The sequence below is a fragment of the Jaculus jaculus genome, chromosome 13 (assembly GCF_020740685.1).
Source record: "Jaculus jaculus isolate mJacJac1 chromosome 13, mJacJac1.mat.Y.cur, whole genome shotgun sequence".
Lineage (NCBI taxonomy): Eukaryota > Metazoa > Chordata > Mammalia > Rodentia > Dipodidae > Jaculus > Jaculus jaculus.
The window spans coordinates 9,758,598-9,828,475 of NC_059114.1; the positions used below are offsets into that span (position 1 = coordinate 9,758,598).

The 69,878-nt window shown below is 50.5% G+C and overlaps 3 protein-coding genes across 4 annotated transcripts; 2 read left to right on the forward strand and 1 right to left on the reverse strand.

The window, feature by feature from the left end:
- Window positions 1-6,404: 6,404 nt before the first annotated feature.
- Window positions 6,405-17,721, forward strand: Cabp7 (calcium binding protein 7). The gene is made up of 5 exons (XM_004664051.2): window positions 6,405-6,531; window positions 13,419-13,562; window positions 14,799-14,911; window positions 15,179-15,332; window positions 15,552-17,721. Exons 1-5 carry the CDS (start codon window positions 6,423-6,425, stop codon window positions 15,677-15,679), a joined length of 648 nt encoding a protein of 215 aa, XP_004664108.1. The 5' UTR covers window positions 6,405-6,422; the 3' UTR covers window positions 15,680-17,721.
- Window positions 16,890-51,954, reverse strand: Zmat5 (zinc finger matrin-type 5). Its single transcript, XM_004664053.3, has 6 exons — window positions 51,850-51,954; window positions 30,761-30,913; window positions 26,001-26,063; window positions 24,138-24,218; window positions 21,979-22,090; window positions 16,890-17,257 (listed from the first exon to the last, which is right to left on the reverse strand). Exons 2-6 carry the CDS (start codon window positions 30,885-30,887, stop codon window positions 17,128-17,130), a joined length of 513 nt encoding a protein of 170 aa, XP_004664110.1. The 5' UTR covers window positions 30,888-30,913; window positions 51,850-51,954; the 3' UTR covers window positions 16,890-17,127.
- Window positions 51,955-52,233: 279 nt separating this feature from the next.
- LOC101616543 (cytochrome b-c1 complex subunit 9) lies at window positions 52,234-56,523 on the forward strand. Of its 2 annotated transcripts, none has more exons than XM_045132909.1 (2): window positions 52,234-52,460; window positions 56,259-56,523. In XM_045132909.1, coding segments are annotated over exons 1-2 (192 nt in total). In that variant the 5' UTR covers window positions 52,234-52,269; the 3' UTR covers window positions 56,260-56,523. The 2 variants fall into 2 exon arrangements, with proteins under 2 accessions (XP_044988844.1, XP_004664111.1); XM_004664054.2 differs by having other exon boundaries at window positions 52,234-52,419.
- Window positions 56,524-69,878: the final 13,355 nt, after the last annotated feature.

Consider the following 69,878-nt stretch of genomic DNA (forward strand, 5'->3'; position numbering starts at 1 on the left):
GCAGGGTCCCCGGCTAGGAGAGGTCACTTCCCCTGTCCACCGCCCCGGGATGTGATGCCTGACCTGACCGGCGATGGGGGTCTTCTGGAGAAGAGTGGCCACCTCAGGCAGTTGAACATTTTGTCAGAGGCAAGAGACTGAGGAGCTTCCTCGTGCCTCGCTTCCCGCCAGCTGCCACAGCTGTCACTCAGGATGTGGGCCTGGAGCAAGTGCCAGGCCAGCAACATCATGGCACCTCTCCCCACTGTGTGAGGTCCTGGGTACTCCCACCTCATAGAGGAAAAGACTGAGGCCTGGGGGTTGTGAGGTAGAGGCACCAGGGACAGGACAGGGGCCTCTGCTGCTGTTTTCTTTAAATACTTTATTTATTTGCAAGGAGAGAGGGGAGAGAAAGAGAATGGGCACACCAGAGCTTCTAGCCACTGAAACGAACGCCAAATACATGCGCCACTTTGCGCATCAGGCTTTAGGTAAGTACTGGGGAATTGAACCCAGGCCCTTAGGCGTTGAAGGCAAGCACATTAACCACTGAGCAGTCTACTCTTTGGGCTTTTTTCTTTTTGATTTTCAGCGTAGGGTATCACTCTAGCCCAGGCTGTCCTGGAATTCACTGTATAGTCTCAGAATGGCCTCGAACCCACCACGCCTGGCTCCCCTTTTTTTTTTTCAGGCAAGGACATTTCCAAACTCCCCTACCTCTGCCAAGCCTCAGTTTCCCCCACTGACCCCCTTTCTCTGGTGCATTTGTTCTAACCCTAGCTGCCTCCTGGAGGCTATCACAGAGATTTTAAAGTTGCCCTAATCCAGTCCGGTGCAGCTCAAGTAGAGTCTCTGGGGGAAAGAGGCTTCACGCCCAGATGTGTGTCTGGTAAGTGAGGTTTCTATGGTGAGGTTAAGAACTGTCCTCCCTCTGGTGACCACAGAGCAGCCAGGGGAGACCAGTCCTAGGCTCAAGGGATTCTGGGAGCCAGAGAGGAAGCAAAGGTTCAGAGTCAGGGACGGCGGCACTGGGTACCATTTTGCCTTTATCTCCTCAGTAGATCCTTGCAGAAGGCTGTGCGATGGCAGTGCCAGCCCATTTCACAAGACAGAAAACTGAGGCCAAGACAAGTGCCACTATCAAGGCACGGAGCTGGTGACAGCCTATGGTGACATTTTTTCACAATAACCCTGGACTCTCCCTCCAGGGCTCTTTTTCCATCACCAATTTGCTCCCCAAGAAGCAATAAACTTAAGGGTCTGTCTCCTTCACCCAAGTTTGCTCAGGTGAACTATTCCTGACCCTCTTGTCTGCACCCATCACCTTCAGAAGCTGGACCTCAGGGCTCAGAGGGGGTGGCCAGCTTAGGGCAGTGATCAGAGCAGGCGGGGCCCCTAGGTTCCGGACTGCACCCTCTCCTGGCCCAGCCTGCATCTGCAAGTCTATAAATTCCATTATTCATCAAGTGACTGTGTGAGTTTGCCCGGACAATGAATATTTTATTCACCTCCAGACACTGTCCCCAGCGAGTTCTTGGAACAATATTGTTCTCTAGCCAAGGAGCAGAGGCCAGTGCCTGTGCTGTCCCTAGACACCCCATTCCCACCACCTGTACATGCCCATCAACCTGCACCTTCTCTCCTGGCAGGCTCCTTGGCTCGAGCAGGTATGTGGTCAATGGTTCAGGCATGACCTTGAACTTGGTACTTACTCTCCCTCCACACTGAACTTCTCCGTCTAGTCAAAATGTTCGCCGCATTGTCTGGGTAGCCGCGCATTGTCTGGGTAGACTCCTACCTGCTGGGCCTGGGCTCCGCCAGGAGCTCTCCCTGGTGCTGAATATGGGTGGCAAGAGGCGCCGTCTAGGCAGGGGTGCTGGGAAGAGAGGAGTGGTGTCTAGAGGGAGGAACCTGAGAACTATTCTGCCCTTCAGAGGAAGGGCTCTGCGCTCGGCAATCCTCTGTTTCTCTCCTTTTGTCTCCCTGCCACTTGGGGAAACTCTAACTTGCAGGTTTTAGCAGATCATCTTCTCCCCACTCTCCAGCCCCCTTCAAGGACCATGGACCCCTCTCAGGAAGGTCTGAGGCCCACACATCTCCCCGTGGGAACCCAGGGAGCACAGTGGAATGGCAGTACCACCTTCCCCAGATGGGGGAGCGACAGACATAATTCACACTGTGCAATCACACCATCTGCTCCCGCGATGTGCAGAGGAGGGAACGGGGCTGTCACGCCGGAGGGCGGGTGGGTGAGCGACCTTCGTTCATTCACTCTCCCATCCATTCATTGGATAGTTCAACCTTCTGAGCGCAGCCCAGCTCTGAGCCACGTATGAGTGACCCGGGGGACACATTCAGACTCTGCCCTCTAGAGCTAAGAGAGAACCTTGTATTTGCGAACTCCACCCCGGACTACCCAGGACTTGTCACAAGAGCCCCCACATTCCCTGTTCTAGACACTTGACATGCAAATCTTACTGTTCACTCTGCAGCTAGATGTGTTCCCATTTAACAGACAAGTAGGCTGAGACTCAGACAAGTCACCAGTGATCTCTGCCTTCTCCTTGCAGAGAGCTATGATTGCTCATTGTACCAGTCTCCTATCCCATGTGCCCCATGAGCGAGAGACTTTTCAAGTCCTGCCTCCATGTCCCTCTGAAAGAGCTGTGCGGGCTGGAGAGATGGCTTAGCGGTTAAGCGCTTGCCTTAGGCTTGTGAAGCCTAAGGACCCCGGTTCGAGGCTCCGTTCCCCAGGTCCCACGTTAGCCAGATGCACAAGGGGGCGCACGCGTCTGGAGTTCGTTTGCAGAGGCTGGAAGCCCTGGCGCGCCCATTCTCTCTCTCTCCCTCTATCTGTCCTTCTCTCTGTGTCTGTCGCTCTCAAATAAATAAATAAATAAATAAAAAGAAAGAGCTGTGCCCCCTGGCTCCTTGGCAGACAGCAGAGCTGCGCCTCTGCTACTCTTTCAGCCCTGCGACTCTCCCTCTGGGAATAGCTAGCTCCTCACATCCCGTTTCCCCCCCTCCCCCGCCAAGGTAGTGTCTCCCTTTAGCCCAGGCTGACCTGGAATTCACTATGTGGCTTCAGGCTGGCCTCAAACTCTCAGCAATCCTCCTACCTGTGCCTCCCCAGGGTATGGGCCGCCATGCCCAACCTAACTCTTCACATTCTCAGTGCTGGCTCAGCACACAGGGTCTGGCACCCGGGTGTGTGGGGGGGGGGCTGCCCAGTGAACATCACATACATCAGAGCAGCCTGGAGCCCAACTGAGGTTCCCGGAGGCAGCCAGGTTCCCACAGAGCCTGGATGAGCAGAGAGAGGTCAGCAAATCCCAGAGCCTGACCCGGGGGGAGCCTCCGCCTTGCCCTCCAGCCCCAGCTCTGCATCACACAGCTTGATAGCGCAACTTGGTCCCCTGAGCTCCATCAGCAGGCACGTCCTGGCCTGCGAACACTGGAGGGGCAGAGAGGGGAGGGACACAGCAGGTCACACGCACAGCCCAGGTGTGTCCTACGTCCCTAGCTAACAGAAGGGAGAGTGGATTTAGCTCATGGCATGAGGGAACATGGTGTTGACAGCAGTCGGCTGGGTAGACAGCCAGCGTCATGGGCTGTGGCTTTTCAGTAGAGGAGTAAACAGGGAACAGCCTGAGTCACTAGGAGATGGGGGCTAGACAAGACCCCAACAGTGGCGGGGTGTGGGGAGGGCAACATGATGCTGAAAGTGCCACCAGCGAGTCCTGCCATTTTGGCCTGGTGGGAGCCTGCCCCACGGAGTATTCTGGGGTCACAAAACCAGAAACACTTTCCCCTTGGGTACAAAACAAGGCCAAGGTCAAGGCCCCTGTCACCACGGACGCCTGCACCTTCCTTCAGCACAAATTCACAAGGCCTGGTGATGCTGGCGGCACCCATTCGACCTGTGCTAGGTAGATTCCTTCAGAGACTACGTCAGCCCGTTCTTTCGAAAGTGCTCCGCATGGGTAGCAAAGCCAGGGGCTTGAAGGAATGAAATAGGAGCTGCCCCCTTCACCAGGCAAGCACCAACGCACCCTAGCACCCTACAACAGCCTCGTAGGAAAGCTCTGGGTGGTGTGTTTCCAGCTCTCAGCAGGATCCAGCCCTCTCTCCCTCGGCCCAATTGCAGCCGAGCAAGCCGCTCACCCTCTCAATCAATCAATACTCGACACTCTAATGGTTATTAATTCATATTCCCATGGGCAGATTTTCTTGCTAATGGGAAACTCCCAAGAGACAAGAGACGCTGTCAGGCACCTTTCATGTTAAATCAGCTCATTTTCACCTCTGCCTGATAGGTGGCATTGCACTTTCACCTCATACATGGGGAAAGTGAAGCGCTGGGAGGTTATGAGACACCGCTGAAGTCCCATGGTTAAAGGGGTGATAGATACAAGCCCCAGAGTCTGCCTGGGTCAAAGGCGGGTTCCTCCTCCTTCATGCCTCTGCTCCATGAGAAACCCCAAATGAGCGCCAGACATCCAGCAGGTGGACAAGAGCTGCGGATCCCGAGGAGACAGGCAGTGGTAGAGTGGGGACAGATATCCAGGTGACAGCTGGGGTCTTTGCTGCCTTCTCTACAGGTTTCAGCTGCTGCTAGGTGCTCTCTGCAGAGCAGTGTCCAAGTGCTCCGGCTCTGCCCAGGGTGTCTGCGGTCGGTGTTTCCCACCGAGCCCCCTTCTCTCCAGGCCCCAAGACAAGGCTATGATTAATCAGCGACGAAAGCAGAAACAAGCAGGAAAAAAAAAAATGTAATCAGCTTGAGAAGGGCAGGGCTGGGCAGGGCCGTGGCAATCAGCCTTCCTGCTGGGGCCTTTGGCTGATTGGACCCAAGGGGACAGGGGGTGGTTTAGGAATAGGACCGAGGCCAGCTGAGACCAGCCCAGACGGGAAGGTCACTATCGCCCCCCACCCCCAACGTAACTGTAAGTGCTCATCTGGGACCATACGCCCACGCCACTCCTCGCCCGAGGGCCCGCACACCTGTCTCCAGGCTTCAGCGTGGTTCCCCTGCCAGCTCACCAACCTTGGCACACACTTCAGACATTCAGCCATCTGCATGTGAACTTGAAAACGCACGTACACAGTCAGCCTCGTGGATGAGAGAAAAATGCACGCAGATGCGACTCCCTCCCAAACACTTGCCCCCCGCCCCCACCGCGCGCTTGCTGGGAAGCCGAGGAAGTCCTCCACGGCCAGCAGAGCTAACCTGTAGCCCTGAGTGACACTCACAGGCCCTCACACCAGACTCCTCGGCGGCCCCCCTCCCCAGGCTCTGGGCCACGCATCTCTGTCCCTCCTGCTCCTGGGGCCATGAGACAGGTCGGGCCCGGCCTGGGGAAGGGTCCTCCCCCAGATCCTGCTGTGGGAGGCCAAGGCAGTCTGTCTATGCCACAGGCCAGCGCAGCCTCCTCCAGACCTGCCCTTAGCTCCTGCCTGCTGCTCCTGTCCCATGACCTTGGCTAACGTCCTTTTCTTAGCCTCAGTTTCCCCACCTTCGAGCTTCCTTTGGCATCAGCATGGCGATTTTTTGGTTTTAAGGAACCTCCCCCCTCCTTAGCCTAGGGTAGCCTCACCTTTTTTTATTGGGGGGGGGTCTCTGGTGCTCAGTGATCCACTCCTGCTGTGTGTGCGTGCGTGCGTGCGTGCGTGCGTGTGTGTGTGTGTGTGTGTGTGTGTAAGGGGGAGGGAAGAAGGGAGAGGTGGGTCAAGGGGTACAAAGAAGTTCCCCACCCCCACCCCACCCTGGGTCCCGTGGGCTGCAAACGCAGGGACAGACAGGGATGTGAGCCAGAAGCGAAGGGACAGAGGAGTCTGGAAGGAAGGGAAGGAAAAGGAGCCCCGGAGGGCGGGCTGGCGGCGACGACGACCGGGAAGGGGCGCAGTGGTGGTGGTGTTGGGGGTGGGGGTGGGGGGAGCCCGGAGGGGGCGGGCGGCGGGGCGGGGGAGGCGGGAGCGCCGCGAGCGCGGCACAGAGCGAGCGAGCAGCGCGCGGGCGGCGGCGGCGCCGGCGAGCGAGCGGGGCAAGGCGGGCAGCGCGGAGCGCGCGGGGCGGCGAGGAGCGGGCGCAGCGGCCGGAGCGGAGCGGAGCCGAGGCCCGAGCGGGCGCTTCCCCCTGCGGGGGGCGGGAGGTGGGCCTTCCCTCCCTCCCGCCCTCCCCCCCGGGGCCGGCGAGCCGAAGCCCGACGAGGGAGGGAGCGGACAGCATGGCCCGGCGACCCGGGGCGCGGGGGCGCTAGGACTGCCCGGGACCCACACCACCTCCTCCTCCTCCTCTTCCTCCTGCCGCCCACGGAGGGGCATCCCCCTGCCTCGCCGCCGCCGCCCTCCGCAGCCGCGCGCTCCAGCCGCCCCCGGGGCCGCCGGCGGTCCATGAGCCCCGGCCTCAAAGTTTGCGGCGGGCGGCCGGGCGCGGAGCCTCCAAGATGCCGTTCCACCCGGTGACGGCGGCGTTGATGTACCGGGGCATCTACACCGTACCCAACCTGCTGTCGGAGCAGCGCCCCGTGGACATCCCTGAGGACGAGCTGGAGGGTGAGTGTGTGTTCCCCCCCACCCCACGGTCGCCGGCCCCTCTCCACCTCTTCCTACCTGTGCGCCCAGGTGAAGCGCGGGGCTGGCGAGGGGCGCGCGGCGGGCATGGGGTGCTGGGGGGCGGCCGGCCGCAGGGGGTGCGCGGCGGCTCCGAGCCCGCAAGTGCGCGGGGACGCTGGACCGCTCGGGCACCCCGGGTCGCCCAGACGCAGGGACAAAAGCGCAGACCACCCCCCACCCACCCACACATACTCCAGTGCCCGCGTGACCCTCGGCGCTGCGGAAACTTGCGGGGGACCCCCTGCAGCGGGGTCACCCGGGCTGCGCAGCCCGCGGTGACGGTGCGGCAACGCGACCGGCTGGGGTTTGGGGTGGGGTGGTGGTCCGAGCTGGTGTCCGTGCCCCCATCGCCCCCATCCTCGAACCCACTCGGCCCCCCGGGAGCGCTCGCATCCTTGATCCCCTCCGCGGCGCCCGCCCCGTGGCTCTGCACTCGCATTGACATTCCGCTCGTGTCGCTTTCAAAATCCAGTCTCCTCGGGCGGCCAGGAGAAGGGGAGAGGGCCACTGTCCTGTCCTCCTTGTCCGGTTGCCGAGGGTGGGGGTGGAGGGCTGCCCCTATCCCTCCCTGTGGTCCATAGTTCCTTCCCTGCAGGATTGCTGGGGGGACCCCCAGCCCCGCGCGCCCGCCGCCGCCAGGGCGGCCGGGAGATGGTGGCGACAACAAGTGGCCGGATTGGGTGGCTCAGATAGCCAAGCCTGGAAGGGAAAAACAGGAACCCAAACGTAGCCCCGACCCTGGTCTGTGTGTGTCTCAGTAATAGAGACCTCAAGCAGCTGGCTAGGCGATATCAGAGCAGGGTGGCAGGGCCGGGGTCCTCGGGCTGAGTGTCCTGGGAAGCAGTGAGACCACCTACCCCCACCCCCTGGGTTCTCTCCAGCTTTCTCTGATGCGCCGTGGAGAGGGCCTCAAGATCCCCCTCCCCTAGGTCTCCTTAGCCACCCCCCCCCACCCCGCAGGAGTGGAGTTGGGGGCCTTTGGTTGATGGAAGTCTTGGGTTCTTAGGATCTGCTTGTCTGGTGTTGGGGGAGGGGCTGCGGTCACCCAGAGAATGAGCCTGTCTCTAAGTCCCTGGAGGAGAGAGGTCTCAGCCCTGGGGGGTCCTGGGGGACCATAGTGCAATGGAGGGACCACGGCAGGCAGAGGTGATGGTGAAAGTCCACAGTAAGCCACACGGAAGCCCTTTCTCGTTCCAGACCTGGGCTGGGACAGATCTTGGGGGAGTTCGGCTGTGGAATGGGAAGGCCACCATGGTCGCTGCGCCAAAGGCCACCAGCCATCTGCTTCTTAACCACCTCCCACCCACAAACCCTCAGGTGCAGGGGTGAGCCGCAGACAGGGCCCCAAAGCAAGCAGGACAGAGGGAGGAATGTATGACTTGACCTTAGCGTTCACCCCCAAAGCTCAGGTCCGGCCCTGTCTGGAGCCAAGCTGGGGGTTCAGAGTCAAAAGAAAAGGGACCATGATGCAACATGAGAGGGCCGGGAAGAGGTAGAGTTCTTCTCGCGGCATCTCCTCTTGCCCCGGGCCACTACAGACCTCCAGCCAGGCTCCCTTTCAACAGCTCCTTAACATCCTTTTCGTCTTATCTTAGAGATGGGGCAACCCCAGGCTTCCTCCTTGCTCCCAGTAACCCCATCCTGACCCTGGCGTCCCAGCTGCAGGTCTCCTCTCCTGGCTTTCCCTGGTCCTCTAGTGCACACTCTGGAGAGGGAGAAGCTGAGATAGACTGGCATGGGTGGGCAGTGTAGGGGCAAAGAGGCCTCAGGCTCCCCCTTGGGCTGCTCAGCAGACGTGCTGGCAGGAGCCCAGGGCCCTTAGTCACCATCGTACCAAACACACTTCCTGCTTCTCTCTCATCCTCTTCTCCTGGGCCAGGGGAGAGGCCTAGGTACAAGGACCAGGCTGGCTTTGGGATGGCAAGTGGAGCCCAGGGAGCCAGGAGATGCCTGTGGACATTACAGGCAAGAACAGGAAGTCCTCCAGGACTAACCTCCCTACTTGGCTGCTGATTTCTTTTTTTTTTTTTTTTTGATGTAGGGTCTCGCTCTATCCCAGGCTGACTTGGAATTCACCATATAGTCTCAGGCTGGCCTCGAACTCTCGGTGATCCTCCTACCTCTGCCTCCCAAGTGCTGGGATTAAAGTCGTGTGCCACCATTGCCCGGCAGAAATCTTAAAGGTCTTCCACAGGCTCCAGGCTCTTGCAGTGGTTTTTTTGAATGCCAGGGTTGGGTACAAAGAGTGGCTGTCCTTGGCACAGATATCTCCTCTGTCCCCTTGGCCTTTCCAGTATCCATTAATGTTCCTGCCCCAGGCCTTTTGCTGGGAAGATCAGCGAGGGAGCCACATATGCAGGGTAGGGGAGCCAGGCGGCTTGGGATGAAATGATGCAGATAGTAGTTGTCTGTGTGCCGCAGAATGCGGGGGGCTGTCAGTCTGTGTGGAGAGGAGAACCAGGTAGGGAGATGGGGAGCACAAGGTTGAGATGAGGAGAGCCACTTGGTACTGGGTTCAAGTCTCTGCAGCTTTGGCTCATGAAGTGATCTTTAGTAATCATTTGCCTCTCTGAACTTTGGTATCCCCCATCAGTAAAAAAAAAAAAAAAATGGAGAGGTGGCATTGCCAGGCAGTGGGGCCCAAGCCTGGAGTGTGTAGGGTCTATGTATGAGGCAGGACTGCAGGGGATTTGGGGTGCTGGGTCAGGAGGGCAAGCTGGAGGCCAGGTCTGGGTTTGGGAGAGAAACCTGGGGACTCGTAGATGGATGTTGGCAAGGTGGGAGAGTGTATGGATAGAGCCCACCCAGCCCCTACGAGAGACAAGGGTGCTTCCACATTCCTTTGAACACCTCACCATGGCTGGGATGCACCCTCCCTCTAACACATCTAGGCAGTGCCTCGTGGGGACTAAAGCTGGTCTGGAGATGGTGGTGGGTCCTAACATGTGAGGACAGGAACAAGGGTGTCTGGCCAGAGAGGGGAAAGGCAGGTAGCCACCAGGATGGGGCTCTGGTGCAGACACGTGGCCTGCCCGGACAAACAGTGGAGCTGTCAGAGTGGCCTAATCAGGGGTGTTTTGGAGTTGGAGATGGCCGGGGAGTCTCCTTCCTAAACCCAGCAGCCATCTCTGTGCAGGCCAAAATTTCAGGGAGACTGGAGAGTTGGGGCGCAGGGCCAATGCCGCGGAGAGTGACAGCCACTGCAGAGGATGGCCACAGCCCCTTGCACTGACCTCCATCCCATGTCCTGTCCCCACTTCCCCCTCCCGCCTTGGACTCAGCTCTCTGACAATGCTGGCGTCCTTTGAGGCCTGCTGGAGACTTGGGCCCTGACGAAGCTCCGCAAGCTGGGGAGGGGACTGGGGATGTTAGGCTACAATGTCAGCCTGGAAACCTGGAGGCCCTGCCAGGTCATTCCCTGGCCAGACATCCTCATGCCAAGATGAGCACAGCAGGCTTCCCCTGACCTTACAGGGCAGGAAAGGAGCTAGGCTTTCGGGGAACGCACCCAGCTGTAGTTGATGATGGCACACAGCGACAGAGGCCTTACAGCCTCTCCACTCACGAAGCCCCCAGCAGAGGCCCTGGCCATGGACCAGGAGTCTCATCCTATGTCACAGCCAAGGCTCCCAAGGCTGTGCCTTGCTCAGGTCACTTGGCCACTGAGCAGCAGAGCCAGAATCCAAGTCCAGACCTTGGGTCCTGACCCCAGCCAGCAGATACGCCAGCCTGGCATCCGTCTCTTTTGGATTCTGCCAAATAGTTGGCACCTTTGGATGTTCTTGCTTAACCATTGCAGCAAATCCCGTTGTACAGGTAAGCAAAGTCCTGCCCAAGGCCACCAGAGGCAGGATTGACCGGGCTGGGACCTCAGTCTCTGTGATGTCAGGGCGCCTCTCTGTCCAAGAGAGTGGTGTCTGAACTGGGTCTCTGTTGGCAGGTAGGCTGGGGCAGGGCTTCTAGACCCTGGTGTGAGCTGGGTATGCTGGGAGGGGTGAGTTCAGGAATGCATGGATCTGGAGGTGGGAAGCTATAGGTTCACCTAGTGGCCCTGGGAGGTTAGCTCTGCCTGAGAAATGACTGGGAGGCCCACATGAATTCCTTGGAATCCACATACCCCAAGATTCACCTGCCCACAGCTGTCTCTCCCCTTTCTTGGCATGTTTCCTCGGGGAAGGGAATTGAGGCAGCCCTGGAACTGGGGAGCCACCCTGAACCCCACCAAGGTGTAAATTATAGCTTGGACATCAGGCAATGACCTGGAGGGAGCAGCTGTCACTGTAACCCCTGCTGTGTGTCCAGGACTTAGCCACCTCACCTTCAGCACTTCCAGATGAGCCTAGGATTTATTTATTTTTTTAAATGATTTTTTTTGTTTATTTTTATTATTTGAGAGTGACAGAGAGAGAGAAAGAGGCAGATGTATAGAGAGAATGGGCACGCCAGGGCCTCCAGCCACTGTAAATGAACTCCAGACGCGTGCGCCCCCTTGTGCATCTGGCTAACGTGGGTCCTGGGGAGTCGAGCCTAGAGCCGGGGTCCTTAGGCTTCACAGGCAAGTGCTTAACTGCTAAACCATCTCTCCAGCCTAAGCCTAGGATTTAGAGGGACATAATTTCTGACCTCAGGTGCCCCTCAAACAAGCCCTTGGGCCAGAGACCCAAGATGGCCCACCTACCTTCACCTCCATCTCTGTCTTCTGTGGGTAGACATTGGACATTGGCAAGGCAAGGGAGTATCTGGACAGAGCCCACTCACACCCTATGAGAGGTGAGGATGCTTCCACATTTGAACATCCCACCATGGCTGGGATGCCCTTGGGGAGAAGCAGTCTTCCTGGGTGCTGAGCAAAAGGAAGCACTTGGGCTCAGCGTATAGCCACACATGTGGGGTGGGATACGAACCTCTGCTCCCACCTTTGCCTGGCATTCCACTGGGTGGGCTCCCACACCAGTCATTCAGCCCTTTCGCCATTCATTCAGCAAATGTTTATGCTTCAGACGATGAGACCAGCCGTGAATAAGGCACACCCAACACTCCTGGCCCCTTGTAGTTCACAATCCAGAGCATGTCTGGGGGGAGACCAGAGGAAAGCCAAGGTCAGACATGGGCAGGGAGGACACGAGAGAGGTGGAGCCAACCGAGCTGGGAAGCTGGACTACGGCCAGCTTTGCTGTGGGGACACAAAGAGCCTTGCAGGCAAAAGAAGCCACGTGTGCAAAGCAGTCTTTGTGCCCCTGAAGTTTGAGAGGGTCCCAAACATCTAGAGTGGCCAGAACCCATGGCGGGGCTGGAAAGGAACAGCACTGGTGAGAAAGCTGTGTGTGTGTGTGTGTGTGTGTGTGTGTGTGTGTGTGTGTGTATACACCCTTGCATTTCTGTCGAGACACTCCCAGGCAACCAGAATCCCCAAAGTAGCACCTACAGCTGCCAGGGCCCCCCCAGTTACACTCTTCCAGGCAGAGGGAACACATGGCCGTCTGGAAGGCCCAGGAAAATGCTACATGAAGACTTGGCCTGGACTTCCCTGAGTCCAGGGCTCGCACAGTGCTCTATGTCCAGCCCAGACCTTGAAGTCCAGTGCTTCTCCTGGCCCTGGAGCCCCTGATGAGAACAGACCCTAGGCTTTGTCTGCCAACTCTGGGGCAGAAAGATCTTTGTCTTGGCCTGTAGCACTGCTGTGACATCCAAGCCTCCCGTGAACACACCACGAGGATAGAGCCAACAGGCTGGCTTGAACTCCCCAAGACCCCCAAGGCCAGGGAGTAACCTCAAAGTGTAGGGTCTCATTGGCAGCCTCAGGAGTCACAGACCCCCTTAAAGGCAAGGCCTGTAATAGTGTAATCTAAAGCAGTACCTGAAGCCCCACTGAGTCAGGCTTGTCGCTTGACCTCTGTGTACCTGTACTAACACGGGACATCTCGTGTGTCTCACACACACACACTCACACACACGGCTTGGCTCGGCCCTGCCTATTCTTAGTGAAATTCCTCAAGGGAACAATTTAGGTAAAGGCCAGAGGATGTCAAGTGACTAAGGAGCTCCCAAGGACTTGGCTGTAATGGGCTGAAGTCTGTCCCCCCCCCAAGGCTCTTTAGGGCCTTGGTGGGGCTGTGATAATGAAGGGACAGTAGCAGAGAAAAGGTGGGGCAGAGGTGAGATGCTAGGAGCCCCCTCAACACTTCCCAGCAGCCTTCGTTGTCCTCACACATTCCTCCCATTTTGCGGTAGATAAGACTGTGGCTTGGTCCCAGCTGAGCGCTTCCTGTTCCCCCACCAGTCTCTCCCAGGTCCTCAGTCTTCCTCTCTGTAGTATAAGGAAGGTGACTATCCCGCCCCTGCCCAGCACACACGCCCATGCGACACAAGGGGCCTGGGCTTTGCGGACCTATTCACCTGTCTTCCCCCGAATTAGCAGGCCTGCTGAATTCAGCTGTCGGTCCATTCGCTGAGTCACATGGCTGCCACAAGCAAGCACTTCTTGATGTTAACAGGCCTGAGCCGAGAGGCAGCACAGTTGGAAAGGGCCGGGGGCCGGGATGATGGGCCAGGAGCCAACCGTTCAGCAGCCAGCTACCCCTGGCCAGTAAGCTCAGCATCCTGCTCGCTCTCACCACACGGGGTCGTCATGAGCACACCAGCAGAGGCTCTCAACTTCGTGGAGCCTGTCCTGCCTTCTCTGAGAATGAATATCCTGCGGCCGGCCACCCTTTGGCTGGCTCTCGCTGGCTCTATAGGCTCTGGGTGGGCCTCTCAGATCCCAGGGCTCCCAACAAGGGGTTGTTGGGGACAGGGATGCGTTCTCAGTCTGCTGTGCTCCCCCACAGAGATCCGTGAGGCCTTCAAGGTATTCGACCGTGATGGCAACGGCTTCATCTCAAAGCAGGAGCTGGGCACGGCCATGCGCTCCCTGGGCTACATGCCCAACGAGGTGGAGTTGGAGGTGATCATCCAGCGACTGGACATGGATGGTGAGCACCACCTGGCTTCAGCATGTCATCTCCCGTCTGTCATCTGAGCCCCGGACCCCAAACTGCAGAGACGGAGCCCATGCCAGGTCTCTAGCTCCCCATCTTGGAACCTTCTAGGTCTACTGTTTCTTGACCTAGAGAATTGTGGCCAGAGAAGGTGTGGTAACCCTAGTCACATGTGGGGGGGGGGTTCAAAAACTGCTCTTCCTACTTTGTGATCTGAGAATTTAAAAAATACATATATTTGAGAGAAAGAGGCAGATAGAGAATAGGTGCACCAGGGCCTCTAGACACTGCAAACAAACTCCAGATGCATGTGCCACCTAGTGCATCTGGCTTACGTGGGTCCTGGGGAATTGAACCTGGGTGTTTAGGCTTCGCAGGCAAGTGCCTTAATTGTAAAGCCATCTATCTCTCCAGCCCCAGAAGTCTGGAAACTTTGAAGTTTGGAAAAGTAGAGAGGATATAATTAGATATCCCAGTTCCCATCACCCAGAGTCATTACAGTGGCTGTACTTGCCACCTGATATTTTGTTAAGGAAAATTTTTATTTTTTCAAGGTAGAGTCTCACTGTAGCTCAAGCTGACCTGGAATTCACTCTATATTCTCAGAGTGGCCTTGAACTCACAGCGCTTCTCCTACCTCTGCCTCCCAAGCGCTGGAGTTAAAGGCATGCACCCCCATGCCTGGCTGCAAATAGTATCTACTTTTGTGTGTGTGCGTTTTGTTTTTTGAGGTAGGCTCTTGTTCTAGCCCAGGCTGACCTGGAACTCATTATGTAGTCACAAGGTGTCCTTGAACTCATGGCAATCCTTCTACCTCTGCCTCCCAAGTGCAGGGATTAAGGTGTACACCACCATGCCTGGCTGAAAACTTCTTAATATGAAGTCTCTTTTGCTTCATCTCACATGTGGCCTTTTCTCCTCCCCTTCTGGAGAGCACACAGGGCAGTTTGCCCCTTTGGACCCTCTGTTCTTATCTGTATGGTAGATCAGTAGCAGGGTGCTGGGGAGCCGTGGAGGGTTCTGAGAGAACTGGGTTTTCCATAGCCAAGAGACCATTTGCTCCTCTTTACCTCCACTGTCCCCAGAGAGAACCATTACATCACACAACACCGATCTGGCATGTTAGGTGCCCTTGAAATCGCACAGGTCTCATGGTAAGCCTTTGGGCCCTGGGCTGCAGAGTCAGTCTATTTCAGCCTGATCCACTCATTGGTCCAATGTCCACTCTAGGTGATGGGCAGGTGGACTTTGAGGAATTTGTGACCCTCTTGGGACCCAAGCTTTCCACGTCAGGGATCCCAGAGAAGTTCCATGGCACGGACTTTGACACGGTTTTCTGGAAGGTATGCCCTGGCTAGTTGGTTGGGACTCTGGGCTTTGCACAATGTGGAGGTGCCATGGGGACAAGTGGCTGGGTCCACACTGCAAAGTGACGACGGGTGCCCACTGGATGTCTTGCCTCCTGGAGCTCTGGGCTCCCTGGGAGAGACTAAGTGGTTCCAGTCCTTCAGAATCTGGAGGCCTGTCCCTGGGCTTGTGTGACTATACAGGGTGCTGGGGACTGTGGTGGGGAGATGGCCAGGAACACTGTCCCCCTTGCCACTCCCAAGTGTGACATGCAGAAGCTGACAGTGGACGAGCTGAAGCGTCTGCTCTATGACACCTTCTGCGAGCATCTGTCCATGAAGGACATTGAGAACATCATCATGACAGAAGAAGAGAGCCACCTGGGCACGGCCGAGGAGTGTCCCGTGGATGTGGAGAGTGAGTGGCTGGCCTCGCGATTCTGTGGGGTGGCCCCCGCCGCTCAGTAGGGGGACGTAGCAGGGGTTTGCGTGGGTGGTGGTGGTGTGTGGCACCTCGCTTGTCCCCAGCCTCGTGTCAGGGCCTTCCAAGCCGAGCGCATGTGCAGATGTCTGACTCCGTCTCTCTGCTATCTTGTCCCCCTGTGTTTTCTCGGTGCTCCCGGCGGGCCGGCCACAGCCTGCTCCAACCAGCAGATCCGCCAGACGTGCGTGCGCAAGAGCCTCATCTGCGCCTTCGCAATCGCCTTCATCATCAGCGTCATGCTCATTGCAGCCAACCAGGTGCTGCGCAGCGGCATGAAGTAGGCACCACCTGGGTGCCCACCTGGAGCACGTGGTGCCCAGGCCCACTGGACGCCTACCACCACCTGTAGCCCTCTCCTCACCACCCAGCTGGCTCCCTGGGCTGACACCAGTGGGCACCTCAGGGCCTGGACATCTGACCACGCCACGCCTCGCCCCACACAGGCCTCGCATGGAGCTGTGATGCGGCTGTGGAGGAGCTGGTGGTGGCGCTGAGGACAGTCCCTAGTCGCCATACCCCCCTGCCTGTGTTCCCAACTGGCCTTGTACTTAGCGCTAACTTCCCACTGCCCAGGGGCTCCTGGGGAAGGAGGAATTTGTACAGGAGCCCTTGGGGTCCAGTTGCTACTACGGCCCCTTAGGCAGGAGAGGCAGTCTATGTCCAGAGAGGGCAATAGCCCGGTGCACACAGCCTAGAGCTCTCGGCAAGGGCAGAAGGGCCAGAGGTTCCATGTCCCCTTCCTCTGACCTTCCTCAGATCCAAACCCAGCTTTCCTCCAAGCACTTGTTGGGGCCCATCCTTGTGCCCACTTCACAGGTGGCCTGCAGTCTGGCCTCAGATTCTCCTCCTACAGGGGTTTTTAGTAAGGGCAGGAGCTTATGGAGGACCTGGCCCTGGAGGTGACTCTGAGGCCCCACCTTTAGATCCAGCAACCAAGGGCTGTGTCACCCCTCCAGCACAGAGCCTAGAAATGCAGCTCATTTAAGGTCAGAAGAGAAGCCCCTGTGGCCTGTGATCTGCCAGCCAGGGTGCTTCCTTAGGGGGGAATGTTGAGAGGTCCTGGACTGAGGAGTTGACACAACCCCACACTGCTAAGAGATATGTAGGCCACTCTGCCCACCCCAAAGACGGCACTCCTGGGCCCCCACTGCTCTGCACCCTCAAGGCTAGGGATCTGTTTCCTTTCCTGGCTTCGTGTATGTTGCCCCCACACTTGGCACCGGCTTAGCATGGGCACATGTGGGGCTGCAGCTCTGCAGGGACTGGGACAGCCAATGGAATCCTTGGGCACCTCTCCCCAGCCCACGGACACTTACTTCCTGGGCCACAGTCACATGGATGCACCTCATGCCAGCCAGGCTGAGCCTCCACTGATTCCCAGGGAAGAGCTGTAGGCACAGATCACCCTGGAGGGGATCTTGTCTCATCCTAGCCCACCTGACCCCTGACCATAACCAGAGGACAGAAAGAACAAGAGCGTGCCAGCAAGAGTGTGGCCAAACCACCATGAGGACAGTTTCTTTATAAACATCTGGACGTTGTCTCATCCGTCTTCTAAAGACATGCCGTGAGGTGGTGGGTGGGTGGATCAGGAGGGGAGGCTGGGTCCACAGTCTTGAGGGCTCCAGGGGACAGCAGGAGGGGGCTGGCCATCTGTAAGCTGAGCAGCTGTCTCTACTGTGACTGGTGGGATAGCTGACTGGCCGGGAGTCCGGTGGGAGAGAGGGGCTCAGCCCCACTGGACTCTGGGCTGCAGGGGCCACCCTCCAGGTGGGGGTGCCCGCAGAGAGGGGGGCAGCTCCTGTGCTGGTGGCCAGCCCACAGGGTACTGGAAGACAGTGGCTCTGATGGGTTCGGTCCTAGAGAAAAGGAGAAAGAGCATTAGAGTAAGCCACCATCCGGACCCAGCTTACCCTCCCATCGCTCTGGTGGTGGGGAGTGTTGGCCACCTGCACGATCCTTCTGGAAGCAGAGCCTTGAAAATATGCAGATCCTTAGAGCCAGTAACCTCCCCTCTAGGAACTCAGCCCAAGGAAAAGGTGGGTTGTAGGCAGGGACTGAGCTACAAGAATGGCCTTGGGCAAAACGGAAATCATCTTAGTGTCCACCTGTGGGGGACTGATTAAACACACATGCACGTCCGCAGCAGAGAATGCTATGCAGCCTGTGTAAAAATGAAGGCAAACCTGTATGCACTGATGAGGAAAGACATATTATGTGAGTAAGGAGAAAAAGCAGCTTATAAAATAATGTATATAGCATGATACTATTTTTGTTTAAAGATATATAACATATATAAATGCATAAAAACCCTGGAAGTCATAGCAAAATGTTAACAGTGGTTCTATCTGAGTGGTGGGGTTATGGGTGGTTTTGTTTTTTTTTTAACTTTATACTTTTCAGAAGTTTTACAAGCATGCAAGCCTTTGAAATTGGAAAAAAAAAATCTAATTTTTTTAAAAGCCTCATTTCTCATGCTACTCACTCTCCTTACAACTTACCTCCCCTCCAGCCAACCCCCCCCACAAAGAACTCAGGGCTTATTTGAAGTGCCATCCTCAAAAAGGCATCTGCAGTGCCCACCCTGGGGCACCCTTTCCTAAGGAAGGTGCCGGAGGCCCAGAATAGCCCAGAGGCCATTTCCCCTACCCTCCCACCCGTCCATCCAGACCCCACAGACGTGGGCTCCACCTGCCTGTTGTCCCAGGACAGCAGTGCCATCCCAGGTTGCAAAGCACTTAGAGGCAACCTGGGGAGGTGGAGGCCATGGGTAGGACTACGCACGTACCCCAGGCCTGGCACCGGGTGGCCCCCCGTGACTGCTGAGTTCTCATCGGGCACTGTTCTAGAGCATACACAATGGCCTGCAGGATCCTCACGCTGACCCCATTTTGCAGATAAGGTGACTGATATGCAAAGGGTTGGTCATTATGTCCTTGTGACCGTCAGTGCACTCTACACATTTCAGTACCCCTGTCTCCCAGCCTCCGGGAAAAGGAGAGCAACAGTCCCTGATCCCTTTTTTTAAAAAAAAATTATTTATTTTTGGTTCATTTTTATTTATTTATTTGAGAGCAACAGAGAGAGAAAGAGGCAGAGAGAGAGAATGGGCAACAGCCATCCAGCCTGCTACTCAGAACGCTGCACAGAGTTGCACCGAGCACAGGACTTGGCACAGCCTCCAGGGCGCCGCTGGGAGAAGACGGGGTGCCCCTGCACAGTGGCGTGCTGCCTACTGGAAGGTGCTGACATGATTTATGGTGCTGGGGAGACTTCATAAACTCCACCAGCCACAGAGAAGGCCGAGTGTGGGGGAGGCTCCACAGTTACTGGAAAGGAGTGCCCCAGCTGCCTGGCAAGCTGGGGCTCCCAATGGGGCCACAGTAATGGTGGGTCTCCCCAGACAGCAGCGATCCTGGGGATTCCCTGCTCCTGAGCCTCAGGCCCTTCCTCTAACAACCAGCTCAGCCTGTGTCCCTGCCTGCCCTGAGACCCCCGATAGGGTGTGTTCCTCACCGACAGAGGTACCCGGCCAGGGCTCCAGACACATCAGCCCTGGAACTCGCTCCTGCAGCCCCGCACAGAGCAGGCCGGGCGCAGGAGCACGAGGATTCCCGTGGCCTGCTTGCCCTGTGCACAAGGGCAGCGGCGGTGCCCTGGCACCTCCCCAGCCCTGGTCCTAGCAAAAGGAAATCGTCTTGCGGAAACGGATGGGCACAACAGAGCGCTGTGCCCAGAGAGGGGTACTTGGGAGATTAAGGGGGATAAACAGCACAATCAGAAGAGCCAACAAGGGGAGGCGGGGACAGCTCGGCCGGGCAGCCAGGGATTAGTCTGGGCGTCCGTCCGAGGAGGTCTCGGGCTGCCCGCTCTCTCCTGAGGCGGCTGCTGTCCGTTCTTGACCTGTCCCTTGGAGTCAGGGCTGAGGGGTGAGCAAGTGCCAACAGGCTATGCCTCCATCCATGCCCTCACTCTTACAAGGAAGGTTGGCTTGCTCACGGGGGGCGGGGGGGGTCACTGCTCACTTACAGGTCTGGGTGACCTTGGGTGGGCCAAGAGGCCATCTGTGACCCCCAAGAGAGACAAAGAGCACACATGCTGAGAGAAGAGAACCTATGTGAGGTCCCCAGTCCAGTCCCCACCAAGTGCTAACATCCAGAGAATGGTCATCGGAGCCTGGCTCCCTGCCCTCCCGAGTGCATCCTCATACAACCGCCATCTTCGGGACCAACGTCTCAGGCTTGTGGGAGGAACGGGGCTTTGCCGTGTGAAGCAATGAGAAGGTGGCGTCTGCTGGGACTAACCCTGGTCAGTGGGAGAGGCAGGAAGCTTTGGCATCCTCAGACCTGTGGGTTTGGAGAATGGGCCCTCCCAAGGGGAGGGCACCTAGGGGGGTTTCCACAGGGCAGAGCTGAGGCCAGGGTGGGTTTCAGAAACTGGTTGGGGCTGTTGTATCAAGTAGGAGCCGAGGGGACACAAAGGGAAGTGAGAGGTGCTCTTAGGGGCATGGAGGAGAGCCAGGATGAATGAAGGGTGCATGGGTGATTACTGCTCCTCCATAACTCCTCTAGCCTGGGTATGGAACAGCCCAGCCCTGAGCTTAACTCCCCCCTCCCCCCTCCAGTGCAAATCCAGGAATGCAGACACAGAGGATCAAGCTGGCTAGGAGTGGAACAGAATCAGGGCCAAGTCTTAAAGAGACACCCCCCCCCTTCCCCTCCTACCCCGCAGGGGAGCACGGAGGAAGTCTGAGGCAAGAGTGGCAATGGGTTCAATCCCCCAGCCGCACACAGCGGGCAGGATATGTACTCGTTTTCGGTGGTAAGAGACTCCGGCACACCCCCGCCACATGCAAACAGGTAAGCAAAAATTTAATCTGGCTGTGCTGATGCACCCCTTTAACCCCAGCACTCCGGAGGCAGAGGTAGGAGGACTGCTGTGAGTTTGAGGCCACCCTGAAAATACTGAGTGAAATCCAGGACAGCTTGAGCTAGAGGGAGACCCTACCTTGAAAATAAAAAATAAAATAAAGGCCTGGAGAGATGGCTTAGTGGTTAAGCGCTTGCCTGTGAAGCCTAAGGACCCCGGTTCGAGGCCTGGTTCCCCAGGTCCCACGTTAGCCAGATGCACAAGGGGGCGCACGTGTCTGGAGTTCGTTTGTAGAGGCTGGAAGCCCTGGCGCGCCCATTCTCTCTCTCTCTCCCTCTATCTGTCTTTCTCTCTGTGTCTGTCGCTCTCAAATAAATAAAAATTAAAAAAAAAATAATAAAATAAATAAATAAAGAGGGATGAGTAGAGGAAAATGAGCTATCTAGTGATCTAGTGGGCCCTACCCAGCCTTAACCCTCTAACAGCTGAAAGAGCCCGGGGTGTAGGGCCTGGATACCTGGTTGATGATTAGCTCCAAAGAGGGGTACCCACATAGCTACAGTTACATCCTTCCAAATGGATCTAGGAGGCAGGGATGCCACACTGCTTGATCCATACCTGTTTATATGTTTTTAAGATAGGATACAGACACAGCACAGGTTTAAAATAAAGAAAAAAACACAAAGATAGTATAAAAAATACTTAAATCTCTTTTTCCTGGGGCAAGAGGTTCAATTGTCACCCTCTAAAAGAACCCCCAAAGGAGTGCTCACACTATAGACTCGCTCAGCACAGCCAGGCCACTGTCCCCTGCGACCACAGCACGGGCACCAGGGGTCTGAGAACCCACTGCAAGACAGAGGAGTGAGCAGGCCCAGGATGGGGCAGCCCGAACAGTCACACATGGCCATCACCCCTGAGCCTCTCTTTCTTCTCTGCTCTAATGTGCTGGGAGAACCAGGGAGCCTGGCCTTCGTTTTGGTTGTGATGTCGCTGGACTGCAGCATCTGTCTGTCTCTGTGTCTCTACCTGATGATGTCAAGTGGGGGCTGCAACATGCCCCTGCAAAGGGAGGTCCTGGGACAGCACACTGTACCTCAAGATCCCCTGGCCCGGAATGTTCCCTGTGTAAGAGCTGTCAGGCTCCTGTCCATTTCAGAGCACCCCGAGTCCTTATGGACACAGTGGCCCCCCTTCCCGTGCACAATTCGTTCTATTTCTTCCTCCTGTGTCCCCAAAGGCACTTCCTCTTGTGTCCCCAAGGGCAACTCACATCTCTGAGTATCTATTTCCCCTTCTTCAGGGCCCCAGAGGGGACAGTGGGTAGCAGGTCCGGGGCTGGGAGAGGACTTGGCTTGGCTGCCACAGCTCAGGCCCCACCCTCTAGCCACAGACTCAGTGGTAACGAATCAAACCTGTGTCCACCAGCTTCCCCTTCAACCACAACAGTCTAACAAGGGGGTGAAAAAAAATACAAGGGGTGAGCCGCTAAAGGAAGGGACCAGGGACCTTCCCAAGCACAAGATCCTCTGGCTGGGGGGGGGCCTAGACTCAAGGTCTTCCAGTGGGGCTCCGCCCCTAGGGGAGCACTGTCATGGGCCCATGACTGGCCCCTGGGCGTGGGCAGTTCATGGGGATGGCTCAGCTTCCTCAAAGGACAGGCTGGTGGGACACTGTACCTAGAGACAGGGAGGGGCCCAGCGACTGGTACCTGCTGCTTGGGGCTGAGCTCAGCCGCTTGGCTCTCTTCTCCAGCCAGTCCTCCAGGTGGCCCTCGGGAAGCTCGGCTGGCTCGAGTGGCCACTCTCTGGCCCGCCTCTCCTCTGTGGGGGCAAGGAGACAAGGGAGGGTTAGAGGCACAACCCTGGCAGTCTGAATCCCCCTCCCACAAAGCAGCAGAGAGCGGTGGGGTCTGGAGAAGTCCCAGGATGCTACAGCAGTCTTCTAAGGGGTTGCAGGCCAGCAGGCCGGGAGCAGAGCCACCAGCTTTGTTCCACTACCTCTTAAGTCCCTCGATGCTCCATGAGCCAGCACTCAACACCTTACTCTGTTTTCTGCCAATGCACATCACTGATTTGGGGAGCTGGGGCTGGAGAGAAGCTTAGTGGTTAAGGCGCTTGCCTGCAAAGCTAAAGGACCCAGGCTTGATTCCCCAGGACCCATGCAAGCCACATGCATAAAGTGGCACATGCGTCTGGGGTTCATTTGCAGCAGCTGGAGGCCCTGGTGTTGCTTGAACCTCGGCTCTGGCACCTGCCAGGGCTCTGACCCCAAGCAAGGTAATGAGCCTTAGTTCCCTGGTTTTTCTTCTTATATAATATCTCATAAAGCCGGGCGTGGTGGCGCACGCCTTTAATCCCAGCACTCGGGAGGCAGAGGTAGGAGGATCGCCGAGAGTTTGAGGCCACCCTGAGACTACATAGTGAATTCCAGGTCAGCCTGAGCCAGAGTGAGACCCTAACTTGAAAAACCAAAAAAAAAAAAAAAAAAAAAATCTCATAAAACTGTTGCTCATGCCGGGCGAGGTGGTGCATACCTTTAACCCCAACATTCAGGAGGCAGAGGTAGGAGGATCGCTGTGAGTTCGAGGCCACCCTGAGACTACATAGCAAATTCCAGGTTGGCCTGGGCTAGAGCGAGACCCAACCAGTGGCCCACACTCCCTCAAGGCCAGGCCAGGTGCCATCTCACTCATCTTTACAACAGTCATGTGTGAGAGGTCAGGATACCACCTCCAAGGTCCAGACACATTCCAAGGTTCCAGGAAAGGTGGCAGAGCCAGAACTGTTCAAACTGCCTCGCCCACTGAGCCATACCCCACCTCCGGCTCCGGAGCCTAGACATCGTCTCCAGCTCCAGCCCCAAAGCCTGTGTTCTCCCCACTGTGAGCCAACCATTCCCTGAGAGCCCATGGCTGGTGTTGACCCAGTGGCCTCGCTTCCACCCTTGGACAGCTCTTGGGAAGCCCACGTAAGTGCCAGGCCTGCTGCCACAGTACAGGGCATGGAGCCTGCAGGGGCTGACTGGGCAGAGGGGGTAGGCTCGCTGGGGGCTGAGGAGAGAGGCCCAGCTGCCCGGACAGTTGCTGGCCTCCTGGAGACCACTGAACAGAGAAGAGTGAGTGGTGGTCCCAGGAGACTCAGTCTCTGCCTCTGACTTGCTCTGCGGCTCCCACAAGGTCCTTCTGCCTAAGCCCTGGCTCGTTTTCTCCATCTGTTCAACGAGAGGCTGCAGAGGCTCAGGGAAGGCCATCCGAGTGGGAACTTCCTTGAACTGAGATTGGGTGAGTGGTGAATTCTGAAAGTAGACAGGCCAGGTTCTGTGGAAGCTGAGCTCACCAGGCTTCCAGGATCCTGAGGACCGGGAAAGTGCTTTTGTTCATTTGATTGACTGGTCGGTTTTATGACAGGTCTCATGTAGCCCGGGCTGGCTTTGAATTGGCTGTGTGGTTGAGAATGACCTTGAGCTTCCTGACTCTCCTCCTCTATCTCCCAAGTGCTGGGGTTACAGGTCTATACCACCATGCCCAATACAACACTTTCTTCATTCCCTTGTCCTCAGAGGTTTGTAAAGCATCCACGTGGTGCTGAGTGGGACTCTTAAGTGCACTTTAAGGGTTCCTGGGAGCATGTCACATACTTCACTTTCAGGAGACACGCTCTGCTCCTGACACCCCCTCCCCCCAACTGGAGGTTCAGGGAGTCCTCCACCACCCTGGGCAGCCCTTGGCTTACTCATGGAATGTACAGCAATGAGGGAGAGGTGGTGCGGTACACAACAGCTTCTTAGCCTCAGGCACTGCAACCCCCCCCTCCCGCCCCCTCCTACTGCCCATTCTTGTTTTGCTCTGGGTCCTGGGCCTGGACGCACCCTCCACCTGGATGCTCAGCTCCTGCAGGTCTCGCTCGGACATGTGGGAAAATCTGCAGTTGGAGCCAAAGTCACACTGGCCTGCAAAGAGAAGACAGAAGTTACTCTCTGTTCAGGAAGGGCTTTGTGGTGGGTTGAAGGCACCCTGACAACAGACAGGTCCCCGAGTTTAGAAGCAAGACTTTGGATTTAGAGCAGTGACTCTAGTCTGGAATGAAAGATGACTCCTTCTGGCCCTGCTCATACTGAGCCACGTGATTCTAACCCTTTGCAGGCAGTTCCCATGAGGATCTGACTGAAGCATGTCCGAACTGGGCCACACGGGCCTTGTCACTGTTCTTGTTACCTGCCCAGGCCTCCCCTCCACAGTGAGCTACACGTAGGTTCCTGAGAGGCTCTTTTTTATTTTGTTTGTAAGGAGAGAGAGAATATGAATGGGAGGGCTAGAGAGATGGCTTAGCAGTTAAGGTGCTTGCCTGCGAAGCCTAAGGACCCAGGTTTGATTCCCCAGTACCCATGTAAGCCAGATGCACAGGTGGTGCATGCATCTCAGTTTGTTTGCAGTGGCTGGAGGCCCTGGTGCCCATTCTCTCCCTCTATCTTTCTCAATAAATAAATTAATTAAATTAAGTAATGAAAGAAATTCACATCTAGGAGCCATCTTAGGTATAATCAAACTTGAATTTTTTTGTTTTTGTTTTTCAAGGTAGGGTCTCACTCTAGCTCAGGCTGACCTGGAATTCACTATGTAGTCTCAGGCTGGCCCCGAACTCACGGTGATCCTCCTACTCCTGCTTCCCAAGTGCTGGGATTAAAGGCGTGTGCCACCATGCCCAGCTGGACTTGAACTCTTGATTCTCTTGTCTCACCACTTTGCAGTTGCTGGGATTACAGGCAAATACAAAACACACTCAACTCTATAGTCATATTTATTTATTTGAGACAGAGACAGAGAAAGAGACAGTAGAAAGAGATAATGTGTGTGCCAGAGCCTCTAGCCACTGCAAATGAACTCCTGATGCATGTGTTACTTTGTACATCTGGCATTATGTGGGTACTGGGGAACTGAACTCGGGTCCTGAGGCTCTGTAGGCAAGTGCCTTAACTGCTAACCCATCTCTCCAGGCCTATAGTCATCTTCATGAGCTGAGTATTACGCAGCCAAGTGAGTACCTAACATGCTTGGTTCTGAATTTGTTGATCAGATCTGTTCCTGTCTCTGTCTCTGCCTACTGGGAAGGAGGAGGTTCCGAGTGCTGGGATTAAAGATGTGCACCACCAAGCCCAGCTAAAGATTTATTTTTATATACAGGGGGGCGGGGGAATGGGCATGCCAGGGCCTCTAGCCACTGCTAGAGGCATATGCTACCTTGAGCATCTGGCTTACATGAGACCTAGAGAACTGAACCTGGGTCCTTAGGCTTTGCAGGCAAGCACCTCAACCGCTAAGTCATCTCTCCAGCACATCAAAGAGCTTTTAATGATTCTGCTCCTCTGCAGAGTTAGAGCAGAACCTGAGAGGACCCAGGCTTGATGGTGCACACCTGTAGTCCCAGGACTCGGGAGGCTGAGACGCTCAATCAGCTAGTCTATTACCCCAGCAAGGTTCCCGGGCTTTTCTGACTCCCCAGTGCTGGCTTGTTCTGCTTGAGCCAGCACCCTCACATTCTAGGTCTGACACCCTTCCAGGACGGGGCCCGGTAGGGCTTAGGTACAATTGCTGGGGAGGTGCTGACTGACCAGTCAGCTGGGAGGTGGCTCAGGATGGTGGCCAGGGTCACAGGGAGATACGGCAAGGTGCCCTGCAGGCCAGATGAGGCATTTGTGGTGCCTGAGCTGAGCTGAGCTGAGCTGAGCACTTACCTGTCAGCAGGAACTTCCTGCAAGGCCGTTTGTTCTGCTCGTCCAGCAAGATAGCGGCCGCATCTGGAAGAGAAGATGGTCTGGGTTCAGATGGCTCCAGCAAGGGAGGTGGGGCCACAGGGACCTGGACTTCAGCTAGACACGTCATGAGGAATGAAGAGCTTTCTCCATCCATGGGACCAGGTAAGGCAAGAACCTGGTTTGAGATCAGACAGTCTCCAAGTTGACTAACAATGAGTCTGCCTGGAGAGCTGGTTTATTTTTTTAAATCTGGCACCAGGAGACATCTCTGCATTGGCTTCCTAACTTCCTGTGAGTCTATAAGTACAGTCAAGTCACAAGCCATGTTAAGACACGTACATCTCACCAGGCTGGTGAGATGGCTCAGTGGTTAAAGGCACTTGCTTGCAAAGCCTGGTGGCCTGGGTTTAATTCTCCAGTACCCACGTAAAGCCAGATGCACAAAGTGGCACATGCATCTGGAGTTTGTCTGCAGTGCCAAGAGGCCTGGGTGAGCCCATACTCACCCTCTCTTTCTCAACTTAATTAATTAACTAAATATATTAAAAATATGGACCATACATGTTGTTCAGGATCCTCTCAAGCCTAGTACCACTAACACTAGTGGGGAGCTGATCCTGGGTCCCAGACAAGGGCTCCTGGGTAAACAGTGCCGTGCGGACAGAGTCCTTACACTACACAGCCTCTGGCAGGTGCTCTTAGCTCCACCCACCCTTCATCCGTGGACATACATGGGCCATTAGAACCCTCTCCTCTCAGGTTGTCTGTAGCCCAGAAAGGCATTTAACTTGTGATCCCCCTGCCTTGGCCTTCTGAGTGACTGGGACTATAAGTCTGTGTCACCAGGCCTGACTCCTCTTAGGTTGTCCTAAAATTATTATTCTTTTCCCCCTTGAAACAAGGTCTTACTGTATAGCTCCGACTGACCTCAAACTTACTATGTTGCCCAGGCTGTCTCAAACTCTCGACCCTCCTGCCTGCCTCTCAGCCTCCCGAGTCCTGGGACTATGGGTGTGCACCATCAAGCCTGGGTCCTCCCAGGTTCTGCTCTAACTCTGCAGAGGAGCAGAATCATTAAAAGCTCTTTGGTGTGCTGGAGAGATGGCTGCGCAGTTAAGGTGCTTGCCTGCAAAGCCTAAGGACCCAGGTTCGATTCACTAGGTCTCATGTAAGCCAGATGCTCAAGGTGGCACATGCTTCTAGCAGTGGCTAGAGGCCCTGGCATGCCATTCTTCCTCTCTCTGTATATAGAAATAAATCTTTAGGGGATGGAGGGATGGCTTAGCAGTTAAGGCATTTGCCTGCAAAGCCAAAGGACCCAGGTTCGATTCCCCAGGACCCATGTTAGCCAGATGCACAAGGGGCCACACGCATCTGGAGTTCGTTTGCATTGGCTGGAGGCCTCTCTGTGTGTCAAATAAATAAATAAAGTATAAAAAAAGTTTAAAAAAAATAAATCTTTAGCTGGGCGTGTGGTACACGCCTTTAATCCCAGCACTGGGGAGGCAGAGGTAGGAGGATCGCCATGAGTTCAAGGCCACCCTGAGACTACATAGTGAATTCCAGGTCAGCCTGAGCTAGAGTGAGACCCTACCTCAAAAAACTTGAAAATCCAAAATAAATAAATAAATCTTAAAAAAAAAAAAAAAAAAAAAGCTCCTTGATGCCGCTCAAGGGCACCCAGATGGAGACCTCACATTCCACATCCTCCTTACTAAGAGGCCCCATTCCTCTACAAGACTCCTGGTGGACCTGAGACATCAGTCCTTCAAGCTCCATCTCCCCAAATGACAGCTGCCCCTGGTGCCCCATGTGTTCTCTCGTTTACTCATTCATCTCCCCAGACATCCACCGAGCACGTCCTGTGTGCCAGGCATGGCGCCAGGGTGAGGCCTGAAGTGGAAGCAAGTGAGAGCTGGTCTTTCCTTCCAGCTCATCAGCTGCACTAATCCACACGGACAGCAAAGCGGTAAGCAAGCACTGAACACGCAGCAAAAGGAACTGATTTGGCCCTGACAGGGGGGCACCTTGAGGATCTGCTGCCTCAGTTGAGCTCTGAAATGGGGGCTCTGCCCTGGGACGAGAAGGACAAGTAAGAAGTACATACCCGGGCTGGAGAGATGGCTTAGCGGTTAAGCGCTTGCCTGTGAAGCCTAAGGACCCCGGTTCGAGGCTCGGTTCCCCAGGTCCCACGTTAGCCAGATGCACAAGGGGGCGCACGCGTCTGGAGTTCGTTTGCAGAGGCTGGAAGCCCTGGCACGCCCATTCTCTCTCTCTCCCTCTACCTGTCTTTCTCTTTGTGTCTGTCACTCTCAGATAAATAAATTAAAAAAAAAATGAACAAAAAAAGAAGTACATACCCACAAGAGGGGCCATGCAGGGAGAGCGTGGAGGGGGTCAGCAGGGAGAGGGCAATGGAACATGGAAGCTAGGGCAGGCCAGGGGCTCTGCCCAGAATGTACTGTCATACGGGAGTGAAAAATCCATTTAAAAGAAGACCCATGGGCTGGAGAGATGGCTTAGTGGTTAAGGTGAATGTTAAGGAATTCACTATGTAGTCTCAGGCTGTCCTCAAACTCACAGTGATCCTACTACCTCTGCCTCCCAAGTCCTGGGATCAAAGGCGTGTGCTACCACACCTGGCAAGAATCTTTTTAAAAACAAGGGTTGGACACTCAAGAGATACAGGTAGGATTGCCATGAGTTTGAGGCTAGCCTGAGACTACATAGCAAATTCTAGGTCAGGAAGGGCTAGAACAAGACCCTGTCTCAAAAGGGTGGAGGGGCAACAGGGCGTGGTGGTACATGCTTTTAATCCCAGCACTCAAGAAGCAGAGGTAGAAGGATTGCGGTGAGTTTGAGGCCAGCCTGAGACTACATAGTAAATTCCAGGTCACTCTGAGCTAAAGTGAGACCTCAAAAAAAAAAAAAAAGAGAGAGAGAGAGAGAGAGAGAAAACAAAAAGAGCTGGAGCAATAGTTAAGGTACTTGCCCGCAAAGCCAAAGGGACCCAGGTTCAATTCCCCAGAACCCACCTAAGCCAGATGCACAAGGTGGGACATATGTCAGGAGTTCATTTGCAGTGGCTGGAGGTACTGGTGCACCCATTCTCTTTTTCTCTCTCTGTATCTCTTTCAAAAATAAAAAATTTATCATAGTGCTGGAAAGAAGTGACTGGAGTACTGAGTAACATCTCGATCACATCTTCCAAGGCTCAGGGTCTAATGCGGAAGAGGTGGCAGAAAGAACGTAAGAGCCAAAGGAAGGGGAGGACTCCTTACAACGTGCTCCCTCCAGACATAAAATGGCCTGGATATCCATGACCTCATAGTGCCTGACATACCTACACAAGACCATCATAAGAGGAGGAAAAGATCATGACATCAAAATAAAAGAGAGACTGATTGAGATGGGGAGGGGATATGATGGAGAACAGAATTTCAAAGGGGAAGGTGGGGGGAGGGAGGGTATTACCATGGGATATTTTTTATAATCATGGAAAATGTTAATAAAAATTGAGAAAAAAAATAGGCCTGAAAAAAAAAAAAGAAAAATACAAGGGCTGGAGAGATGGCTTAGCAATTAAAGCACTTGCCTACAAAGCCGAAGGACTCAGGTTCAATTCCCCAGGACTCATGTAAGCCAGATGCACAAGGAGGCATGTGCATCTAGAGTTCAGCTGCTAGAGGCCCTGGCATACTCATCTTTCTCTCTCTCATAAATAAAAATACATATTAAAAAAAAAAAAGCCTGGCATGGTGGCCCATGTCTTTAATCCCAGCACTCAGGAGGCAGAGATAGGAGGATTGCCATGAGTTTGAGGCCACCCTGAGACTACATAGTGAATTCCAGGTCAGCCTGGGCTACAGTGAGACTCTACCTAAAAAAAAAAAAAAAAAATAGGAGAGAGAGAGAATGGGCACTGGGCACATGAGAGCCTCTAGCCACTGTAAACGAACTCCAGATGCATGTACCACATAGCATACTTGGTTTATGTGGGTACTGGGGATTTGAACACTGATCCTTAGGCTTTGCAGGCAAATGCCTTAACTGCTGAGCCATTTCTCCAGCCTTCGGCTACTATTTTTTATTTAGAGGCCCTTAGGTGATCTTTATGCCCAGCCAGAGTTAAGTGCTGCGAGCTTATCAGTCACTCAAGAGAAGCAAATGACAATCGGTGGTGGCGGGTGGCATTCTGCAAGCACTCAATAAAAACTCACTCACTTTGAATTCTGAGTTTCAGACCAGTGAACTCTCCCTCTCTGCCTCCCTTCTCTTTTTGGCTGCTGAGACGCAATTCTTTCCTTTCCAGCTCTGGGTCCTGTAGTGGATACCTGCTCCCAACCTGTGGCACACTGGTCCCATCTCAGCTCACCTGAGGAGCACCTGATCCAGCCTGGACACAATGCCAAGCTCCTACGACTTTCAGCTGGCTCAGCATAGATCCTGTGACAAGATGGTTCCCAGTGGGAGCACAGAGCCCTCAGTCGAGGTGGCTGGGAGAAGTTCCTATTCTAAGCCACCCCTCTTGGTACTTTCCCTGAGCCACACTGGCCTGGAACTCATTACGAAGTCTAGACTGGCCTTGAGCTCCAGTCAACCTTCCTCCCTTCTCAACATTACGTCCTCTCTTTTGATCATCAAAAAGCCCTGTCCCCAAACTGTCACTGATATACAGCAGTCCTTGTGTGAGGATGAGGAAGACCGGGGCACCGGTCACGAGGCCTGCAGGCACCCACCTCGGAACATGTCGTACCACATCTTCTTGGCCTTGAGGTGCTGGAGCCCGTTTAGGTGCTTCTTCCGGTTGTGGAGGTTGTCCTGGAAGGAGCGGTCACAGTAGTCACAGAAGTATCTCTTCCCCATGGCCACCCAAACCGGGCGAGGGCTGCCTAGGAAACCACAAAACACATGCTCAGACCATCGAAAAGAAGACTGTGGACGCAGGGCCCCCAACTGAGCACTCTCGAGGATTTCCTAAAGAACTTCCAGAGCTGGTGATCAAGGCATGACTAGCCTCGTTCCAGAGGGAACTTTTCATACTTTCAATACTCAGCCTCCAATCCTGACCAGTTACACCTGAGCCTCAGGGTGTAGCGCCCAGGTTTGGGGATTTTGTGAGAAGTATTTTCTTTCTTTCTTTCTTTCTTTCTTTTTTTTTTTTTTGCACATAGAGAGACAGAAGGAATGGGCACACCAGGGCCTCTTGGCACTGTAATCAAACTCCAGGTGCATGCACTACTTTGTGAATCTGGATTTATGTGGATACTGGGGAGTTGAACTCAGGCTTTGCATGACACTAAGCTTTGCAAGCAACTGATTTTGATTGCTGAGCCATTTCTCCAGCCCCAATCTTGTTTTTAAAAAATTATTTTTATTTACTTATTTATTTGACAGAGAAAGAGGGAGGAGAGACAAAAAATGAACGGGAGTGCCAGGGCCTCCAGCCACTGCAAATGAACTCCAGACACGTGTGCCCCCTTGTGCATCTGGCTAATGTGGGTCCTGGGGAACCGAACCTGGGTCCTTTGGCTTTACAGGCAAACGCCTTAACCCCTAAGCCATCCCTCCAGCCCCAATCTTTTCATACTTTTGTTGATTTTTTGTTAAATGTTTTATTTATTTACTTATTTGAGAGAAAGAGGCAGATAGAGAGGAAAAACGAGTGCACCAGGACTTCTAGCCATTGCAAACTCCAGACGCATGCACCACCTTGTGTATCTGGTTTTATGTGGGTAACTGGGAAATAGAATCTGGGTCTTTAGGCTTTACAGACAAGTGCCTCAACCACTAAGCCATCTCTCCAGCCCTTTTTAAATTTTTTTTTTTTATTTTTTGAGGTAGGGTTTCACTCTAGCCCATGCTGACCTGGAATCTATATGGAGTCTCAGGGTGGCCTCGAACTTGCGGCAATCCTCCTACCTCTGCCTCCCAAGCGCTGGGATTAAAGGCGTGTGCCACTACACCCGGCTTGTTATTATTTGTGAGGCAGTCTCACTCCAGTCCAGGCTTACCTGGAACTCTCACTACATAGCTCCAGGCTGGCACCACTATGCCCAGCTTCTTTTCATACTTTTGATGGCCAGCCTCCAACCCTGATCAATTAAATGAGAACTTCAGTGTGTCGGGTCCAGGTTTGCAATCTTTTAAAAAATATCTTAATTTATCTGAGAGAGAAAGGGGGAGAGAAGGAAGGGGTATGCCAGGGCCTCAAGCCACGAACTCCACATGCCTGCTTCACCTTGTGCTCTGGCTTACGTGGGTCCTTGGGCTTTGTAGGCAAGTGCCTTAATCGCTAAGCTGTTTCTCCAGCACCCCCCTTTTTTTTTTGAAAGCTTTCAGGTAATTCATGTAGCCAGGCTGGGATAGCACCATTTTAAATCCTCTGGCTAACCTCCCCCGTCCCATGTCACAATTCTGTCCTAGTTCTGGATTTTCCCCACCATGTCCTCCTCTCTGTTTCACACATGTGTCAGACACAAAGCCGCCTCCTTAAGTTTGTACCTGCTGTCCCCTGTGCCTAGATGCCGGCCACACGGGCTCGCTCAGTTCTGCCATCTTTGCTCTAATGCAACCTTCTCAGTAATCTACTGTGACCACTCCATTTCAAACTGCACAGCCCTCCCTTTTGCTTTCACCAGTCTCTGCTTCATTTTTTCCTCCTGGTACTTATCTGCTTTGAAGTAACAAATTCGTTGTTATGTTTATTGTTTTCTCCCCCAACAAGAATAGAAATCCATGAAGGCAGGTATATTTATGCTCAGTTTATTGCTAGAGCCCTGGCTCCTAAAAGGGACTTTGCACAGAGCAGGCGATCAAGCAATGCGCGCAGTGAATGGATGGATTCCCATGTTCCCTTGGGGACAGCTGGGGTTCGCAGGATGATGCGATTTGCCTCAGGTCACACAGCTGGCAAGCAGCATGCGTGAGCAGCCCCCCTAAAGGTCTTGCTGCCGGGAGTCATTTCTCCCACAGGCATAATGCTCAGCAGCAAGGAGGAGGGGTCCTGGCTGGTGTCAGTCAGAGGGAAATGAGAACAGTGCAAGATTTTTTTTTTCAAGGTAGGGTCTTACTATAACTCAGGCTGACCTGGAATTCATTATGTAGTCTCGGCGTGGCCTAGAACTCACAGCAGTCCTCCTACCTCTGCCTCCTGAATGCTGGGATTAAAAGCACCCATGCCTGGCACCTGCAGGATCTTAAGACCCACCAGTTAGCACAGCCACCATTGCTGTGCCAGGAGATGGGTAGCCGGAAGTAAGCAATGACTGTAGGACTGTCATGTCCAGCCCTTGGATCCTCCAGCTCAGTGCTTCCAGACCAGAGGAACAAGTCCATCAGGCGGGGGCCATCCAGAGAGACCTTCAAAGACTAAGCCCAGACCAGTCCCTCACATCACAGAGCAGGCTTCTGAGGCCCAGGGATAGAAATGACTTCCCTGAGGTCACAAGATAGTGACTCAGGCTAGCAGCCAAAGCCCCAGACCGTCAGCACCTGACAAATAAGGCTGAAGCTAGGACCCAATTCACAGAGCAAACAGACGGGGCACACACCAGGGGAGGAAGGGACCAGTGAGAGGTGCAGAGACAAGCAGTCCGGGCAGCCAAGCGCGCTGAGAGAGAGAGAGCTGCTCCTGCGGCAGACAGGGACGGTAGCCATTAAGTCAGGGGCTGTAATGGGATCAGGAACAGCCAGTCATTCCAAATGAAAACGTATAAAACCTCTCTTCTCCCATTACTGCTGAGCAACCGCATCCCAGACACGCGAACTTGATATATTAAATTTGGCAGCTCTAATGCACCCCGTCTTGCCAATAAACTTATAGGAATTGGATTGAAATTGTAAGAGATGAACGTTTAACGGCCGAGTGCTTAACCAAGCCATTCACGAAGCTTGAAGCTCCAAGGAGCTGCTGGCTCTGGAGAGTAATGGGAAAAGGAGGGGTGGAGGAGGATGTCCCTTTGGGACACTGACACGGAACAGCAGCTCTGCAGCAGACCAGGCTGGGCCGCACCACACAGGGGACTAAGAAGCTGGCTGTGTGACCTTGCACAAGTCATTGTCCCCCCTCGATAGCTCTACTTCACTGTGGGGATATGAAGCAATAGTTCTGAGTGACAGTTACTATCTCAAGAGGAGTTCAGGGAAGGGTGCTAATGAAAATTGATTATTGGGCTAGAGAGGTGGCTTAGTGGTTAAATCACTTGCCTGCAGAGTCTGCGTAACCAGGTCCGGTTTCCTGGTACTCTCATAAACCAGATGCACATGGTAGTGCATACATCTGAAGTTTGTTGGCAGTGGCTAAGGCCCTGGTGTGCCCATCATCTCTCTTCTCATATAAGTAAATAAGTAAAAGAAAATAGATTATTAAGACTGGGCTATAGCTCAGTGGCAGAGCCCTTGCCTAGCATGTATAAGGGCCTGGGTCTGATTCCCAACACCACAAAGAAAAAGGATCACAAACAAGTACTTAATAAATGTCATTACAGGGCTGGAGGGATGGCTTAGCAGTTAAGGCGTTTGTCTGCAAAGCCAAAGGACCCAGGTTTGATTCCCCAGGACCCACTTTAGCCAGATGCATAAGCGGGGGCATGCATCTGGAGTTCGTTTGCAGTAGCTGGTGGCCCTGGTACACCCATTCTCTCTCTCTCCCCTTCTTTCTCTGTCAAATCAATCAATAAATAAAAATAAAATATTTCAAAAAGAAATAAATGTCATTACAGAGATAATGGTTTATGGAGTATCTACTGTGCATTGGCACTATGCAAAAAGCTTTACATGCGATATCCATGTAACTCTCTAGACAAGGGGAGAACTTTCCAGATAATAAAACCGAGGCACCACGAAGTGGAATGACTCAGTCAAAGTCATGCCACTAGAAGGCAATTGAACTGGGCTTAGAATCCAAGCAGAAGGCCCACACTCCTAACCAGTTAAGTCTCCTCCAACAAATTATGCCAGAAGCACTTATATTAATGCCATGGGTCCATGCTAGCCCCTTTGAATGCTGAAGGTATATAGTATAAACTCACTTATGAAAGAGGAAACCAGGCTCAGAGAAGAACGGTGAGGTATCCCAAGTGATAGCAGAACAGTTCTCAGGGTAGGAAAGCCTATGTTCATATTGCCACAAAAACTGTCTCAGGGGCTAGGAGATTGCTCAGTGGTTAAAGGCACTTGCTTGCCCACCCAGGTTCAATTCCCCAGCACCCACATAAAGTCAGACACAGAAAGTGGTGCAAGCATCTGGCACGCACTTACAGCTGTAAAAGAATCTAGTACATGCACACACAACACACATGCAAATTAGTAAATTTTTTTTGTTGTTGTTTTTTCCAGGTAGGGTCTCACTCCAGTCCAGGCTGGCCTGGAATTTACTATGTAGTCTCAGGGTGGCCTCGAACTAATGGCACCGCAATGCCTGGCGACAGTTTTTTTTTTTTAAATATTGGTGGTGTACCTCTTTAATCCCAGTACTTGGGAGGCAGAGGTCGGAGGATTGCTATGAGTTTGAGGCCATCCTGAGACTACATAGTGAATTCCAGGTCAGCCTGGGCTACAGTGAGACCCTACCATGAAAACCTAACCAAACCAAAAAAAACAAAAACAAAAACAAAACAAACAAAAAAACCCCACAACTGTCTCACTAGGATTTCCACTAGAAAATCAAGATCACATGCTTTTTGCCTGCTTGCTCAGCCATACTAATACCAAATATTGAGCCCCAGTGCTTATGTTTTCTCTCTATCCACCCCCCCGCCCCCCGGTCTCTTTCCACACACACAAGTTAACCTCCCTTGTCAATTTCAGCTAAGAGTCCCAGCTGCCTGCCATGCTCCTCTGGCACAAAGGAAATGTTTGGTCATGTCAGACAGGTCTATAGGACCCCACTTCAGTTTCAGCTCTGTCAGGTGAAGATGTGGCCGTCCCTTGGCCTCTCAGGGTCTCTGCTTTCCTATGTGAAATGGCAGGAAGGTGGCTGGAACAGGTAATCTGTAAGAACCTTCACAGGGCTAATACCCATTGGTCTGATGAGAAGACACCCAACAATGCACCTTCTTCCTAAGTGGTACTTCTGGAATGGCACTCTCTCTTTCGCTCCCTGCCTCCTCTCTGTCGCTCTCAAATAAATAAATAAAAATAAAAACAAGCAAAAAAATTAAAACCAATGCTAGAGTTTCAATGCAGATACCACTATGATCTTGGCAGTCATTTAGCTTCTGGACTCAGTTTCCTGCTATAAAGACAGAATATTAGCAGTGGGCCTCTCAGGTGGTGGTTGTATCAGATCATCCATGTGCACACTTAGCACAGTCCCTAGAGGCCCTCAAGAAACCTTGGCTGGTGGCACCATCATTTTGCAGGCCTAGAAAGCACAGGCTTAGGCAGCTGGTCCACATTCCAGATGAGGAAAGTTAAGACCAGAAGAAGGCCAGGGAGTTGACCAAAGTCCATAATACAAGAGACGGAGGTGACACCCGACACTCAGCCCCACGGTGGGCCAGACTCACACCCTGTGGGACATGTGGAGCATGACAGCCCCACAACCCACACTGGCCGGGATTGGCACTGCGGACACTTCTCAGGCCTGGCCTGACCACCAGCTGCCTAAAGCCATTCCGGGGCAGGAGCTGGCCTTTGTCAAGGTGACCTCCCCCAGGCATGAAGTTCTAGGCTCCTGACCCAACTGCCTCCCACTCTGGGCCTGGGAGAAGGGACAGCCCGCAGAAGCTTCCGGTCAGGTGCTGCATCGCGCCAGACACACACTTGGCAGGCAGAACGCTGGCTGGGGTCCAGCTCCACTCACGTCACAGCCAAGCGTCCTTGCACGAGGCACACCCTGCATCACTACGCTCACTGTCCCTGAGATGGGGAACGGAAGGACGGCTGGAGCGTCTGCAAAAGGGTCTCAACAGCAGCACGAGGTGCTGACTCAGCTGGCCTTCTCTGCCATGACTCATCCCCGTTCTGTGAAAGGGGCACGCTCAGCAGTGGGTGAGCGCCGGGCCCTGTCTTGAACGCAGAATCATCTGGCCACACTCCCCTGCTGGGGACAATGGGGACAAAGGTGGTGCCACCAAACAACTCACACAGACCAGGTGTGCGGCTGCAGCAGTGATGGCTTCCTGAGATCTGCAAGAACTAGGGGCTGCCTCCTCATGGCCAGGGGGCCATCCGACAAAAATAGAGGGACATCCTCCGGGATCACACGGGTATGGATTCTAATTCTCGTGACCTCTGGAAAGGTAGTTCATGTTCCTGAGTCTGTCCTTAGCTATAAAACCAATATCCCAGCCCTTCCTCGGTGCCCGTGGGGGATGGGTTCTAGGACCTGTGTGGATACCCAAAACCTCCCAATGCCTGTCCTCTATATAAAATGTCATAACAGGGCTGGAGAGGTGGCTTAGTGGTTAAGGTGCTTGCCTGAAAGGCAAAGGACCCAGATTCGATTCCCCAGTACCCACATAAGCCATATGTACAAGGTGGCACATGCATCTGGAGTTCATTTGCAGTGGCTGAAGCCCCTGGCATACCCATTCTCTCTTTTTCAAATAAATAAAATATATAAAAAAGTTATATCACTTGCGCATAGTATACATACATCCTCCCATACACTTTAAACTACCTCTACAGTATTTAAAATACCCAGTCAGTATAAATATTATGGAAATAGTTGCTATGTTGTTTAAGGGATAATGGCAAGAAAAAGTCAATACATATTCAGCCCGTCTTTTTCCCCTTGTGCATTGCTATCAGCATTTGGTTGAATCTATAAATACAGAACTCAAAGGAATATAGGGCCAATTCTAGCACATTATGGCTCCTGGCATATAGTTACCACTCAAGAATGGCAGTGTTGGGCTGGAGAGATCACTTAGCGGTTGAGGAGCTTGTCTGCAAAACTTAGGACCCAAGTTCAATTCCCCAGTACCCATGTAAGCCAGATACACAAAGTGGCACATGCATCTAGAGTCATTTGCAGTGGCTAGAGGTCTTGGTACACCCATCATCTATCATCTATCTATCTATCTATCTATCTATCTATCTATCTATCTATCTATCTATCTATCTGTCTGTCTGTCTATCTACATATCCATCCATCCATCCATCATCTACCACTTTCTCAAATACATAAATAAAATATAAAATACTTTTTTGTTGTTGTTTTTTGAAGTAAGGTCCCACTTTAGCCCAGGCTGACCTGGAATTCACTATGTAGTCTTAGGGTGGCCTTGAACTCACAGCGATCTTCCTACCTCTGCACCTGAGTGTGGGATTAAAGATGTGTGCCACCACACCCTGCTATAAAAAACTTTTAAAAAATAATGGCAGTGGGGCTGGAGAGATGGCTTAGTGGTTAAGCACTTGCCCGTGAAGCCTAAGGACCCCAGTTCGAGGCCCGATTCCCCAGGACCCACGTAAGCCAGATGCACAAGGTGGCACATGCATCTAGAGTTCATTTGCAGAGGCTGGAGGCTCTGGTGCGCCCATTTTTTTTTTCTCTCTCTCTCTGCCTTTCTCTGTCTGCAGCTCTCAAATAAATAAACAAAAACAAACAAACAAACAAAACTAATGGCAGTGAGCTGGGTATGGTGGTGCATGCCTTTAATCCCCGCACTCAGGAAGCAGAGGTAGGAGGACTGCTGTGAGTTCAAGGCCATCCTGAGACTACATAGTGAATTCCAGGTCAGCCTGGGCTAGAGTAAGACCTTGCAAAAAAAAAAAAAAAGTTACTGTTATTGTTATCACCCAACACTCACCCCTCTTCCACTTGGAACACATATCCCAATCAACTGATTGAAAATCACAAAGTCAATGTCACAGGCTCCTTGGACCCTCTTCTTCCCACTGTTCCTGACAGACTGTCTCACTTCATATGCTGGCCTACTCTCATGGACCTGCCTTCCCCACCCGCCCAGAACACAGGCACAAGAGAGAGTTCTATCTTTCCCACCACGGCTCCCGAGCACCAGGAGCAGAGCTGGTCTATTACTGCTTGCAGAACGAACACTAGAGTAAATGACCGCCCACCCTCTGCTTGACGCCAATGCTGCCCAGGCCTCCTTCACAGCAATCTGGGTACAGAGACTAGGGGCACACATGAAAGATGCAAAGCTCTACAGGCGGGTGTCTCACTGCACCCTGCACCTCCCCATAGGAATCATTCCTGACTTCAGGCCCTCAGGCTCAAAGAAATGACCAACCAGTCCAGACAGGCGCAGAAGAGGGAAGAAAAGAGACAGGATAGGGTAAAGGGAAAAAGCTTCAGATTTGATTCATGCATGCTGAGCACCTCACTTTCATCTTCTTTATTTTATTCCTTTTCTATATTTTTTTTTTTCCCAAGGTAGGATCTCACTCTAGCCCAGGCTGACCTGGAAATTACTCTGTAGTCCCAGGCTGGCCTTGAACTCACAGTGATCCTCCAACCTCTGCTCCCGAGGGCTAGGATTAAAGGTGCACCACCATGCCTGGCTTCTCTTTCATCCTCTTATTGCACCCTCACAGAGGTCCTCCGAGTGGATAAGTGGGGGTCTGTTTTGCAGATGAGAAACAGCCTCCCTGGTACTCCCAATTTGCTCACAGTTAGCAGAGCCACTAACTATAACAGCAATAATGATAGTGTCGATAACAATGCCACTTATCACAGGAACAATGTCTCATCCTGAGTGCTGCTGGGCCAGCAATGCTGAGCACCCCACACATCGTCTGTGGAGTTTCCACTGCCATGCTGGGAAGCCTGGTGCTCCTCACCCCATAGCCAAGGCCCCCGAGCCCACGCTCACTCCTCAGAGCCAATTCTATACCTACCCCTTTGCCTCACTGGGAGGCTGTGGCCGGAGCAGACGTCCACACCTCATCACTGCAGTTCCTATCACTGTGTGAGGCTTGGGGATGGAGGGGATTTTGGAACAGGGCTAAAATAAGCCAACAGCTTCGCCTTGACCAGGGGCTGGGATGAGCACTGTAATTACCCCGGGCTTGTGCTCACCACATGCTGCCCTCAAACTCACCTGTCATTCCTTCTAATTATGGCACCATCACAGTCCAGGTAAACAGTAAACGCAGCCAGAGGACGGCTTTATTGCACACCCACGAGCAGTGTCCCGGCGCCCTGTCTGCTGTCTGGAGCTGAGGGCATCAGCAGCAGCCCGTGGTGGTGGCCCAGGACTGCCTGCTCAGAACTGTGCTCCAACAGAAGGGCCAAGGAGATCAGATATCTTCCCTGGCAGGGGGTCCTGAGTGTTAGGGCCCTCTTTAAATGCCCTAGTGCTTGGCTATAACCACACAGCATTCTTTTTTAAAGTTTTTTTTTTGTTTGTTTATTGTTATTTATTTATTTGAGAGTGACAGAGAGAGAAAGAGGCACAGAGAGGACAGATTGGGCGCACCAGGGCCTCCAGCCACTGCAAACAAACTTCAGATGCATGCGTTACCTTGTGCATCTAGTTTACGGGCATACTAGGGAATCGAGCCTCGAACCAGGGTCCTTACGCTTCACAGGCAAGCACTTAACCACTAGGCCATCTCTCCAGCCCTATACAGCCTTCTTAATCTGACCTCATTCCAGGTTTGCCTCCTGCCTGCCCTTGGATGAGGTGTATCATCTAACTCCCAGCAGTCTAAGGCGGTGGAGGCCCCAACCACAGCAATTTCTAACTCAGCAGGTCTCAAGATCAAAGCAGGCCCACCTTCCAAATCCTCAAAGCAATGCTAGTTTAGAATGGCAGATGATGAACTGAACAACGCAGAGGGAAAGAGCTTGCCCAAAGTCATACAGATGACCTCCACTAACAGTAACAAGTCATTTTTTCCTAAACACAATCTGTGACTTGGGATGGTTCAAGTTAGGATTCTTAAATTTTCCAGTAAATAACACACTTTCAGTAGAAACTGCAATTAGATTATTGAACGTGGGGACCTGGGGTGATTGATTCCTCAGCAGTTAAAGGTGCTTGCTTTCAAGCCAGTCGATCTGAGTTCGATTCTCGCCAGTACCCACGTAAAAAGCCAGAGTGGTGACATGTCAATAATCCCAATGTGCCTACAGCAGTGGGAGGCACAGGTAAGAGAATCTGGAAGCCTGCTGGTTCACCAGTTAGTCTGGTGCGTGCAGTAGCAAGACAGTAAGACAAGAGACACTGTCTCAAAAGAATGTGGCAGAAAAGGACAGACATCTTGAGGTTGTCTTCAGATCTCCACCCATTTACTATGGTACGTACACACCCATAAACACAATTAAAAAAAATTGCTAAAGAATACTGAGGGCTGGGTGTGGTGGAGCATGTCTTTAATCCCAGCACTCGGGAGGTAGAGGTAGGAGGATTGCCATGAGTTCGAGGCCACCCTGAGACTCCATAGTGAATTCCAGGTCAGCCTGGGCTAGGATGAGACCCTACCTTGAAACCCCCCCACCCCGCAAAAAAAAACTGAGGGCTGGAGAGACAGCTTAGTGGTTAAGGCACTTGTCTGCGAAGTCTAAAGATCCAGGTTCGATTCCAGTTCCCACATAAACCAAATGCAAAAAGTGATGCATACGTCTGGAGTTCATTTGCAGTGGCAAGAGGCCCTAGCATGCCCATTCTCTCTCTTTTCCTCTCTCTTAAATAAATAAATAAATAAAATATATTTTAAAAGAATATTGAGCCAGGCATGGTGGAGCACACCTTTAATCCCAGCACTTGGGAGACAGAGGTAGGAGGATTTTACTATGAGTTCAAGGACAGCCTGAGTATACATAGTGAATTTGCAGTTAGCCTGGACTATAGTGAGACCCTACCTTGAAAAAAAAAAAAAAAGAATATTGCGGGGGGGGGGGGACGGGGACTGGAGAGATGACTCAGCAGTTTAAGGCATTTGTCTGAAAAGCTTAAAGACCTGGGTTCTATTCTCCAGCACCATGTAAAGCTGGATGCACAAAGTGGTACACGCACTTGAGGCCCTGGCATGCCCTCCCCCTGCTTACAAATCATAAATGAAAATATTACGAAAAGAGTATTAGCCAGGTGTGGTGGTGCACACCTTTAACCCCAGCACTTGGGAGGCAGAGGTAGGAGGACTTCTGTGAGTTTGAGGCCACCCTGAGACTACATAGTGAATTCCAGGTCAGCCTGGGCTAGAGCAAGATCCTACCTTAAAAAACTAAAAAAGAAAAAAAGAAAAGAAGCAAAAAACTACTTTGTGATTCCATCTCACTCCTGTCAGAATGGCTATTACCAAGAAATCAGATGACAATAAATGCTGGCGAGGATGCAGAAGAGGAACCCTCCTACACTGTTGGTGGGAATGTAATCTGGTACAGACATTGTGAAAAGCAGTGTGGAGGTTCCTGAGAGAACTAAAAATAGATCTACCATATGACCCGGCTATACCATTCCTAGGCACATATCCCTAGGACTCATCACACTACCATAGAGATACTTGCACATCCATGTTTATTACTGCTCTGTTCACAACAGCTAGGAAATGGAACCAGCCTAGATGTCCCTCAACTGATGAGTGGATATTGAAGATGTGGTACATTTATACAATGGAGTTCTATTCAGTGGTAAAGAAAAATAAAATTATGAAATCTGCAGGAAAATGGATGACCTGGAAAGGATTATATTTAGTGAGGTAACCCAGGCCCAGAAAGCCAAGTGCCACATGTTCTCTCTCATATGTGGATCCTAGCTCAAATGTTTGGACTTATATGTGAGTTGGAATAAAACTCTGTAGCAAGTAGAATGATTGAGATGGGGAGGAGATATGATGGAGAATGGAATTTCAAAGGGGGATGTGGGGGTGGGGAAAGGAGGGTATTACCATGGGATACTTTTTATAATCATGGAAAATGTTAATAAAAATTGAGAAAAAAAAAGAGGAGGAAAAGATGATGACATCAAAATAAAAGAGAGAATGATTGAGAGGGGAAGGGGATATGATGGAGAGTGGAGTTTCAAAGGGGTAAGTGGGGGGAGGGAGGAAATTACCATGGGTTATTGTCTACAATTATTGAAATTGTTAATTTTTAAAAAATTGAAAAATAAAAAAAAATTAAAAAAGAAACTCAGTAGCAGAGGCCAGTAACCTAGAAAAGGGCTATAAGGGAGGGAGGAGGGGGGAGGACTGAAGGGGATGGTATTGTAGATATGTAAGTAGATGAACAGAGTACTTGGGGTGGAAAGTCCTAAGTGAGATCAGGGAAGAGATTGAGTAATGGAAGGGTGGGGAGAGCGTTAATCAGAATCTAAGAGGGTATGGATAAGTCATATGGAAACCTACTTTCTTGGACAATGGTGTACTCAGAAGCCAGAGATTCTTACTATAAAATTTTCAGTGCCAGGGATGGGATACCTTCCAGTAAGTTGTTGGCCAGGGAGGTCCCTGATGCCTCCAAAACATTACAGGTCATTGCCAAGGCTCTTGGTTTCCCACCAGGAATAGTTGGTAAGATTCTATTGCTGAAGACTCCACATGCTTGGGCTGCAAGGTCACTGAAAAATCAACTTGGAGCTGAGCTGAAAACCTCCTCCATGTAGACCAGCTGACAGAAAGCTGGAAAAAGCTATGGTGCAAGCAGCTCTATGGGAGAGAGAGAAGTCAGTGGAGATAAACAACAGTGGACACTGCAAGTGTTAAGTTGGGCCAGCCAGGCCAAATGAGCCAATGGGTACAATAGTGGCATGTGTGTTATGGGGGAAACCAACCACTCTCTAATCGGACTGGAGGCTGCTCCACAGGAGGGACTACATCCCTGATACTGAAAACCTATGATGGGGGAAGTCATGAACCCTAGAGGTGAAACGTCTGCTGGTGTCTGGCTAACTGTATATACTATGCTCACCAAACTGTCCAGTAAGCACTTCTCTTAATGTTCTTACCCATATGTTAACATATGTTAATGCTACTCTCACTTTTGATTAGAGAAGCTTCTCTTTTCAGATGGTGGTGAGCTCTGGGATGACTCAAAAGACACCACAGTGCTGACAAGAAGTGACAGAAGTGAGCCAGGTGTGGTAGCACATGCCTTTTATCCCAACACATGGGAGGCTGAGGCTCAGTGGTAGCTATGTCTAGGTACTTAGCATGTAGGATGCCCTGGGTTGAATCCCCAACACTATAAAAAAAGAAAAAAAAGTCGGGTGTGATGGAGCACACCTTTAATCCCAGCACTCGGGAGGCAGAGGTAGGAGGATCACCGTGAGTTGGAGGCCACCCTGAGTCTCCATAGTGAATTCCAGGTCAGCCTGGGCTAGAGTGAGACCCTACCTCAAAAAAAAAAAAAAAAAGGTGGGAGATATCTCAGGCAGGGCCACCTCTAATTCCACCTCAGGATGTTCTAGAGATGGCTGCGAGGATTTGGCTGGCCCGGATGCATAAGTTCAGAGTGCAAGTTGAAAGGGACAAAGTAGGGATTTCTCTCAGCTCCTGACTGATGAGTGACAGGGCAGACCTGGCCTAGCAAGCCCCCGGGCTCAGCGAGGCAGGCTCAGTCTGATTCTGGGCTCCAGGGACCAGCAAGCGGGAGGCGGTTTCTCCTCAGAAGCCTAGAATTTCCAAATGGGAAAGACAAAAATAGTCAAAAGATGGCTGGAGAGATAGCACAGCAATTAAGATGCTTGCCCGCAAAGCCTAACGACTAAAGTTCAAGTCCCCAGAACCCATATAAAGCCAGATACACAAAGTGACACGTGAAGTTCGTTTGTATCAGTTGGGGACCCTGGCATGCCTATTCTCTCCCTGTCTCTCTCTACTTCTCTGTTTGCAAATAAATAATTTTTTTTTTTTTAAAAGAGCTTGGTGTGGTGGCACATGCCTTTAATCCCAGCACTTGGGAGGCAGAGGTAGGAGGATCACTGAGATTTTGAGGCACTCAGAGACTACATAGTGAATTCCTGATCAGCCTGAGCTAGAGTAAGATCCTGCCAAAAAAATTACATATGTGTGTGTGTGTGTGTGTGTGTGTCAGGAGGCTCCTGAACTGAATACTGGAATCCGAACAGTGTGTCTGCCTCTTTCTTCTGACCCTCTGTCACCAGTATCCCTGCTACCCAAGTCACATCTCACTCCCACACATTTGAACATAGCCCTCTCAGCTCATGCCATCCTGGGCTGTGTCACATCAACCCTCCGAAAATAAATGCTGTGCAAAATTTTCCATGGTTCCCATGCAGGGTGTGATAGTGTTGCGGTCAGGTTCGCATTGCTGGTAGAAACCACCCAACCAAGAGCAGCTTGTGGGGAAAAATAGGTTTATTTTGGCTTACACACTCAAGGGGAAGCTCCATGATGGCAGGGAAAATGATGGCATGAGCAGAGGGTGGACATCACCCCCTTGCCAACATCAGGTGGACAGTAGCAACAGGAGAGTGTGCTAAACACTGGCATGGGGAAACTGGCTATAATAGCCATAAGCCCGCCCCCAACAATACACTCCCTCCAGAGGTGTTAATTTCCAAATCTCCATCAGCTGGGAACCTAGCATTCAGAACATCTAAGTTTATGGGGACACCTGAATCAAACCACCACATTCTGCCCCTGGCCCCCATAAACTGATTACCATACATGATGTAAAATGCAATGCATTCATCTGACCTTAAAAGTCCCCATAGTTTTTACCAATTCCAATGATGTCCATACATCCCCATAGCCCAAGATCTTTTAACTGAGCCATAATACCAAAAAATAACCTCAAAAAACCCATAATGGCACAGAATAAACATTCACACTGCAGAAGATGGCATTGGGCATAACAAAGAAATATTCAGCCAATACAAGATTTAAAACAACCGGGGCAAACATCAAATTGTAACTCCAAGTCCAACAACTCTAGCCAGTGACAAATCTCCAAGTCCAATAAGTTCTAACCAGCAACAAGTCTCTGGAGTTCCAATTCCACCCCATCAGCTAGTCTACTCGCAGTCCTGGCAAACTTCATCAGGGCAGGCAGCTTTCCTTAGCTGCCATCTCATGGTCCTAGCATCTCCACTGGTTCTCCACTGCAATCCATAGTTCATCCTCATGGCCCTATGGGGTCTCCATGCAGGCAACCAGCAAACCTGCTTCACATTGCCCATGGCCATTTCCAAAACACAAGACTGTGTTGCAAACTCAATGACCCTCTCTTTCCTGCACTTCTTTTACTCCACAATACCAGGCAGGGTGCCAATCTGTTAATCCAGGGGGGAATAAAGCAGACTTTGAAGAACAGGACACTCCTTGAGCACTCAGGCCCCTCCAAAAGAGTCTACGTTCTTCCTGTTGCTCCAGTGCAGGTCAGCTAGCCCAGTCTCAAAAGTTGTAATCTCTGAGTTGCAGCTGAATGGGCAACAGTTCATCCAAAGATTTTTCTTTCTGTGCCATATCCTTCTGCTCACACAAGTTCATTTCTATGCAAAGCAACCCTGCATAACTTCTCAGGACATGGGCATAACAGCAAGCCTCATACAAACTGCTAGCCAGTCCAAGCAAAGCTCTTTCTCACCCTCATAAGCCCAACCTCACAGACCACAGTTCTTACTGCATTCAGGTCTTTCAAATCTGACCAGAATAGTTCATCAAGCTGGATTTACAGCCCTGCAAGGCATCTCTTACACCAAGGTTTCAAATCTTCCCACATTCCTCTTGAAAATCAGCTCCAAAAGACCAAAGCCATACAGCCAGGTGTCTAGCAGCAATCCCACTCCTCGGTACCACTTTATTGTTGCAGTCAGGTTTGTATTGCTGGGAGAAATCACCCAACCAAGAGCAGCTTGTGGGGGAAAAGAGGTTTATTTTGGCTTATAGGTTCGAGGGGAAGCTCCATGATGGCAGGGGAAAACAATGGCATGAGCAGAGGGTGGACATCACCCCTTGGCCAACATCAGGCAGACAATAGCAACAGGAGAGTGTGCCACATACTGGCATGGGGACACTGGCTATAACACTCATAAGCCTGCCCCCAAAAATATACTCCCTCCAGGAAGCGTTCATTCCCAAATCTCCATCAGCTGGGAACCTAGCATTCAGAACACCTAAGTTTATGGGGGACACCTGAATCAAACCACCACAGATAATGAAACCCTACCTGGAAAAACCAAAAGAAAAAAAATCCATGGTTCCCAAGTGGGAACCTTAATGAAAATGAAGTCTCCTGGCTCAGGAGGTGTGGCCCTGGATTCTATACCTAATTATCCTCTCCAGCCCCTGGGGGACGGGGGGATGTGTCTTGGATCAAGTCCAAGAAATTCTGGAGAGGGGCCCAGGAGTCTGTTAGCCAGTAAGTCTATGTTACCCTGAAAAACAAAGCCTAGATAAATAAAATTCCCCCTAAATTTTAAAGGCAGCTGCCTCTGTTAAGAAGTCATTTTGACTAGACATAGGCCTAAGGATTTGTATTCTAGGCAGAAATCAGTCTGATTATGAATACCTCAGTTCATAGAAACGGTGGCCCCAATTTTATGCAAAGAACAATTTACAGAGTGGAAAAATTGTTTTCTTGCTGGGTAAGTGTCTTGTCATATTCCAAAAAACTTTAGAATTGAAAAGAGGTAGAAGAATCAATCAAACTCACTATACTAATTCTCCTGTCCTAAGTTTAGTAATAACCAGTTAAAGCTAGGCATATGACCCACAATCATTAAACCCTAGCACTTTGGAATCGGAGGTAGGAGGGTCCAGGTCAGACTATGCTATCTATATACAGCCTCACCCTGTCTCAAAAACAATCAGTCAAAGCTGGGTGTGATGGGGCACGTCTTTAATCCCAGCACTTGGGAGGCAGAGATGGGAGGATCACTATGAGTTCGAGGCTACCCTGAGACTACAGAGTGAATTCCAGGTCAGCCTGGATGAGGGTGAAACCCTACCTGGAAAAAACAAACAAACAAACAAAAAAACAGTCAAGGGCTGGAGAGATGGCTCAGTGGAGCCAGATACACAAAATGGTATATGCAGCTGGAGTTCGTTTGCACTGACACCAGGCCATGGAGTGCCCATATATGCACCCTCCCCCCAGCCAACCAATCTCCTTCTCTCTTCCAGGTGTGGTGGCAAACACTTTTAATCCCAGCACTTGGGAGGCTGAGGTAGGAGAATTGGTATGAATTCAAGGCCAGTCTGTATATAATTCCAGGTCACCCTGGGATACAGAGAGACACTATCTCTAAAAATCAAAAAAAAAAAAAAAAAAGAAGAAGAAGAAGAAGAAGAAATCAATCAATCAATCAATCAATCAAGGGCTGTAAAGATGGCTTAGCAGTTAAAGCGCTTGCCTGTGAAACCTATGGACCCAGGTTCGATTCTTCAGGTCCCACATAAGCCAGATGCACATGGAGTTTGTTTGCAGTGGCCAGAGGTCCTGATGTGCTCATTTTCATTCTCACCCTCTCTCTCTAATAAATAAATAAATAAAAATAAACCAGGAAAAAGTGTTTTAAAAAATCAAGCAAACAAACCACAAAATGGGTATTAAAAAGAATCCTTAATATTAAAAAGAACCTCGAATACTTGCACAACCATGTTTACTGCTCCTCTATTCACAATAGCTAGGAAATGGAACCAGCCTAGATGTCCCTCAATACATGACTGGATCATTAAAATGTGGTACATTTACACAATGGAGTTCTATTCAGTGGTAAAGAAAAATGAAATGATGAAATTTTCAGGGAAATGGATGGATCTGGAAAGGATTATACTAAGTGAGGTAGCCCAGGACCATAAAGCCAAATGTCACATGTTCTCTCTCATATGTTGATCGGAGCTACAAATGTTTAGACTTGTGTGTGAGCCGGAGCCAAAAATTGGTAGCAGAGGCCAGGAAGCTAGAAAAAGGCTACAAGGGAAGGACTTTAGGGGATGGTATTGTACCATATATATATATATGAACAGATCTCAGGGAGTGGAATGGCGTAAGTGAGGCCAAGGGAAGGGACTGAATAAGAGAAGGGTGGGGGAGGGGCAATCAAAATTCAAGATACTCAGAGTAAGACTTAGGAAAGCCTACTTTTTGGATAATGGCATATCCAGAAGCCATAGATTGCTACTAGAAAATTTTCAGTGCCAGGGATGGAATACCTTCCAGTGAGTTGTTGGCCAGGGAGGTCCTTGCTGCCTCCAAAATATTACAGGCTATTGCCAAGGCCCTTGATTTCCCACAAATAACAGATGTTAAGACCTTATTGCTGAAGACTTCACATGCCTGGGCGGCAAGGTCACTGAGAAATCAAGCTGGTACTGAGCTGAAAACCTTCTCCCTGTAGACCAGCCAACTGAAATCTGGAAAAAGCTGCACTGCATACAGCCCTATGAGAGACAGAAGCCATCAGTGGTGAAAGCAGTGGACACTGGAAGCCTCAAGTTTGGCCAGTCAGGCCAAATGACTGAATGGGTGCAATAGTGACATGTCTGCTCTGGGGGAAACCAACTGCTCTCTAATTGGACTAGAGGCCTACTCTACGGGAGGGAATACATACATGGACAAAACCAAAATTTTTTTAAATAAAATAAACTCAAATATAGTAAAATTATAAGTTGAGTTAAAGGTTGAAGGAATGTAATTAAACTATAAGTAGGGCTGAGTATCTAGAGGAAGTTAGTTTGTCGAACATGAGTTCAAACCTTAATCAAAGGAAAAGCTAGGGTCATTTCTCTTATTTTCCTAAAATTTTGTGAAGAATAATTTCCCAGTTGAAAGATTTTTTTTTTTTTTCTTTTTGAGACAGGGTCTCAAATAGCTCAGGCTGACCCAGAACTTTCTTTCTTTTTTTTTTTTTTTTGAGGTAGGGTCTCACTCTAGCCTAGGCTGACCTGGAATTCCCTATGTAGTCTCAGGGTGGCCTTGAGTTCACAGTGATCCTCCTACCTGTGGAGTGCTGGGATTAAAGGCGTGCACCACCACGCCCAGCTTTGGGCCATATTTTAAATAGCCTACAAAGAACAACAGCTGGACATGGTTGCATATTAAAAGTTCTGAACTGGGCATGGTGGAGCACACCTTTAATCCCAGCACTGGGAGGCAGAGGTAGGAGGATCACTGTGAACTCAAGGCCACCCTGAGACTACATAGGGAATTCCAGGTCAGCCTGGGCTAGTGTGAGACCCTACCTCTAAAAACCAAACAACAACAATGATAACAACAAAATAAATAAATAAAACAAAATATAGCCCAGGGGGCTGGAACGATGACCTAGCAGTTAAGGTGCTTGCCTTTAAAGCCTAAGAGCCCAGGTTTGATTCCCCAGTACCCACATAAGCCAGATGCACCAGATGGCACATACATCTGAAGTTCGTTTGTAGTGGCTCAAGGCCCTGGCACAGCCATTCTCTCAAATAAATAAATAAATAAATAAATAAATAAATAAAAATAAAGTATTAAGCTGGGGATGGTGGCACATGTCTTTAATCCCAGCACTTGGGGGGCAGAGATAGGAAGATTGCTGTGAGTTTGAGGCCACCCTGAGACTATACAATGAATTAATTCCAGGTCAGCCTGGGCTACCTTAAAAAAACAAAAATAAATAAATAAAATATTTAAAACAGGGGCTAGGGAGTCAGAGGTTAAAACTTGATCTTCTCTCTAGATGTTCTAAATTCCTCTTTCTTGCATACATCTTCTACCTTGTTCTATCTTCCCTAGACCCCAGATACACCCTAAATCTGATCACTACTCCAATCCACACTCCAAATCACTGTCCTGATCCACTCAACAACTTTCTCTCTTCAGTCCAACCTCCAGGGAGCAGTCAGAAGGATGACACTGTGCTGGGGAAATGGCTTAGCAGATAAGCATTTGCCTGCAAAATCAAAGGACCCAGGTCTGATTCTCCAGGATCCAAGTAAGCCAGTTATACATGGTGGCACATGCATCTGGAGTTTGCAGCAACTTAAAGCTGTGGTGTGCTCATTCTTTATCTCAAATAAATCTATAAATAAATAAACAAACAGAATTATGACATTAAAATGTAAATTAGATCTTGTCTCATTCCTACTTAAAACCCTTCAGTGACTTCCTAATGTCACTGGGAAAATAAATGACTCCTTAACTATAGGTTCCAAGGACAGACTCAAGCTAACTCCTCTTCATATTTCACTGTACTTCCTCACAAACATCCCAGGACTGCAGCGGCCTTTGCACCCATGTTTTCTTCCTGTTGGAGCTGCTACTATATAATTAGGTCTCCAGTCAAGTGTCATCCGAAAACGCAGTCATCCAGGCTAAATCTGCAACCCCACCACCAGCCCAACAACGAAAAAACACTAGTTTCCAGAAGCAATGGGGCCTCTCCAAACGTCCCCACACACTCCTAACACCTACTTGGGGACCAGCTCAGGCCCCAAAGGAGTCGCTGATCAAACATTTATACTTTCTTATTCCACCTTGTGCATTTGGCTTGCATCAGTACTGTGGGCAATCGAACCTGGACCCTTACGGCTTCTCAGGCATGTACGTTAAAACACTGAGCCCTCTCTCTCCAGCCCCTTCTTCCAAAACCCTTGGTTCTTTCTGTCCCCAAGAAGAAATGAATGGCCCTTGGTCGCCTGCCTTCTAGGCCAGGGCTCTTGGCTTCAAAGACCAGGAGGTGGGAAGACAGGCAGAATTTGTCACTTCTCCTGGGGAGTGGCTGAAGGATGTAGGCTCCTGGGACACGACTTTTGCCCACCTCCAGCCCTACACTCCGGGGCAAGTAGAGAAGACAGGCAGAGAGGAGTTCGGGTCACGGAAGCCACGATTTTCCTCGCCCCTCATCCCATTCCGCTATGCCAGAAAATGGTAGAGCTCGCGGATTTAGAACGAAGAGCCTGTTTCTCGGTGTAGGGAAGGAGACTAGAAGAGACCGACCGACCCCCGACGTCCCGCCAAAGGTACCTGGCTCTTCAAGGCTGGACCGCTCTGAGCTCCTCCTCCTGGGTCGCGCTATGCTTGCAGGGATTCGTAGTCCTTCCTTGAGGATCGGCCCACCCTTCAGACAAGGCTGAGACCGCGCGGGGGGAGATGGGGGAAGCGCGATGGCTTTTGGGACTTGTAGTTCAAAAAAATTGAAGTATCAAGAAATGATTGAGAGGGGAACCTGACTAATAAATTATCATCAAATTATTATCTTTGGCTATGCGGATCTGAGTATTATAAAAGTTTGTTCTCCTGTTCCTGTATCAATTACCTTCGTCCAAAAAAAAAAAAAATGTGACCAATACAGAGGAACTACAAATCCCATAAGGCAGCGCGCGGTCGAAGGCAGTCAGCGGCCTCGGCGCAGGCGCGGTGGCGCGAGCTCGGCATCGAGGGAACATGGCGGGTCCGGGCTTTACCGCGAATCTGTACTCCCTGCTGTTCCGCAGGACTTCCACCTTCGCCCTCACTATCGCGGTGGGCGCCCTGTTCTTCGAGCGTGCCTTCGATCAAGGCGCGGACGCGTTCTACGAGCACATCAACGAGGGGGTGAGGGGCTGGGACATCCTGACCTTGGGCCTGCCTGAATGGTGACAGTGGGAAAGGGGGGGAGGGGGGCACGGGACTCAGGCCACCTTTACCAGGAAAAGGGGGAGAATCTTGACCCTCTTCAGTCTCGGGACTACAGTCAGGTCTAGTGTGAGTCCTAAAACCTTACATGAGGTCAGCAGATCCCATATTGCAGGGCTTGTAAGTATTGTTAATGTCCTATCGCACATACTCCATTTGTCCATTTACAGAAGCAAAAGCTAAAAGTTGGGTCGGAAAGGTGGCTCAGCGGTTAAGACGCTCGCCTGCGAGGCCTAAAGAACCCAGGTTCGAGTCCCCAGTACCCATATAAAGTCAAGGTGGCACATGCATGTGGAGTTCATTTGCAGTGGTCTGTCTCTCTCTCCTTGCAAATAAATATTAAAAAATAAAGCTATAGAAGTCTGAGTGAGAACAAAGGACTTAAGCTAGGTCCACAAACCCATAAGTCAGGGGTGGAAACCCAACCCTTGTCTCTGACAGGTTCAAGGGCAGATTTGAGCAGGCAGGCCTATGGAAAGGGCATTTACTTAGACAGTGTGGCTGACCTTTTAAAAGTAATTTTTCAGTCTCAGCACGCAGGAGGCAAAGGTAGGAGAATTGTGAGTTCAAGAGGAGTCTGGGACTATGGAATGAGTTCTAGGTTAGCCTGGGCTAGAGTGAGACTCTTCTGGAAAACGTAATCTTTCAGTTGCCACAGCCTCCCACACAGGCAGCTTGTTGTTACTGGTTAAGGGTAGGAAACTGTGAAATTAAAGATCCTTGGCTGAGAATTCTGGGACTTGCTATTTAATAATAACCGTGGCATTAAGTTGAATAAGTTTTGTAACCTCTCTGAGCTGCAGTTTTATCTGTGAAATGGAGATTCTAGAAGTCAGCTACCTCAGGGAATACAGAGAAGGTGCCACAGTGTCTTGTATATGATACCACTACAAAGCAGCTTTTATTGCATCCCTTAGGAGAAAGTGGGAAGATAAAGTAGGAAATAGAAATCTTTTTTTTAAGAATTTTTGTTTGTTTATTTGAGAGTGGCAGCCAGAGAGAGAAAGAGACAGACAGAGAGAGAGAGAATGGGTGCCCCACGCTCTGCAGCCACTGCAAAGGAACTTCAGATGCATGCACCACCTTGTGCATCTGGCTTATGTGGGTCCTGGGGAATCGAGCCTTGAACCAGGGTCCTCAGACTGCACAGGTAAGCGCTTAACCGCTAAGCCAGCTCTCCAGCCCAGGAAATAGAAATGTTTTTTGACATGTGTTGTACCAGTGTAGCCCTGTGCTAGGTTCTTTTCATGCTTTATATCATGAAATTGTAGCTGTGCTGGGAAAGGCCACATACAGATAGCCAGCCCTGGTTCCACCATTCACTTGTTTTCATTCAATTCAGGGTGGCCTAACTCTGCAGCCCAGAATGGTTCTAGCTACTAATGCCTGTGGCCAGGACACTTTACCCCCTATATGAAGTGCTGTCATTGCTATCTTTCGTAAGCATTTCTATTGGCTGTGCTCACTGATCTGAAGGCATTTTAGAACCTTGTCATAAGCCCAGCATGGTGGTGCATGCCTTTGATCCCAGCACTTGGGAGGCAGATTTAAGAGTATCACTGTGAGTTTGAAGCCACCCTGAGGCTACATAGTGAATTCCAGGTCAGCCTGAGCTAGAGAGATTCTGCCTTTAAAAAAAAAAAAAACAACCTGTCATAACTCATCCATTTTTTTCGTGCCTTTTGGAATGAGAATTATAGCCAGTTTAGCTCTAAGAAAAAAATTTTTTTTTAAATAGCTCAGTGTGAGGTATTTGGGGATTATGTGCCCAGGACCTCCTGTGTAATAACTGAGTTAAAGAACCATGACATCTTCCAGGTTCTGTTTCTTCATAAGTGGAGGTCTAGGGCCATTCCTTCAATCTCTACTTCAGTTTCCTATAAAACCAATATTGATAGCTGAGCATAGTGGCACATGCCTTTAATCCTAGCACTCCGGAGGCAGAGGTAGGAGGATCCCCATGAGTTTGAGGCCACCCTGAGACTACAGAGTGAATTCCAGGTTAGCCTGGGCTAGAGCAAAAATCCTACTTCGAAAAATGAAAAAAAAAAAAAAATGTTTCTCTTACTTTACGGTGTGAATGAGAACATGGAATTTTGTTTGTTTTGAAATATGGGTTTGCTCTATGACCCATACTGGCCTTGAACTCTTGGACCTACAATCGCCTGCTGAGTAGATTGTTAGTCTCCCACAGGCATGCTCAAAGGCTGTCTTAATTAGGTTGAGTGAGGTGGGAAAACCCACCTTAATTATGGGTGGCATCATTCTGTGGGCCTGAGTCTTGGACTACATTAAAAGGAGAGAGCTGGTTTAACACCAGCATTCACCACTCTCTGCCTCCTGTCTCTGCTGCAGTGTGATGCAGGCTGCCCGCTTCTGCCTCTGTGCCTTCCTTACCATGATGACGCTTCCCTTCAAAACTGCAAGCCAAATTAAACCCTTTTCCTGCCATGGGTTGCCTCTGGTTGGATATTTGTTCATAGAAAGGAGAAAGAAGCCAGGTATGGTGGCACATGCCTTTAATCCCAGCAATCGGGAGGAAGAGATAGGAAGATTGCTATGAGTTCAAGGCCACTCTGAGACTACATAGTGAATTCCAGGTCAGCCTGGGCTAGAGTGAGACCCTACCTCAACCCCCCCCCCCAAAAAAAAAGAAAGAAAGAAAAAGAAGGCCAGGGTTGGTGCATGCCTTTAATGCCAGCACTGAGGAGGCAGAGGTAGGAGGATTTCTGGGAGTTCAAGGCCACCCTGAGATTACATAGTGAATTCCAGATCAGCCTGGGCTAGAGTGAGATACTATCTCAAAAAAACAAAAGAAGGCTGGAAAGATGACTTAGCAGTCAAAGTGTTTGCCTGCAAAGCCAAAGGATCATTGTTTGATTCTCCAGGACCCATGTAAGCCAGATGCACCAAGGGTTGCATGCATCTGGAGATTTCTCAAAATATTTTTTTAAATTATTTTAGCTGGGCGTGGTGGTGCACACCTTTAATCCAGCACTCGGGAGGCAGAGGTAGGATCGCCATGAGTTCGAGGCTACACTGAGACTACATAGTGAGTTCCAGGTCAGCCTGGGCCAGAGTGAGACCCTACCTCCAAAAAAAAAAAAAAAAACCAAAAAAATTTATTTTAAAAAGAGAGCGAGAGAGCTGGATGTAGTGGTGCACACCTTTAATCCCAGCACTTGAGAGGCAGAGGTAGGAGGGTTGCTGTGAGTTAGAGGCCAGCCTGAGACTACTTAGTGAATCCCAGGTCAGCCTGTGCTAGAGTGAGACCCTACTTCAAAAAAAAAAAAAGAAAAAGAAAGAAAGAAAAAGAGAAGTACCTTTTTAATTAAAAATTTTATTTAAATATTTCTTTTTGAGAGAAAGAGAGGAATCCAAGAAGGCCTCTTGAACTGCAAATGATTAAAGGCATACACCGTCATGCCCAACTCCACAATCGTATTTTAATTTATTTGACAGAGAAAGAGGGAGAGAAAGAGAGAATGGGCACGCCAGGGCCTCCAGCCATTGCAAAGGAACTCCAGATGCGTATGTCCCCTGTGCATCTGGCTAACGTGGGTCCTGGGGAATTGAACCAGGGTCCTTCGGCTTCGCAGTTAAACACCTTGACCACTAAGCCATCCTTTCAGCCTCACAAGTGTACTTGTTAATCAGAATGTGGCATTAGTTTCTCTCAAGCTTCAGTTGGGAATTGTGAGTGATTGCAAAATGCGAGAACAAAGGCTACAGTTACGGGTCTTGTGTTTTAAACGCAGAAGCTGTGGAAACACATCAAGCACAAGTACGAGACCCAGGAGTAGGTCTTCACCTTGGAGGTTCGCAAGGACTGGGTCCACTCACCACCTTTGCCCAGAGCTGGGGCCTCCCTCCACTGGAAGATGAGCCTCAAGTTACTCTTCACCGACCACCTGTAGCTGATGGCAAGAAATGGCTGCACTGTAAAGACTCTTAACTTCTGCTGTGCTTGAAGTTTGTGTGTTTGTTCAGTCAGCAGCAAATACATGTAAATTGTTCCTGAAACCTGTTTCTGCCTTGGATACTTTTTTAAAATTTTATTTATTTTATTTTATTTATTTTTTTGAGGTAGGTTCCCCCTTTAGCCCAGGCTGACCTGGAATTCACTATCTAATCTCAGGCTGGGCTTGGACTCACAGTAATCCTCCTTCCTCTGCATCCCTGAGTGCTGGGATCAAAGGTATGAACCACCTCATCCAGGCTTTGAATTTTTTTTTTATACTTTACTAATTATATGATATTCCCTTGTCCTTATTTGAGATCATGTCAGAGACCTATACAAACACCTGAAGGACAGTTTTGGAGTTAATGGATTTTTTTCTTTAACTTCCAAATCTAGTTTTCAACACATGAGCCTGAGTTGAAATGTTACTTTCAGATTCTTTTTTTTTTTTTTTTTTTTGAAGGTAGGATTTTGCTCTAGCTCAGGTTGACCTGGAATTCACTATGGTGAAGTCTCAGGTGGCCTTGAACTCTGGTGATCCTCCTACCTCTGTCTCCCAAGTGCTGGGATTAAAGGCACGTGCCACCACACCCAGCTCACCTTCAGATTCTTTATGTGAAATGGGGTCACTAGAAATAACCTGTCAGAAGGGGGGTGTGGGTGTGAATTTTAAAGAACTGCAGTTAGGACACTCAAAGACACTGTCATGAGGAAACTTCTGGTAGAAAGGCATGGGCTTCCAAAGAACCCAGAAAACCAGAGCATTCTGGCTCCATTGCTTTATGCAAGGCAGAACATCATGTCTCAGGGCTGCCTGGGTCAGAAAGGAGGAAGAGCAACCTGAACGAACATTCTGGATGGCACATGCTGTAGGAGTGTAAGGAAGAGGTTCAGGAAACAGTCTGGTCATTCATTCAAATGTGTGGGTAGCCAATGCTAGGGCATCTATTGGGAAATCGTGTGGTGATTGAACTCCTACAGGGGAGATGTTTTTAGTTCCAGTCTATGTGACCACACACTGGGCCAAGGGCTCTGGGGAATAGGGTGGTTGAGGGATGCCTCTAAAGAGCTGAGACCTGGAGGTGAATGCTGAACCCTTACGTCGGCCCTGGGAGGCAAAGTGGAGGAAGTGGGAGGTTTGAAGGCTATGTCTGCTGGGGGTAGGGGCCACAAACTTCCTGAGTAGCTGGGAGGGTTTGAAGGTGAGGAAGAAGCAGGACCATGTCATTAGAGACCTGCTGAGTAACAGTGAGAAATCTGGGTTTTATCAAGATTGAAGTAAGAACTGAAAATGTTAGGCAAAGGAGCCAGCTCTGTCTTATAAAAATCTTGCTCAGGCTGGGCATAGTGGCGCACACCTTTAATCCCAGCATTTGGGAGGCAGAGGTAGGAGGATCACTGTGAGTTTGAAGCCACCCTGAGACTACATAGTGAATTCCAGGTCAGCCTGGGCTACAGCGAGACCCTACTTCAAAAAACCAAAAAAAAAAAAAAAGATTTTATTTTCATTTATTTATTTATTAGAGATGGAGAGAGGGAGGCAGAAAGAGAGAATGGGCACACCAGGGCCTCTAGCCATTGCAAACAAACTCCAGGTGCATGTGCCACCATGTGCCTCCCAAATGCTGGGATTAAAGGCGTACGCCACTACGCCCAGCAGAAAATAAAATCTTTAAAAAATATTTTTTATTTATTTACTTGAAAGAGAGAAAGAGGGGGAAAGAATGGGGTGGTGCACACCTTTAATCAGGAGGCAGAGGTAGGAGAATCACTGAGTGCAAGGCCACCCTGAGACTCCATAGTTAATTCCAGGTCAGCTTGGGCTACAGTGAGACCCTACCTAAAAAAAAAAAAAAGAAAGAAAAAGACGAAAAAGAGAATAGGTATACCAGGGCCTCTGGCCACTGCAAAAGAACTTCAGACACGTGTATCACCACAAAGTAAGAGACTTAGAGAAATTCTGTTCTGCCCCCAGTGATATAGCTCGGAGGGTCAAATCAATATCTGACTTGAAACTGAGGCTAGTTAGACTTTTTGAATCCTTTTAGCCAAGTGTGGTTGATGCATGTAATTCTAGCACTTGGGAGGCTGAGGCCGGAAGATCACAAGTTTAAGGTTATCTTGGACTCTAGCAAGATTCTATCTCAAGTAATAACATGCCTTTCATCCCAGCACTTGGGAAGTTAAGGTAGGAGGATTGCAGTGAATTCAAGACCACCCTGAGAATGAATTCTAGGTTGGCTTGGGCTACAGCAAGACCCTGTGTTGAAAGATCAAAATAATAATATTTTTCTTGCATCTGTAGTTCATTTTCAGCAGCTGGAAGCCTTGCCGTACCCACTCTCAGTCTCTCTGCCCAGTGTGGTGGGACACACCTTTAGTCACAGCACTCAGGAGACAGAGGTAGGAGATTTTCTTTGTGTTTAAAGCCAGTCTGGAGCTACAGAGTAAGTTCCAGGTCAGCCTGGGTTAGAGTGAGACCCTACCGTAAAATAATAATAATAGCAATTTCAGCATCACATAGAGAATAAATAATTCTTGGCACATTTGCTCCCAAATGTAAGAAAATATAAACAATAAAGCCATAGAAATTCTAGAAGAGTTAGTCTATGTCATAGTATATGTCACATACTATGAGATGACAAGCTTTAGGTGAGGCACATTTCCAGACTCAGATTCAGCTCTGCCAGTAAGTGTATCCAAAAGTTGACCTGGCCAGGCGTGATGGTGCACGCCTTTTTTTTTTAATTTTTTTGTTTATTTTTATTTATTTATTTGAAAGCGATAGACAGAGAGAGAGAGAAAGAGGCAGATAAAGAGAGAGAGAATGGGCATGCCAGGGCCTCCAGCCACTGCAAACAAACTCCAGACGTGTGCACCCCTTGTGTATCTGGCTAACATGGGTCCTGGAGAATCGAGCCTCAAACTGGGTTCCTCAGGCTTCACAGGCAAGCACTTAACCGCTAAGCCATCTCTCCAGCCCAAGCCATCTCTCCAGCCTGGTGCACGTCTTTAATCCCAACACTCGGGGAGGATCTCGCCACAAGTTTAAGACCACTCTGAGACGACATAGTGAATTCCAGGTGAGCCTGGGCTAGAGTGAGACCCTACCTCAAACACCAAAGAGGAAAAAAAAGTTAACCTGTAGCTAAGATGCCTCAATAGTTTTCATCAGCATTTCTTGGCAGCTATAACTGTATACTTGTATATTTCCTTTCAATAAGCCCTGAACACTGAAATAACAATTTTTACCTCTTTTATCTGTCATTCTAGATTGAGTAGAGTGTGCTAGGTCTGTTTTAAATCTCATAACATGACTTTATTTGGAAACAGAGTTTTTGTGAATGCAGTTAGTTAAGATGAGGCCATACTGGGCCAGGCGTGGTGGCACATGCCTTTAATCCCAGCACTTGAACACCATAAGTTCAAGGCCACCCTGAGACTACATAGTGAATTCCAGGTCAGCCTGAGCTAGAGCAAGACTCTACCTCAAAAAACCAAAAAATAAATAAAAAATAAAAAAATAAAAGATTAGGCCATACAATTGGGGAAGGCCATACACCTACCGGTTCATGTTGTTTAAGAGAACTTTGGGGGTTGGAGAGATGGTTCAGTGGTTAAAGGCACTTGCTTGCAAAGCCTGATGGCCTGCGTTCGATTCCCCAGTGCCTGCATAAAGCCAGATTACAAAGTGGTGGCATGTGTCTGGAGTTTGTTTGCAGTGGCAGGACTGGTGCATCCACTCTCTCTCTCTCTTGCTCTCTCAAGTAAATTAATAATAATAATAATAATAATAATAATAAAAAGGTCTCCAGGCATGGTGGCATATACCTTTAATCTCAGGACTCAGGAGGCAGAGGTAGGAGGATGGAGGTCACCCTGAGACTAGTGAATTCCAGGTCAGCCTGAGCTACAGCAAGACCCTACCTCAACAAACAAACAAATAGGAAAAAAAAGAATGAACCATTGAACCTGAATGGACGATGGCAGGGGACTGAAGCAGCCTGGTGTGGAACCCATGCCGTTTACAAGGTAGATGAGGCAGAAGCCCTTATAGGCGGTCATAATGGAGCGTGCTGTTGTCATATATATTTGAGGTAGGGTCTCGCTGTAGCCCAGGCTGATCTGGAATTCACTATGGAGTCTCAGGACGGCCTTGAACTCATAGCGATCCTTCTACCTTTGCCTCCCTAGAGTGCTGTATTGTCCTGTTTTTGCAGAAAACTGAGGCATACATTCTTTTCTCCTAACATACAACATGCTGCAAAGAGAACTCAAGATCCAACGGCGATTACTTTTGCACGGATGGGATTATCGGCCTGTTTTCATTGCTTATTTGTAGGAACCACACTGAGCATGTTACTGCCTTTGTCACAGGATGTGAGGGGAGAGGGGAGGGCCATGTAAGTTATTTAAAAGAAATAGATTTCATCCCTGCCACGCAGCCAGCCCATCCAAAAACAAGGAACAAGGACTGTCCTACAAATGAGCTTGAAGTCTTCCAAGGAGGGACAGAAATCAATGCATTTTAAATGTCTGAACAATGTGCAAGGTTGGGGAGAATACAAATTCCTTGGTCAAGGCTGAAGAAGGTGACTGAGGAAGAACAGTAATACACTGGAAGGTAGCAACAACTGACACACGTGGATGATCACACACACTCACACTTATACACACACACCCCACATTGCCTTCACTGGGCACCCACCCAGGGCCAGGCCAGGCTCTGCCATTTGTTATAAATGCTCTCTGTGTCACTGGATCCACATTTGCAGGGGGGTACCACCCTGCTTCATTGTTAAGTGGAAAACTGGTCCATAGGGGTGAAGGGTCTTGCCCAGGAGAATACAGCTAGTGAGAGTGGAGTGGAGAACCAAATACAAGGCAGTTGGCTGCAGAAGTCCCATGCATGGAAAATTCATTTTTCTCTTTTCATCAGGGCCTTGGCCTCTTGATGCATTTGAATTTATATAGAGACTGAATGCCAAGGGCAGATTCCAGCTGGCCCCAAGGACAAGGCAGTCAATGATGGAGTGTAGAGGAAGCTGGCTGGGAGCCGTTCAGTCCACAGTCTGTCTGTTGACAGCCCTCCGGTTGCTTGCTCCCTGTCTTGGCACGCTCCTGCACACGACGTTCGCGGATCATGCTGGACCCTTCTCCATGAGTCCCTTGTGAGACGTCCAGGCTGTTGCTGGCAGAAAACACCCAACGAAAGCCAGGCATGGTGGCACACACCTTTAACCCCAGCACTCATGAAGCAGAGGTAGGAGGATGACTGTGAGTTGGAGGCCACCCTGAGACTATATAGTGAATTTCAGGTTAGCCTGGGCTAGAGTGAGATCTTACCTTGGGCGGGGGGGGGGGGAGGGGGAGTTAAGAACAGCCTGTGGGAGGAAAGGGTTTATTTTGGCTCACAGACTCAAGGAGAAACTCCATGATGGCAGGGGAAATGTGGCATGAGCAGAGGGTGGGCATCACCTCCTGACCAACATCAGGTAGACAATAGCAGCAAGAGCATATGACAAGCAAGGGGAAGCTGGCTGTAACACCCATGAGCCTGCCCTCAACAAAACTCCTCCTCCGGGAGGCTCCTGTCCCCAAATTGCCACCAGCTGGGGACCTAGTATTCAGAACACGTAAGTTTATGGAGGATACCTCAATCAAACCACCCCACAGGCCCACTCCCATGCTCAAATATCTTCAATAGCTCTCCACTGCCTACAAGAGGAAGCTCAAATTTCTCCAGCGTCCTAACCCACTACTTGGTGAGCCTGCCAAATAGCCTGTTTGCCATGCTCAGTCTTTATTCCTTTATTTAGTCCTTTATTCCTTGTGCCTGGATCATGGAAATGGGGCAGCGCTTTGTTTCAGTCCTAGCCCGGCCGGTCTCTAGCTCAAACTGCTCCCCTGCTCGAAGCCTAAGTCTCCTCATCTGGAAAATGCCTCCCAGATGCCTCCCCAGGTAGCTGGGAAGACGTCATAGGGTGGCAATGTGCTTAGAGGTGATTTTGTTATGCCACCACAGCAAAGAAGTTAACGGGGGCTCCCTGCCCAGTCTTTCAGGGACCAGCGCGTAATTACCATATTGGATCCACGCAGCGCAGACTGGGAGCTTTGGGGATGACTGTGCAGCTGACTCATCCAAATGCCACCCCCCTCGCTGCCCAGCTGTCCCTCGTCGCCCCACCCCCCTACACCTCCAGCATCTTCTTTGGTCCTTCCAGGGCCTGATCATGTTCTCTTGATCTCCTTTGAGCCCCTGGCAATCTGGCTCGGGCGTCCCTAACACTCAAAACCCAGCAGCCTCGTTGTGAGCGCTCCTCTCGGTCCTTATCTCGTCCCACACCTTCCACCGTGAAACCGAGTCCTCTTCGCCTGCGCGTCCTTGCTAGCTGTAATTTGCGTCCCTCTGGTACAAGCTTCCAGCAGCGAGGGCCACAGGCTGCGGTTCCACGTGACGGGTCGGATTTCCTCATGTCACTAAGCTTTCCTAATGAGACACTTCTAACTGGGCCCCTCTAGGGGATCCCCTCAGTCCACGGAGAGAGGGGGCTGTGGCAAAGTGGAAGTTTAGGGAAATATATTCTGCCTGCCTTCCTGTTTTCCTTGGTCCCTGTGACCACACAGTGACCCCAGTTGATAGGCTGTTATCAGCAGAAGTATACGGCGTTTAGAATGCAGAAATGATAAGCGCCTTCAGTCTATGCTAATCCAACCATTCATGTAGGGAATTTCATTTTCCAGTTGCAGAGTGCCAGGAAAGCTGAGGGGCTGAGGACATGGACACGCCTGGGTTTTAATTCTTCCTTGGCCACGTCGCAACCTCAACTAAGTAAGCTTTTATTTATTTATTTTTTTTACTTTTTAATATTTTACTTCTTTACTTGACAGGGAAAGAGGGAGGGAGGGAGAGAGAGAGAATGAGAATGGGGGTGTGTGAAGAGATGATGCTGCAGTCAGGTTCTCATTGCTGGTAGAAATCAGGCAACCAAGAGTAGCTTGTGGGAAAAAGAGATTTCTTTTGGTTTACAGGCTCGAGGGGAAGGTCCACAATGGCAGGGGAAAACGCTGGCATGAGCAGAGGGTGGATATCACCCCCTGGCTAACATAGGTAGACAACAGGAGATTGTGCCAAACACTGACAAGGGGACACTGGCTGTAATACCCATAAGCCCGCCCCCAACAATACACTGCCTCCAGGAGGCGTTAATTCCCAAATCTCCATCAGCTGGGAACCTAGCATTCAGAACACCTTAGTTTATGGGTGTGTCAGACAGATTCAGGTTCGCTGAGTTGAACTTCCAGACCAGGCACAGTTATGGAGGAAGGGATATTTATTGAAGCCTACAGATCCAGGGGAAGTTCCATAAATGGCAGAAGAAGCTGGCTTTGCATATCTTTACGTTGAAATCTGAAACCCACCACCACACCTTAAGATCCACCCAGTGATACTGCCTCCAGCCAGGTGGCTGCAGATGCAAAGTACAAACCAACAACTGAATATATTGGGGGCCATCTGTTCTATTCAAACCACCACAATGGGGGACACCTGAATCAAACCACCACAGATGGCTTAGAGGTTAAGGTGCTTGCCTGAGAATGAGAATGAGTGTGCCAGGCCCTCTAGTCCCTGCAAACAAACTCCACACACATGCACCACTTCGTGCATCTGGCTTTGCGTGGGTCCCAGGGAGTTGAACCCGGGTCTTTAGGTATAGCAGGCAAGCACCTTAACCACTGAGCAACCTCTCCAGCCCATGGCAAAGCTTTGGAACGAGGCTTCACATAAGCCCCAGGCTTTATTTTGGAGATCTGGTGAGATCATTGCCAGCCTTACAAGGATGTGCAGGGTATCTCTTCTAAGTTCCCAGGGCACCCGTTATACTCCTAGCAAACAGGCCCTGCTTTTTCTTTGCCCAAGGCCTTTGTATCCAGGCCATCTGGAGTACAAGGGTTTCTGAGAAGACAGCCCTTCTAGGAGGACAAGACAGCCATGCCAAGGTGAGTGATTGGGTCCACAGAAATCAGTGGAAGTGTTGGCTGGAAGTGGCTGCCACACCTCTTTCCTGTTCCCTGAGTACAGCCAGCCAGTATTACCAGCCTGTGCAGGCAGGACTCACCTTGCGTGGCCTTCCTGCCAGCCGCTGTGTACAGGTTAGACAGCAGTGGCTTGTCCAAGTGAGGCTATCTGGCCCACAGCCCCAGAGACCCCAGCACTGGAGCCCTTGCTTGGAATGGCACCAGCGCCAAACGGCTCACATCTCCCAAGGAGAAGGCCTGGGGGGGCCTCAGTATCCCTCGCTGTGCTAATCCCTGTGCAGAGGCCTCCAGAGCACAGGAGGGGGTGTTCCAGATGTGCTAACTTTGAGGAGCTGAGCCCTTTGACAACACTCGGAGATGGCTCTCAACTGTCCCGGGTATATAGCCCAGACTCAGGTCATGCCCCTAATCTGTGGTGTGATTCTGGAGGCTGGCGGCAGCTTTACAAATTCTGTCCACGGCACATCCGTGAGAGGAGTGTTCTAAGGTTTTCATTACCAAAGGTGCACCCAGAGGCCAAGCTCTTTTCAGACATCCCTGACCCTGTTTTGCTACAAGCCATCTGCCAAGACCCAGCTTTCAAACTGTACATATAAAATCCAGATGTGGTGGCACACATTTGTCATCCTGGCATTGGGAAAGCACAGAGGCAGGAGGATTGTGAATTCCAGACCAGCTTGGGCTACATAGTGAGATCCTGCCACAAAAGCAAACAAACACAAACAAACAAACTGGGTCAGGGAAATGAATCAGTGGTTAAAGGTGTTTGCTTACAAAGCCTGATGGCCTGAGTTCGATTCCCCAGTACTTTCATAAAGCCAGATGCACAAAGTGATACATGAGTCTGGAATTTATATGCATTGGCAAGAGACTTGGCATGCACAGACACACACATATTCAAATAATTTTTTTGAGGTAGGGTCTCACTCTAGCCCAGGCTAACCTGGAATTCACTCTGTAGTCTTAGGGTGGCCTTGAACTCATGGCAATTCTCCTACCTCTGCTTTTCCAAACGCTAGGATTAAAGGTGTGCACCACCACACTGGACAGTTTTGGGTTTTTTTTGAGGTAGTGTCTCATTCTAGCCCCAGGCTGAGCTGGAATTCACTATGGAGTCTCAGGGTGACCTCAAAATCATGGTGGTCCTATCTCTGCCTCCTGAGTCTGGGATGAAAGGCGTATGCCATCACACTCAATACAATAAATAAAGTTTAAAAAGATCTGTTCAAAGCCAGGCGTGGTGGCGCATGCCTTTCATCCCAGCACTTGGGAGGTAGAGGTAGGAGGAGTGCCATGAGTTCAAGGCCACCCTGAGACTCCATAGTGAATTCCAGGTCAGCCTGGGCTAGAGTGAGACCCTACCTTGGAAAAAAAAAAAATCTGTTGAAGCAGATCTTAGGAATCCCAGGGCTCTGTTTGAGTACTTGCTCTGGAATAGCAGATGATTTGTTCAGAGGTTCTGGGGATGGTTAAAGAGAGAAAGAGCCACAGATGCAGGGCAGACAAGGCTGCCTGGCTGTTTTCATCTCTTCCCATTTGAACTGAGATACTTGCTTTCAGTTTCCTCTGCTCTTTACCGTGACCCCATCTGACTGTCAAACAGGGGAAATGGAAAAGTGAGTCCCTATTTCTTACAAAAACAGGCCCAGATGAGCCAAGTGACTGACCTAAGGTCACACTGGCTGGGTCTCCAGCCTCCTGACCTTTAATTAAAGAATTTATTTTTGCCGGGCGTGGTGGCGCACACCTTTAATTAATCCCAGCACTCAGGAGGCAGAGGTAGGAGGATCGCTGTGAGTTCGAGGCTACCTTGAGACTCCATAATGAATTTCAGGTCAGCCTGGGCTAGAGTGAGACCCTACCTCGAAAAACCAAAACAAAAAAAAACCCTATTTTTATTTTTATTTATTTGCAAGCAGAGAGAAGAGAGAGAGAGAGAGAGAATGGGCACAACTGGGCCTTTAGCCATTGCAAATGAACTCCAGACGCATGTGCCACCTTGTGTAACTGGCTTATGTGGGTACTGGGGAATCGAACCTGGATCCTTAGCATTTACAGGCAAGCTCCTCAACTGCTAAGCCATCTCTCCAGTCCTCAATATTCTTTCTTTTTTGTGTGTGTGTGTGGTTTTTCAAGGCAGGGTCTCCCTCTAGTCCAGGCTGACCTGGAATTCACTATGTAGTCTCAGGGTGGCCTCTAACTCACAGCGATCCTCCTATTTCTGCTGAGATTAAAAAGGCATGTGCCAAGCTGGGCATGGTGGTGCATGCCTTTACTCCCAGCACTTTGGAGGCAGATGTAGGAGGATCACCATAAATTCAAGGCCACCCTGAGATTACATAGTGAAGTCCAGGTCAGCCTGGGCTAGAGTGAGGTGCGGCATGCACCACCACGCATCCAACCACTAACATCACTACTTCTAAGTACCTAAAACTTAAATTAAAAAAAAAAAATTGCAGGCTGGGTGTGGTGGCGCATGCCTTTAATCCCAGCACTTGGGAGGCAGACGTAGGAGGATCACCGTGAGTTTGAGGTCACCCTGAGACTACATAGTGAATTCCAGGTCAGCCTGGGCTAGAGCGAGACCCTACCTAAAAAAAAAAAAAATCACTGGGCACCATGCCTTTAATACCAGTACTTGGGAAGATTATGTTGAGTTCCAGACCACCCTGAGTAATTCCAGGACAACCTGGGCTAAAACAAGACAATACCTTTCCTTGAAACACACACACACACACAAAAAAAAAAAAAAAAAAAAGAAAGAAAGAAAAGAAAAAAGGGGCAGCTGGGCAGATGGCTCAGTGGTTAAATGTGCTTGCTGGCAAAACCTAAGGACCCAGGTTCGAGGCTCAATTCCCCAGGTCCCACGTAAAGCCAGATGCACAAGGTGGCACATGCATCTGGAGTTTGTTAGCAGTGGCAAGAGGCCCTGGTGTGCCCAATCTCTCTCTCTCTCTCTCTCTCTCTCTCTCTGCTTGAAAATAAATAAAACATTTTAAATTTTTTTTTTTTTTAAAGAAACTCTCCAGCCCCCTCCTGACCTTTAATTCAGTGCTCTTTCACCACCCCAGGCCGCGTATCAGGACAAATTAACAATAAATCTGGGTGAAAGAATGCCAGACCCAGAGTGCGTGCGAGATGGGAGATAGGGTGCCTGCACTGCAACCCAGCACAGCAAAGAACGCGCCTGCCGGAACTCACAGGCACCACCAGTGCCCAGGCCAGAGGGCTTCCTTTTCTGCCTGCCTCCCGTGTGAAAACCACCTCCAGTGGCAGAAAGCCGTAATCACCTCCCAAGGCTGACAGAACACTTGAGGGACATGTTGCAGTAATGGTGATGGTGGGAGGGGGCGTGGATCCTGCAGCTTGAGGGAGCACAATCTGTGCCGTAAGGTCCCATTTGTAAAACTAGCACTTACTGCCAGTCTTGTTTAGGAGACAAACTGACAACTGATGTGGCCTCTGTGGTTGGGAGGACCCAGCAGAAGCAAAGCCTAGAGTTTTTTTTTTTTTTTTTTTTTTTTTAAATTTATTTTTATTTATTTGAGAGTGACAGACACAGAGAGAAAGACAGATAGAGGGAGAGAGAGAGAGTGGGCGCGCCAGGGCTTCCAGCCTCTGCAAACGAACTCCAGACGCGTGCGCCCCCTTGTGCATCTGGCTAACGTGGGACCTGGGGAACCGAGCCTCGAACCGGGGTCCTTAGGCTTCACAGGCAAGCGCTCAACCGCTAAGCCACCTCTCCAGCCCGTTTTTTTTTTTTCAATCAAGTAACTTAAAAAAAAAAAAAGAGAGAGAGAGAGGGAGGGTTTATTTCAGTTTGCAGGTTTTTTTAAACTTTTATATGCAGATTTATTTATTTATTTATTTGACAGAGAAAGAGGGGGAGAGAGATTGAGAGAATGGGCGTGCCAGGGCCTCCAGCCACTGCAAACAAGCTCCAGACACATGCGCCCCCTTGTGCGTCTGGCTAACGTGGGTCCTGGGGAATTGAACCTGGCTCCTTTGGCTTTGCAGGCAAACTCCTCAACTGCTAAACCATCCCTCTAGCCGTTATATGCGCTGTTTTATTCAGATTAGAACAGGTGGGTTTTTTGTTTGTTTGTTTTGTGGGGCTGAAGATTAAGCCCAGGGCCACACTTTCAAGTGCTGTAAACTGTCAGACTGGGGAATTGATCCCAGGCCAGCAGGCTTTGTGAGCATCATTATCCAGGGAATAATCTCCTCAATCCAGTTTTCTTTTATTACCTTTTTTTTGAGGTAGGGTCTCACTCTAGCCCAGGCTGACCTGGAATTCACTCTGCAGCCTCAGGGTGGACCTGAACTCACAATGATCCTCCTACCTCTGCCTCCCAAGTGCTGGGATTAAAGGTGTCTGCCACTATGAACTACAAATGAACTCACAGATGCATGCATTTATGTTGGTACTGGGTACTTGAACCAGAGACATCAGTTTTTTAAAAATTTTTTTGTGTGCATTTTTATTTATTTATTTAAGAGCGACAGTGAAAGAGGCAGATGGAGAAGAGTTCAGAATGGGCGCGCCAGGGCCTCCAGCCACTGCAAACGAACTCCAGACACGTGTGTCCCCCTGTGCATCTGGCTAACGTGGGACCTGGGGAATCGAGCCTTGAACTGGGGTCCTTAGGCTTCACAGGCAAGCGCTCAACCGCTAAGCCATCTCTTCAGTCCAGACATCAGGTTTTGCATGCAAGTGCCTTTAACCATTGAGCCATAAGGAGGGGGAGGGAGAATGGGAAAAACAAACTCCAGATGCATGTTCCATGTGCATCTGGTTTACATGGGTACTGTGGAAATGAACCTGGGTCCTTAGGCTTCAAAGGCAAGTACCTTAACTGCTAAGCCATTTGGCAGCCCCACATAGTTCCTTTTTTTTCTTTTTGGTTTTTCGAGTCACTCTAGCCCAGGCTGACCTGGAATTCACTATGTAGTCTCAGGGTGGCCTTGTACTCTTGGCAATCCTCATACTTCTGCCTCCCAAGAGCTGAGATTAAAGGTGTGTACCACACCAGGCTTTAAATATTTTATTTTTTTATTTACTTGACAGAGAGAGAAAGAGAGAGAGGGAGAATGTGCTCTCCAGGGCCTCCTGGCTACTGCAAATGAACTCCAGACACATATGCCCCCTTGTACATCTGGCTTAAGTGGGTCCTAGGGAATCGAACCAAGGTCCTTTGCCTTTACAGGCAAGAGACTTAACCTCCAGCCCTCTCTCCCACAGTTTATTCTTAAATAGGCCCCGGGGTACTGCTGGAATTGAACAGGTTGAGAGCTAAATGCCCCTTTATCTCAGAGTCCACTATGTAAAATCTTGTTGAGAATTCTCTGTATGAATTCTCTGAATGATGTGAAGGCA

Excerpts from the sequence above, each read along its gene's own strand:
- Cabp7 (XM_004664051.2), top strand. The coding sequence starts at position 6,423 with ATGCCGTTCCACCCGGTGACGGCGGCGTTGATGTACCGGGGCATCTAC. Across the intron at positions 13,563-14,798 it reads CCAGCGACTGGACATGGATG|GTGATGGGCAGGTGGACTTT; the intron begins GTGAGCACCACC and ends TGTCCACTCTAG. Across the intron at positions 14,912-15,178 it reads TTGACACGGTTTTCTGGAAG|TGTGACATGCAGAAGCTGAC; the intron begins GTATGCCCTGGC and ends GCCACTCCCAAG.
- LOC101616543 (XM_004664054.2), top strand. The coding sequence starts at position 52,270 with ATGGCGGGTCCGGGCTTTACCGCGAATCTGTACTCCCTGCTGTTCCGC. Across the intron at positions 52,420-56,258 it reads ACGAGCACATCAACGAGGGG|AAGCTGTGGAAACACATCAA; the intron begins GTGAGGGGCTGG and ends TTTTAAACGCAG.
- Zmat5 (XM_004664053.3), bottom strand. The coding sequence starts at position 30,887 with ATGGGGAAGAGATACTTCTGTGACTACTGTGACCGCTCCTTCCAGGAC. Across the intron at positions 24,219-26,000 it reads CAGGAAGTTCCTGCTGACAG|GCCAGTGTGACTTTGGCTCC; the intron begins GTAAGTGCTCAG and ends TTCTCTTTGCAG. Across the intron at positions 17,258-21,978 it reads AGCTCAGCCCCAAGCAGCAG|GACCGAACCCATCAGAGCCA; the intron begins GTACCAGTCGCT and ends CCTTTTCTCTAG.